Consider the following 72089-nt stretch of genomic DNA (forward strand, 5'->3'; position numbering starts at 1 on the left):
GTGCTAACTTGTGCTAGTATGTCGACCATGTAATAACGTTTTTTTCATACACGCGTACAGTGGCATGGGTCATTATTACCGATATCAGTATTAAAAAACGAACTATCACGTAAATCTGATATAAATATACAAAATGACTCAACTAACATTAGCATTATCAGTTAATTAAAAGGTACCATGAAGTCAAGTGGATAAGGGGTTCATAAAATGTGTAACGCTAAATCTAAAAAAACTTGCGGCCGAAAATACTGATGCCACTGATGCCGGGTTAATAATGTTTTACAGAAAACACGCTTATAGTATAATTATAATCAGTAAAATGATCATGGTCGCTAAGTAAATATTTTAATACATGTGATAATAAATAAAAATGTAATAGGTTGTTGATTACTTTAATGACAAAACGAATGGCAAACAGGGTGACTTTTATAGTAAAAAATGTATTATTATTTATTATATATTACTTAAAATTAAATGTGCGTCTACTCTCATCAAACACCGTTCCCTTTCCTAAATTGAAATAAATACTGTTAATTTACAAATAAATATAGAAAACGTAAATTACTGCTAAACAAAATATCTAAATTGTTATGTTTAATGATATTTTCCATTTTAGACATTTGTATTTAAAAAATATCTTAAAAAAAATGTTATATGTGATAATAAGTGCTAACATAAGCTAGTATGTCGACCATGTAATAACGTTTTTTTTCTACACGCGTACAGTGGCATCGGTCATTATGACCGATATCAGTTTTAAAAAACGAATTATCGGGTAAATCTGATATAAATATACAAAATGACTCAACGAACATTAGCGTTATCAGTTAATTGAAAGGTACCATGAAGTCAAGTGGATAAGTGGTTCTTAAAATGTGTAACGCTAAATCCAAAAAAACTGGCGGCCGAAAATCTGATGCCACTGATGCCGGGTTAATAATGTTATACAGAAAATACACTTATAGTATAATTATAATCAGTAAAATGATCATGGTCGCTAAGTAATGACTATGATACATGTGATATAATAATAAAAATGTAGTAGGTTGTTGATTACTTTAATGACAAAATGAATGGCAAACAGGGTCACTTTTATAGTAAAAAATGTATTATTATTTATTATATATTACTTAAAATTTAATGTGCGTCTACTCTCATCAAACAAAGTTCCCTTTCCTAAATTGAAAGAAATACTGTTAATTTACAAATAAATATAGAAAACGTAAATTACTGCTAAACAAAATATCTAAATTGTTATGTTCAATGATTTTTTCCATTTCAGACATTTGTATTTTAATGATATCTTAAAAAAATTGTTATATGTGATAATAAGTGCTAACTTGTGCTAGTATGTCGACCATGTAATAACGTTTTTTTCATACACGCGTACAGTGGCATGGGTCATTATTACCGATATCAGTTTTAAAAAACGAATTATCGCGTTAATCTGATATAAATATACAAAATGACTCAACGAACATTAGCGTTATCAGTTAATTGAAAGGTACCATGAAGTCAAGTGGATAAGTGGTTCTTAAAATGTGTAACGCTAAATCCAAAAAAACTGGCGGCCGAAAATCTGATGCCACTGATGCCGGGTTAATAATGTTATACAGAAAATACACTTATAGTATAATTATAATCAGTAAAATGATCATGGTCGCTAAGTAATGACTATGATACATGTGATATAATAATAAAAATGTAGTAGGTTGTTGATTACTTTAATGACAAAATGAATGGCAAACAGGGTGACTTTTATAGTAAAAAATGTATTATTATTTATTATATATTACTCAAAATGAAATGTGCGTCTACTCTCATCAAACAAAGTTCCCTTTCCTAAATTGAAATAAATACTGTTAATTTACAAATAAATTACTGCTAAACAAAATATCTAAATTGTAATGTCAATGATAATTTCCATTTTAGACATTTGTATTTCAATGTAATCTTAAAAAAATTGTTATATGTAATAATAAGTGCTAACATGTGCTAGTATGTCGACCATGTCATAACGTTTTTTCAAACACGCGTACAGTAGCATGGGTCATTATTACCGATATCAGTTTTAAAAAACGAATTATCACGTAAATCTGATAAAAATATACAAAATGACTCAACTAACATTAGCATTATCAGTTAATTGAAAGGTACCATGAAGTCAATTGGATAAGGGGTTCATAAAATGTGTAACGCTAAATCCAAAAAAACTTGCGGCCGAAAATACTGATTACGGTTTAATAATGTTTTACAGAAAACACGCTTATAGTATAATTATAATCAGTAAAATGATCATGGTCGCTAAGTAAATATTTTAATACATGTGATAATAAATAAAAATGTAATAGGTTGTTGATTACTTTAGTGACAAAATGAATGGCAAACAGGGTCACTTTTATGGTAAAAAATGTATTATTATTTATTATATATTACTTAAAATTTAATGTGCGTTTACTCTCATCAAACAAAGTTCCCTTTCCTAAATTGAAATAAATACTGTTAATTTAAAAATAAATATAGAAAAAGTAAATTACTGCTAAACAAAATATCTAAATTGTTATGTTCAATGATATTTTCCATTTCAGACATTTGTATTTCAATGATATCTTAAAAAAATTGTTATATGTGATAATAAGTGCTAACTTGTGCTAGTATGTCGACCATGTAATAACGTTTTTTTCATACACGCGTTCAGTGGCATGGGTCATTATTACCGATATCAGTTTTAAAAAACGAACTATCACGTAAATCTGATATAAATATACAAAATGACTCAACTAACATTAGCATTATCAGTTAATTGAAAGGTACCATGAAGTCAAGTGGATAAGGGGCTCATAAAATGTGTAACGCTAAATCTAAAAAAACTTGCGGCCGAAAATACTGATGCCACTGATGCCGGGTTAATAATGTTTTACAGAAAACACGCTTATGGTATAATTATAATCAGTAAAATGATCATGATCGCTAAGTAATGACTATGATACATGTGATATAATAATAAAAATGTAGTAGGTTGTTGATTACTTTAATGACAAAATGAATGGCAAACAGGGTCACTTTTATTGTAAAAAATGTATAATTATTTATTATATATTACTCAAAATGAAATGTGCGTCTACTCTCATCAAACAAAGTTCCCTTTCCTAAATTGAAATAAATACTGTTAATTTAAAAATAAATATAGAAAAAGTAAATTACTGCTAAACAAAATATCTAAATTGTTATGTTTAATGATATTTTCCATTTCAGACATTTGTATTTCAATGATATCTTAAAAAAATTGTAATATGTGATAATAAGTGCTAACTTGTGCTAGTATGTCGACCATGTAATAACGTTTTTTTCATACACGCGTACAGTGGCATGGGTCATTATTACCGATATCAGTTTTAAAAAACGAACTATCACGTAAATCTGATATAAATATACAAAATGACTCACCGAACATTAGCGTAATCAGTTAATTGTAAGGTACTATGAAGTCAAGTGGATAAGGGGTTCATAAAATGTGTAACGCTAAATCTAAAAAAACTTGCGGCCGAAAATACTGATGCCACTGATGCCGGGTTAATAATGTGATACAGAAAATACGCTTATAGTATAATTATAATCAGTAAAATGATCATGGTCGCTAAGTTATTACTTTAATACATGTGATATAATGATAAAAATGTAATTGGTTGTTGATTACTTTAGTGACAAAATGAATGGCAAACAGGGTCACTTTTATGGTAAAAAATGTATTATTATTTATTATATATTACTTAAAATTAAATGTGCGTCTACTCTCATCAAACACCGTTCCCTTTCCTAAATTGAAATAAATACTGTTAATTTACAAATAAATATAGAAAACGTAAATTACTGCTAAACAAAATATCTAAATTGTTATGTTTAATGATATTTTCCATTTTAGACATTTGTATTTAAAAAATATCTTAAAAAATTGTTATATGTGATAATAACGTGTGCTAGTATGTCGACCATGTAATAACGTTTTTTTCATACACGCGTACAGTGGCATGGGTCATTATGACCGATATCAGTTTTAAAAAACGAATTATCGCGTTAATCTGATATAAATATACAAAATGACTCAACGAACATAAGCGTTATCAGTTAATTGTAAGGTACCATGAAGTCAAGTGGATAAGGGGTTCTTAAAATGTGTAACGCTAAATCTAAAAAAACTAGCGGCCGAAAATACTAATGCCACTGATGCCGGGTTAATAATGTTATACAGAAAATACGCTTATAGTATAATTATAATCAGTAAAATGATCATGGTCGCTAAGTAAATATTTTAATACATGTGATAATAAATAAAAATGTAATAGGTTGTTGATTACTTTAGTGACAAAATGAATGGCAAACAGGGTCACTTTTATGGTAAAAAATGTATTATTATTTATTATATATTACTTAAAATTTAATGTGCGTCTACTCTCATCAAACAAAGTTCCCTTTCCTAAATTGAAATAAATACTGTTAATTTAAAAATAAATATAGAAAAAGTAAATTACTGCTAAACAAAATATCTAAATTGTTATGTTCAATGATATTTTCCATTTCAGACATTTGTATTTCAATGATATCTTAAAAAATTGTTATATGTGATAATAACGTGTGCTAGTATGTCGACCTTGTAATAACATTTTTTTCATACACGCGTACAGTGGCATGGGTCATTATGACCGATATCAGTTTTAAAAAACGAATTATCGCGTTAATCTGATATAAATATACAAAATGACTCAACGAACATAAGCGTTATCAGTTAATTGTAAGGTACCATGAAGTCAAGTGGATAAGGGTTCTTAAAATGTGTAACGCTAAATCCAAAAAAACTAGCGGCCGAAAATACTAATGCCACTGATGCCGGGTTAATAATGTTATACAGAAAATACGCTTATAGTATAATTATAATCAGTAAAATGATCATGGTCGCTAAGTAATTACTTTAATACATGTGATATAATGATAAAAATGTAATAGGTTGTTGATTACGTTAGTGACAAAATGAATGGCAAACAGGGTCACTTTTATAGTAAAAAATGTATTATTATTTATTATATATTACTTAAAATTAAATGTGCGTCTACTCTCATCAAACACCGTTCCCTTTCCTAAATTGAAATAAATACTGTTATTAAAATAAATATAGAAAAGTAAATTACTGCTAAACAAAATATCTAAATTGTTATGTTCAATGATATTTTCCATTTCAGACATTTGTATTTCAATGATATCTTAAAAAAATTGTTATATGTGATAATAAGTGCTAACTTGTGCTAGTATGTCGACCATGTAATAACGTTTTTTTCATACACGCGTACAGTGGCATGGGTCATTATTACCGATATCAGTTTTAAAAAACGAACTATCACGTAAATCTGATATAAATATACAAAATGACTCAACTAACATTAGCATTATCAGTTAATTGAAAGGTACCATGAAGTCAAGTGGATAAGGGGTTCATAAAATGTGTAACGCTAAATCTAAAAAAACTTGCGGCCGAAAATACTGATGCCACTGATGCCGGGTTAATAATGTTTTACAGAAAACACGCTTATAGTATAATTATAATCAGTAAAATGATCATGGTCGCTAAGTAAATATTTTAATACATGTGATAATAAATAAAAATGTAATAGGTTGTTGATTACTTTAGTGACAAAATGAATGGCAAACAGGGTCACTTTTATAGTAAAAAATGTATTATTATTTATTATATATTACTTAAAATTAAATGTGCGTCTACTCTCATCAAACACCGTTCCCTTTCCTAAATTGAAATAAATACTGTTAATTTACAAATAAATATAGAAAACGTAAATTACTGCTAAACAAAATATCTAAATTGTTATGTTCAATGATATTTTCCATTTTAGACATTTGTATTTAAAAAATATCTTAAAAAATTGTTATATGTGTAATAAGTGCTAACGTGTGCTAGTATGTCGACCATGTAATAACGTTTTTTTCATACACGCGTACAGTGGCATGGGTCATTATGACCGATATCAGTTTTAAAAAACGAATTATCGCGTAAATCTGATATAAATATACAAAATGACTCAACGAACATAAGCGTTATCAGTTAATTGTAAGGTACCATGAAGTCAAGTGGATAAGGGTTCTTAAAATGTGTAACGCTAAATCTAAAAAAACTAGCGGCCGAAAATACTATGCCACTGATGCCGGGTTAATAATGTTATACAGAAAATACGCTTATAGTATAATTATAATCAGTAAAATGATCATGGTCGCTAAGTAAATATTTTAATACATGTGATAATAAATAAAAATGTAATAGGTTGTTGATTACTTTAGTGACAAAATGAATGGCAAACAGGGTCACTTTTATAGTAAAAAATGTATTATTATTTATTATATATTACTTAAAATTAAATGTGCGTCTACTCTCATCAAACACCGTTCCCTTTCCTAAATTGAAATAAATACTGTTAATTTACAAATAAATTACTGCTAAACAAAATATCTAAATTGTTATGTTCAATGATATTTTCCATTTCAGACATTTGTATTTCAATGATATCTTAAAAAAATTGTTATATGTGATAATAAGTGCTAACTTGTGCTAGTATGTCGACCATGTAATAACGTTTTTTTCATACACGCGTACAGTGGCATGGGTCATTATTACCGATATCAGTTTTAAAAAACGAACTATCACGTAAATCTGATATAAATATACAAAATGACTCAACGAACATTAGCGTTATCAGTTAATTGAAAGGTACCATGAAGTCAAGTGGATAAGGGGTTCATAAAATGTGTAACGCTAAATCTAAAAAAACTTGCGGCCGAAAATACTGATGCCACTGATGCCGGGTTAATAATGTTTTACAGAAAACACGCTTATGGTATAATTATAATCAGTAAAATGATCATGGTCGCTAAGTAATGACTATGATACATGTGATATAATAATAAAAATGTAGTAGGTTGTTGATTACTTTAATGACAAAATGAATGGCAAACAGGGTCACTTTTATTGTAAAAAATGTATAATTATTTATTATATATTACTTAAAATGAAATGTGCGTCTACTCTCATCAAACAAAGTTCCCTTTCCTAAATTGAAATAAATACTGTTAATTTAAAAATAAATATAGAAAAAGTAAATTACTGCTAAACAAAATATCTAAATTGTTATGTTTAATGATATTTTCCATTTCAGACATTTGTATTTCAATGATATCTTAAAAAATTGTTATATGTGATAATAAGTGCTAACTTGTGCTAGTATGTCGACCATGTAATAACGTTTTTATCATACAAGCGTACAGTGGCATGGGTCATTATTACCGATATCAGTTTTAAAAAACGAACTATCACGTAAATCTGATATAAATATACAAAATGACTCAACGAACATTAGCGTAATCAGTTAATTGTAAGGTACCATGAAGTCAAGTGGATAAGGGGTTCATAAAATGTGTAACGCTAAATCTAAAAAAACTTGCGGCCGAAAATACTGATGCCACTGATGCCGGGTTAATAATGTTATACAGAAAATACGCTTATAGTATAATTATAATCAGTAAATTGATCATGATCGCTAAGTTATTACTTTAATACATGTGATATAATGATAAAAATGTAATAGGTTGTTGATTACTTTAGTGACAAAATGAATGGCAAACAGGGTCACTTTTATAGTAAAAAATGTATTATTATTTATTATATATTACTTAAAATTAAATGTGCGTCTACTCTCATCAAACACCGTTCCCTTTCCTAAATTGAAATAAATACTGTTAATTTACAAATAAATATAGAAAACGTAAATTACTGCTAAACAAAATATCTAAATTGTTATGTTTAATGATATTTTCCATTTTAGACATTTGTATTTCAAAAATATCTTAAAAAATTGTTATATGTGATAATAACGTGTGCTAGTATGTCGACCTTGTAATAACATTTTTTTCATACACGCGTACAGTGGCATGGGTCATTATGACCGATATCAGTTTTAAAAAACGAATTATCGGGTTAATCTGATATAAATATACAAAATGACTCAACGAACATAAGCGTTATCAGTTAATTGTAAGGTACCATGAAGTCAAGTGGATAAGGGTTTCTTAAAATGTGTAACGCTAAATCTAAAAAAACTAGCGGCCGAAAATACTAATGCCACTGATGCCGGGTTAATAATGTTATACAGAAAATACGCTTATAGTATAATTATAATCAGTAAAATGATCATGGTCGCTAAGTAAATATTTTAATACATGTGATAATAAATAAAAATGTAATAGGTTGTTGATTACTTTAGTGACAAAATGAATGGCAAACAGGGTCACTTTTATAGTAAAAAATGTATTATTATTTATTATATATTACTTAAAATTAAATGTGCGTCTACTCTCATCAAACACCGTTCCCTTTCCTAAATTGAAATAAATACTGTTAATTTAAAAATAAATATAAAAAAAGTAAATTACTGCTAAACAAAATATCTAAATTGTTATGTTTAATGATATTTTCCATTTCAGACATTTGTATTTTAATGATATCTTAAAAAAATTGTTATATGTGATAATAAGTGCTAACTTGTGCTAGTATGTCGACCATGTAATAACGTTTTTTTCATACACGCGTACAGTGGCATGGGTCATTATTACCGATATCAGTTTTAAAAAACGAACTATCACGTAAATCTGATATAAATATACAAAATGACTCAACGAACATTAGCGTTATCAGTTAATTGAAAGGTACCATGAAGTCAAGTGGATAAGGGGTTCATAAAATGTGTAACGCTAAATCTAAAAAAACTTGCGGCCGAAAATACTGATGCCACTGATGCCGGGTTAATAATGTTTTACAGAAAACACGCTTATAGTATAATTATAATCAGTAAAATGATCATGGTCGCTAAGTAATGACTATGATACATGTGATATAATAATAAAAATGTAGTAGGTTGTTGATTACTTTAATGACAAAATGAATGGCAAACAGGGTCACTTTTATTGTAAAAAATGTATTATTATTTATTATATATTACTCAAAATGAAATGTGCGTCTACTCTCATCAAACAAAGTAATCTTTCCTAAATTGAAATAAATACTGTTAATTTAAAAATAAATATAGAAAAAGTAAATTACTGCTAAACAAAATATCTAAATTGTTATGTTTAATGATATTTTCCATTTCAGACATTTGTATTTCAATGATATCTTAAAAAAATTGTTATATGTGATAATAAGTGCTAACTTGTGCTAGTATGTCGACCATGTAATAACGTTTTTTTCATACACGCGTACAGTGGCATGGGTCATTATTACCGATATCAGTTTTAAAAAACGAACTATCACGTAAATCTGATATAAATATACAAAATGACTCAACGAACATTAGCATTATCAGTTAATTAAAAGGTACCATGAAGTCAAGTGGATAAGGGGTTCATAAAATGTGTAACGCTAAATCTAAAAAAACTTGCGGCCGAAAATACTGATGCCACTGATGCCGGGTTAAAAATGATTTACAGAAAACACGCTTATAGTATAATTATAATCAGTAAAATGATCATGGTCGCTAAGTAAATATTTTAATACATGTGATAATAAATAAAAATGTAATAGGTTGTTGATTACTTTAGTGAGAAAATGAATGGCAAACAGGGTCACTTTTATGGTAAAAAATGTATTATTATTTATTATATATTACTTAAAATTTAAAGTGCGTCTACTCTCATCAAACAAAGTTCCCTTTCCTAAATTGAATTAAATACTGTTAATTTAAAAATAAATATAGAAAAAGTAAATTACTGCTAAACAAAATATCTAAATTGTTATGTTCAATGATATTTTCCATTTCAGACATTTGTATTTCAATGATATCTTAAAAAATTGTTATATGTGATAATAACGTGTGCTAGTATGTCGACCTTGTAATAACATTTTTTTCATACACGCGTACAGTGGCATGGGTCATTATGACCGATATCAGTTTTAAAAAACGAATTATCGGGTAAATCTGATATAAATATACAAAATGACTCAACTAACATTAGCATTATCAGTTAATTAAAAGGTACCATGAAGTCAAGTGGATAAGGGGTTCATAAAATGTGTAACGCTAAATCTAAAAAAACTTGCGGCCTAAAATACTGATGCCACTGATGCCGGGTTAATAATGTTTTACAGAAAACACGCTTATAGTATAATTATAATCAGTAAAATGATCATGGTCGCTAAGTAATGACTATGATACATGTGATATAATAATAAAAATGTAGTAGGTTGTTGATTACATTAATGACAAAATGAATGGCAAACAGGGTCACTTTTATTGTAAAAAATGTATAATTATTTATTATATATCACTCAAAATGAAATGTGCGTCTACTCTCATCAAACAAAGTAATCTTTCCTAAATTGAAATAAATACTGTTAATTTAAAAATAAATATAGAAAAAGTAAATTACTGCTAAACAAAATATCTAAATTGTTATGTTTAATGATATTTTCCATTTCAGACATTTGTATTTCAATGATATCTTAAAAAAATTGTTATACGTGATAATAAGTGCTAACTTGTGCTAGTATGTCGACCATGTAATAACGTTTTTTTCATACACGCGTACAGTGGCATGGGTCATTATTACCGATATCAGTTTTAAAAAACGAACTATCACGTAAATCTGATATAAATATACAAAATGACTCAACTAACATTAGCATTATCAGTTAATTGAAAGGTACCATGAAGTCAAGTGGATAAGGGGTTCATAAAATGTGTAACGCTAAATCTAAAAAAAATTGCGGCCGAAAATACTGATGCCACTGATGCCGGGTTAAAAATGATTTACAGAAAACACGCTTATAGTATAATTATAATCAGTAAAATGATCATGGTCGCTAAGTAAATATTTTAATACATGTGATAATAAATAAAAATGTAATAGGTTGTTGATTACTTTAGTGACAAAATGAATGGCAAACAGGGTCACTTTTATGGTAAAAAATGTATTATTATTTATTATATATTACTTAAAATTTAATGTGCGTCTACTCTCATCAAACAAAGTTCCCTTTCCTAAATTGAATTAAATACTGTTAATTTAAAAATAAATATAGAAAAAGTAAATTACTGCTAAACAAAATATCTAAATTGTTATGTTCAATGATATTTTCCATTTCAGACATTTGTATTTCAATGATATCTTAAAAAATTGTTATATGTGATAATAACGTGTGCTAGTATGTCGACCTTGTAATAACATTTTTTTCATACACGCGTACAGTGGCATGGGTCATTATGACCGATATCAGTTTTAAAAAACGAATTATCGGGTTAATCTGATATAAATATACAAAATGACTCAACGAACATAAGCGTTATCAGTTAATTGTAAGGTACCATGAAGTCAAGTGGATAAGGGTTTCTTAAAATGTGTAACGCTAAATCCAAAAAAACTAGCGGCCGAAAATACTAATGCCACTGATGCCGGGTTAATAATGTTATACAGAAAATACGCTAATAGTATAATTATAATCAGTAAATTGATCATGATCGCTAAGTAATTACTTTAATACATGTGATTTAATGATAAAAATGTAATTGGTTGTTGATTACTTTAGTGACAAAAAGAATGGCAAACAGGGTCACTTTTATAGTAAAAAATGTATTATTATTTATTATATATTACTTAAAATTAAATGTGCGTCTACTCTCATCAAACACCGTTCCCTTTCCTAAATTGAAATAAATACTGTTAATTTACAAAATAAATTACTGCTAAACAAAATATCTAAATTGTTATGTTCAATGATATTTTCCATTTCAGACATTTGTATTTCAATGATATCTTAAAAAAATTGTTCTATGTGATAATAAGTGCTAACATGTGCTAGTATGTCGACCTTGTAATAACGTTTTTTTCATACACGCGTACAGTGGCATGGGTCATTATTACCGATATCAGTTTTAAAAAACGAACTATCACGTAAATCTGATATAAATATACAAAATGACTCAACTAACATTAGCATTATCAGTTAATTGAAAGGTACCATGAAGTCAATTGGATAAGGGGTTCATAAAATGTGTAACGCTAAATCCAAAAAAACTTGCGGCCGAAAATACTGATTACGGTTTAATAATGTTTTACAGAAAACACGCTTATAGTATAATTATAATCAGTAAAATGATCATGGTCGCCAAGTAAATATTTTAATACATGTGATAATAAATAAAAATGTAATAGGTTGTTGATTACTTTAGTGAGAAAATGAATGGCAAACAGGGTCACTTTTATGGTAAAAAATGTATTTTTATTTATTATATATTACTCAAAATGAAATGTGCGTCTACTCTCATCAAACAAAGTAATCTTTCCTAAATTGAAATAAATACTGTTAATTTAAAAATAAATATAGAAAAAGTAAATTACTGCTAAACAAAATATCTAAATTGTTATGTTTAATGATATTTTCCATTTCAGACATTTGTATTTCAATGACATCTTAAAAAAATTGTTATATGTGATAATAAGTGCTAACTTGTGCTAGTATGTCGACCATGTAATAACGTTTTTTTCATACACGCGTACAGTGGCATGGGTCATTATTACCGATATCAGTTTTAAAAAACGAACTATCACGTAAATCTGATATAAATATACAAAATGACTCAACTAACATTAGCATTATCAGTTAATTGAAAGGTACCATGAAGTCAAGTGGATAAGGGGTTCATAAAATGTGTAACGCTAAATCTAAAAAAAATTGCGGCCGAAAATACTGATGCCACTGATGCCGGGTTAATAATGATTTACAGAAAACACGCTTATAGTATAATTATAATCAGTAAAATGATCATGGTCGCTAAGTAATGACTATGATACATGTGATATAATAATAAAAATGTAGTAGGTTGTTGATTACTTTAATGACAAAATGAATGGCAAACAGGGTGACTTTTATAGTAAAAAATGTATTATTATTTATTATATATTAATTAAAATTAAATGTGCGTCTACTCTCATCAAACACCGTTCCCTTTCCTAAATTGAAATAAATACTGTTAATTTACAAATAAATATAGAAAACGTAAATTACTGCTAAACAAAATTTCTAAATTGTTATGTTTAATGATATTTTCCATTTTAAACATTTGTATTTAAAAAATATCTTAAAAAAAATGTTATATGTGATAATAAGTGCTAACATAAGCTAGTATGTCGACCATGTAATAACGTTTTTTTCATACACGCGTACAGTGGCATGGGTCATTATTACCGATATCCTTTTTAAAAAACGAATTATCGGGTTATACTGATATAAATATACAAAATGACTCAACGAACATTAGCGTTATCAGTTAATTGAAAGGTACCATGAAGTCAAGTGGATAAGTGGTTCTTAAAATGTGTAACGCTAAATCCAAAAAAACTGGCGGCCGAAAATCTGATGCCACTGATGCCGGGTTAATAATGTTATACAGAAAATACACTTATAGTATAATTATAATCAGTAAAATGATCATGGTCGCTAAGTAATGACTATGATACATGTGATATAATAATAAAAATGTAGTAGGTTGTTGATTACTTTAATGACAAAATGAATGGCAAACAGGGTGACTTTTATAGTAAAAAATGTATTATTATTTATTATATATTACTCAAAATGAAATGTGCGTCTACTCTCATCAAACAAAGTTCCCTTTCCGAAATTGAAATAAATACTGTTAATTTACAAATAAATTACTGCTAAACAAAATATCTAAATTGTAATGTCAATGATAATTTCCATTTTAGACATTTGTATTTCAATGTAATCTTAAAAAAATTGTTATATGTGATAATAAGTGCTAACATGTGCTAGTATGTCGACCATGTCATAACGTTTTTTCAAACACGCGTACAGTAGCATGGGTCATTATTACCGATATCAGTTTTAAAAAACGAATTATCACGTAAATCTGATAAAAATATACAAAATGACTCAACTAACATTAGCATTATCAGTTAATTGAAAGGTACCATGAAGTCAATTGGATAAGGGGTTCATAAAATGTGTAACGCTAAATCCAAAAAAACTTGCGGCCGAAAATACTGATTACGGTTTAATAATGTTTTACAGAAAACACGCTTATAGTATAATTATAATCAGTAAAATGATCATGGTCGCTAAGTAAATATTTTAATACATGTGATAATAAATAAAAATGTAATAGGTTGTTGATTACTTTAGTGACAAAATGAATGGCAAACAGGGTCACTTTTATGGTAAAAAATGTATTATTATTTATTATATATTACTTAAAATTTAATGTGCGTTTACTCTCATCAAACAAAGTTCCCTTTCCTAAATTGAAATAAATACTGTTAATTTAAAATAAATATAGAAAAAGTAAATTACTGCTAAACAAAATATCTAAATTGTTATGTTCAATGATATTTTCCATTTCAGACATTTGTATTTCAATGATATCTTAAAAAAATTGTTCTATGTGATAATAAGTGCTAACATGTGCTAGTATGTCGACCATGTAATAACGTTTTTTCATACACGCGTACAGTGGCATGGGTCATTATTACCGATATCAGTTTTAAAAAACGAACTATCACGTAAATCTGATATAAATATACAAAATGACTCAACGAACATTAGCGTTATCAGTTAATTGAAAGGTACCATGAAGTCAAGTGGATAAGGGGCTCATAAAATGTGTAACGCTAAATCTAAAAAAACTTGCGGCCGAAAATACTGATGCCACTGATGCCGGGTTAATAATGTTTTACAGAAAACACGCTAATGGTATAATTATAATCAGTAAAATGATCATGGTCGCTAAGTAATGACTATGATACATGTGATATAATAATAAAAATGTAGTAGGTTGTTGATTACTTTACTGACAAAATGAATGGCAAACAGGGTCACTTTTATTGTAAAAAATGTATAATTATTTATTATATATTACTCAAAATGAAATGTGCGTCTACTCTCATCAAACAAAGTTCCCTTTCCTAAATTGAAATAAATACTGTTAATTTAAAAATAAATATAGAAAAGTAAATTACTGCTAAACAAAATATCTAAATTGTTATGTTTAATGATATTTTCCATTTCAGACATTTGTATTTCAATGATATCTTAAAAAAATTGTTATATGTGATAATAAGTGCTAACTTGTGCTAGTATGTCGACCATGTAATAACGTTTTTATCATACAAGCGTACAGTGGCATGGGTCATTATTACCGATATCAGTTTTAAAAAACGAACTATCACGTAAATCTGATATAAATATACAAAATGACTCACCGAACATTAGCGTAATCAGTTAATTGTAAGGTACTATGAAGTCAAGTGGATAAGGAGTTCATAAAATGTGTAACGCTAAATCTAAAAAAACTTGCGGCCGAAAATACTGATGCCACTGATGCCGGGTTAATAATGTGATACAGAAAATACGCTTATAGTATAATTATAATCAGTAAAATGATCATGATCGCTAAGTTATTACTTTAATACATTTGATATAATGATAAAAATGTAATTGGTTGTTGATTACTTTAGTGACAAAATGAATGGCAAACAGGGTCACATTTATAGTAAAAAATGTATTATTATTTATTATATATTACTTAAAATTAAATGTGCGTCTACTCTCATCAAACACCGTTCCCTTTCCTAAATTGAAATAAATACTGTTAATTTACAAATAAATATAGAAAACGTAAATTACTGCTAAACAAAATTTCTAAATTGTTATGTTTAATGATATTTTCCATTTTAGACATTTGTATTTAAAAAATATCTTAAAAAATTGTTATATGTGATAATAACGTGTGCTAGTATGTCGACCTTGTAATAACATTTTTTTCATACACGCGTACAGTGGCATGGGTCATTATGACCGATATCAGTTTTAAAAAACGAATTATCGGGTTAATCTGATATAAATATACAAAATGACTCAACGAACATTAGCGTTATCAGTTAATTGAAAGGTACCATGAAGTCAAGTGGATAAGGGTCTCATAAAATGTGTAACGCTAAATCTAAAAAAACTTGCGGCCGAAAATACTGATGCCACTGATGCCGGGTTAATAATGTTATACAGAAAATACACTTATAGTATAATTATAATCAGTAAAATGATCATGGTCGCTAAGTAATGACTATGATACATGTAATATAATAATAAAAATGTAGTAGGTTGTTGATTACTTTAATGACAAAATGAATGGCAAACAGGGTCACTTTTATAGTAAAAAATGTATTATTATTTATTATATATTACTTAAAATTTAATGTGCGTCTACTCTCATCAAACAAAGTTCCCTTTCCTAAATTGAAATAAATACTGTTAATTTACAAATAAATATAGAAAACGTAAATTACTGCTAAACAAAATTTCTAAATTGTTATGTTCAATGATATTTTCCATTTTAGACATTTGTATTTAAAAAATATCTTAAAAAAAATGTTATATGTGATAATAAGTGCTAACATGTGCTAGTATGTCGACCATGTAATAATGTTTTTTTCATACACGCGTACAGTGGCATCGGTCATTATGACCGATATCAGTTTTAAAAAACGAATTATCACGTAAATCTGATATAAATATACAAAATGACTCAACGAACATTAGCGTTATCAGTTAATTGAAAGGTACCATGAAGTCAAGTGGATAAGTGGTTCTTAAAATGTGTAACGCTAAATCCAAAAAAACTTGCGGCCAAAAATCTGATGCCACTGATGCCGGGTTAATAATGTTATACAGAAAATACACTTATAGTATAATTATAATCAGTAAAATGATCATGGTCGCTAAGTAATGACTATGATACATGTGATATAATAATAAAAATGTAGTAGGTTGTTGATTACTTTAATGACAAAATGAATGGCAAACAGGGTGCATTTTATAGTAAAAAATGTATTATTATTTATTATATATTACTTAAAATTAAATGTGCGTCTACTCTCATCAAACACCGTTCCCTTTCCTAAATTGAAATAAATACTGTTAATTTACAAATAAATATAGAAAACGTAAATTACTGCTAAACAAAATATCTAAATTGTTATGTTCAATGATATTTTCCATTTTAGACATTTGTATTTAAAAAATATCTTAAAAAAAATGTTATATGTGATAATAAGTGCTGACTTGTGCTAGTATGTCGACCATGTAATAACGTTTTTTTCCTACACGCGTACAGTGGCATGGGTCTGTATTACCGATATCAGTTTTAAAAAACGAATTATCGGGTTAATCTGATATAAATATACAAAATGACTCAACGAACATAAGCAATATCAGTTAATTGTAAGATACCATGAAGTCAATTGGATAAGGGGTTCATAAAATGTGTAACGCTAAACCTAAAAAAACTTGCGGGCGAGAATACTGATGCCGGGTTAATAATGTTTTACAGAAAACACGCTTATAGTATAATTATAATCAGTAAAATGATCATGGTCGCTAAGTAATGACTATAATACATGTGATATAATAATAAAAATGTAGTAGGTTGTTGATTACTTTAATGACAAAATGAATGGCAAACAGGGTCACTTTTATTGTAAAAAATGTATAATTATTTATTATATATTACTCAAAATGAAATGTGCGTCTACTCTCATCAAACAAAGTTCCCTTTCCTAAATTGAAAGAAATACTGTTAATTTAAAAATAAATATAGAAAACGTAAATTACTGCTAAACAAAATATCTAAATTGTTATGTTCAATGATATTTTCCATTTCAGACATTTGTATTTCAATGATATCTTAAAAAAATTGTTATATGTGATAATAAGTGCTAACTTGTGCTACTATGTCGACCATGTAATAACGTTTTTTTCCTACACGCTTACAATGGCATCGGTCATTATGACCGATATCAGTTTTAAAAAACGAATTATCACGTAAATCTCATAAAAATATACAAAATGACTCAACGAACATTGGCGTTATCAGTTAATTGAAAGGTACTATGAAGTCAAGTGGTTAAGGGGTTCTTAAAATGTATAACGCTAAATCCAAAAAAACATGCGCCCGAAAATACTGATGCCACTGATGCCGGGTTAATAATGTTTTACAGAAAACACGCTTATAGTATAATTATAATCAGTAAAATGATCATGGTCGCTAAGTAAATATTTTAATACATGTGATAATAAATAAAAATGTAATAGGTTGTTGATTACTTTAGTGACAACATGAATGGCAAACAGGGTCACTTTTATGGTAAAAAATGTATTATTATTTATTATATATTACTTAAAATTTAATGTGCGTCTACTCTCATCAAACAAAGTTCCCTTTCCTAAATTGAAAGAAATACTGTAAATTTAAAAATAAATATAGAAAAAGTAAATTACTGCTAAACAAAATATCTAAATTGTTATTTCAATGATATTTTCCATTTCAGACATTTGTATTTCAATGATATCCTAAAAAATTGTTATATGTGATAATAACGTGTGCTAGTATGTCGACCTTGTAATAACATTTTTTTCATACACGCGTACAGTGGCATGGGTCATTATGACCGATATCAGTTTTAAAAAACGAATTATCGGGTTAATCTGATATAAATATACAAAATGACTCAATGAACATAAGCGTTATCAGTTAATTGTAAGATACCATGAAGTCAATTGGATAAGGGGTTCATAAAATGTGTAATGCTAAACCTAAAAAAACTTGCGGCCGAGAATACTGATGCCGGGTTAATAATGTTTTACAGAAAACACGCTTATAGTATAATTATAATCAGTAAAATGATCATGGTCGCTAAGTAAATATTTTAATACATGTGATATAATGATAAAAATGTAATTGGTTGTTGATTACTTTAGTAACAAAATGAATGGCAAACAGGGTCACTTTTATAGTAAAAAATGTATTATTATTTATTATATATTACTTTAAATTTAATGTGCGTCTACTCTCATCAAACAAAGTTCCCTTTCCTAAATTGAAAGAAATACTGTTAATTTAAAAATAAATATAGAAAACGTAAATTACTGCTAAACAAAATATCTAAATTGTTATGTTCAATGATATTTTCCATTTTAGACATTTGTATTTAAAAAATATCTTAAAAAAATTGTTATATGTGATAAAAAGTGCTAACTTGTGCTAGTATGTCGACCATGTAATAACGTTTTTTTCCTACACGCGTACAGTGGCATGGGTCATTATTACCGATATCAGTTTTAAAAAACGAATTATCACGTAAATCTGATAAAAATATACAAAATGACTCACCGAACATTAGCGTAATCAGTTAATTGTAAGGTACTATGAAGTCAAGTGGATAAGGGGTTCATAAAATGTGTAACGCTAAATCTAAAAAAACTTTCGGCCGAAAATACTGATGCCACTGATGCCGGGTTAATAATGTTATACAGAAAATACGCTTATAGTATAACTTTAATCAGTAAAATGATCATGGTCGCTAAGTAATTACTATGATACATGTAAAATAATAATAAAAATGTAGAAGGTTGTTGATTTCTTTAATGACAAAATGAATTGCAAACAGGGTGACTTTTATAGTAAAAAATGTATTATTATTTAATATATATTACTTAAAATTAAATGTGCGTCTACTCTCATCAAACACCGTTCCCTTTCCTAAATTGAAATAAATACTGTTAATTTACAAATAAATATAGAAAACGTAAATTACTGCTAAACAAAATATCTAAATTGTTATGTTCAATGATATTTTCCATTTTAGACAATTGTATTTAAAAAATATCTTAAAAAAAATGTTATATGTGATAATAAGTGCTAACATGTGCTAGTATGTCGACCATGTAATAATGTTTTTTTCATACACGCGTACAGTGGCATCGGTCATTATGACCGATATCAGTTTTAAAAAACGAATTATCACGTAAATCTGATATAAATATACAAAATGACTCAACGAACATTAGCGTTATCAGTTAATTGAAAGGTACCATGAAGTCAAGTGGATAAGTGGTTCTTAAAATGTGTAACGCTAAATCCAAAAAAACTTGCGGCCGAAAATCTGATGCCACTGATGCCGGGTTAATAATGTTATACAGAAAATACACTTATAGTATAATTATAATCAGTAAAATGATCATGGTCGCTAAGTAATGACTATGATACATGTGATATTATAATAAAAATGTAGTAGGTTGTTGATTACTTTAATGACAAAATGAATGGCAAACAGGGTGCATTTTATAGTAAAAAATGTATTATTATTTATTATATATTACTTAAAATTAAATGTGCGTCTACTCTCATCAAACACCGTTCCCTTTCCTAAATTGAAATAAATACTGTTAATTTACAAATAAATATAGAAAACGTAAATTACTGCTAAACAAAATATCTAAATTGTTATGTTCAATGATATTTTCCATTTCAGACATTTGTATTTTAATGATATCCTAAAAAATTGTTATATGTGATAATAACATGTGCTAGTATGTCGACCATGTCATAACGTTTTTTTAAACACGCGTACAGTGGCATGGGTCATTATTACCGATATCAGTTTTAAAAAACGAATTATCACGTAAATATGATATCAAGATACAAAATGACTCACCGAACATTAGCGTAATCAGTTAATTGTAAGGTACTATGAAGTCAAGTGGATAAGGGGTTCTTAAAACGTGTAACGCTAAATCAAAAAAAAATTGCGGCCGAAAATACTGATGCCACTGATGCCGGGTTAATAATGTTATACAGAAAACACGCTTATAGTATAACTATAATCAGTAAAATGATCATGGTCGCTAAGTAATGACTATGATACATGTGATATAATAATAATAATGTAGTAGGTTGTTGATTACTTTAATGACAAAATGAATGGCAAACAGGGTCACTTTTATAGTAAAAAATGTATTATTATTTATTATATATTACTTAAAATTTAATGTGCGTCTACTCTCATCAAACACCGTTCCCTTTCCTAAATTGAAATAAATACTGTTAATTTACAAATAAATATAGAAAACGTAAATTACTGCTAAACAAAATATCTAAATTGTTATGTTCAATGATATTTTCCATTTTAGACATTTGTATTTAAAAAATATCTTAAAAAAAATGTTATATGTGATAATAAGTGCTGACTTGTGCTAGTATGTCGACCATGTAATAACGTTTTTTTCCTACACGCGTACAGTGGCATGGGTCATTATTACCGATATCAGTTTTAAAAAACGAATTATCGGGTTAATCTGATATAAATATACAAAATGACTCAACGAACATAAGCAATATCAGTTAATTGTAAGATACCATGAAGTCAATTGGATAAGGGGTTCATAAAATGTGTAACGCTAAACCTAAAAAAACTTGCGGGCGAGAATACTGATGCCGGGTTAATAATGTTTTACAGAAAACACGCTTATAGTATAATTATAATCAGTAAAATGATCATGGTCGCTAAGTAATGACTATAATACATGTGATATAATAATAAAAATGTAGTAGGTTGTTGATTACTTTAATGACAAAATGAATGGCAAACAGGGTCACTTTTATTGTAAAAAATGTATAATTATTTATTATATATTACTCAAAATGAAATGTGCGTCTACTCTCATCAAACAAAGTTCCCTTTCCTAAATTGAAAGAAATACTGTTAATTTACAAATAAATATAGAAAACGTAAATTACTGCTAAACAAAATATCTAAATTGTTATGTTCAATGATATTTTCCATTTCAGACATTTGTATTTCAATGATATCTTAAAAAAATTGTTATATGTGATAATAAGTGCTAACTTGTGCTACTATGTCGACCATGTAATAACGTTTTTTTCCTACACGCTTACAATGGCATCGGTCATTATGACCGATATCAGTTTTAAAAAACGAATTATCACGTAAATCTCATAAAAATATACAAAATGACTCAACGAACATTGGCGTTATCAGTTAATTGAAAGGTACTATGAAGTCAAGTGGTTAAGGGGTTCTTAAAATGTATAACGCTAAATCCAAAAAAACATGCGCCCGAAAATACTGATGCCACTGATGCCGGGTTAATAATGTTTTACAGAAAACACGCTTATAGTATAATTATAATCAGTAAAATGATCATGGTCGCTAAGTAAATATTTTAATACATGTGATAATAAATAAAAATGTAATAGGTTGTTGATTACTTTAGTGACAACATGAATGGCTAACAGGGTCACTTTTATGGTAAAAAATGTATTATTATTTATTATATATTACTTAAAATTTAATGTGCGTCTACTCTCATCAAACAAAGTTCCCTTTCCTAAATTGAAAGAAATACTGTTAATTTAAAAATAAATATAGAAAAAGTAAATTACTGCTAAACAAAATATCTAAATTGTTATTTCAATGATATTTTCCATTTCAGACATTTGTATTTCAATGATATCCTAAAAAATTGTTATATGTGATAATAACATGTGCTAGTATGTCGACCTTGTAATAACATTTTTTTCATACACGCGTACAGTGGCATGGGTCATTATGACCGATATCAGTTTTAAAAAACGAATTATCGGGTTAATCTGATATAAATATACAAAATGACTCAATGAACATAAGCGTTATCAGTTAATTGTAAGATACCATGAAGTCAATTGGATAAGGGGTTCATAAAATGTGTAATGCTAAACCTAAAAAAACTTGCGGCCGAGAATACTGATGCCGGGTTAATAATGTTTTACAGAAAACACGCTTATAGTATAATTATAATCAGTAAAATGATCATGGTCGCTAAGTAAATATTTTAATACATGTGATATAATGATAAAAATGTAATTGGTTGTTGATTACTTTAGTAACAAAATGAATGGCAAACAGGGTCACTTTTATAGTAAAAAATGTATTATTATTTATTATATATTACTTTAAATTTAATGTGCGTCTACTCTCATCAAACAAAGTTCCCTTTCCTAAATTGAAAGAAATACTGTTAATTTAAAAATAAATATAGAAAACGTAAATTACTGCTAAACAAAATATCTAAATTGTTATGTTCAATGATATTTTCCATTTTAGACATTTGTATTTAAAAAATATCTTAAAAAAATTGTTATATGTGATAAAAAGTGCTAACTTGTGCTAGTATGTCGACCATGTAATAACGTTTTTTTCCTACACGCGTACAGTGGCATGGGTCATTATTACCGATATCAGTTTTAAAAAACGAATTATCACGTAAATCTGATAAAAATATACAAAATGACTCAACGAACACTAGCGTTATCAGTAAAAAGTGAGTCATGGTGCGCTAAGCTAAATATTTTAATACATGTGATATAATGATAAAAATGTAATTGGTTGTTGATTACTTTAGTGAGAAAATGAATGGCAAACAGGGTCACTTTTATGGTAAAAAATGTATTATTATTTTTTATATATTACTTAAAATTAAATGTGCGTCTACTCTCATCAAACACCGTTCCCTTTCCTAAATTGAAATAAATACTGTTAATTTACAAATAAATATAGTAAAGGTAAACTACTGCTAAACAAAATATCTAAATGGTTATGTTCAATGATATGTTCCATTTCAGACATTTGTATTTTAATGTAATCTTAAAAAGTTATCGCTCTCAAAAGTTTCATTGGTCCAAATCTTAAAATAAAGTCTAATAAGAATTTTACCGTAGACCTAGCATTTGCGCATTGTACGGGTTTTGCCACACAGTATTTCGATACACGGTCGGTGGCTACTAGGATGTATTTACAGTTTTTTGAGCTTTGGAGGGGGCCGATATAATCTAAGAAAATTTCTTGCATTACCTCACCCTTGTTTAAAGGGTATTGACCTATTTTGGGTGGTTTCGGCTGCTTATGTGGTTTTCGTTTCTGGCAATGGGTGCAAGACAAAACATATTTTTTAATATTCCTACGCATTTTTGGCCAATAATATTTTCCCTTTATTTTAGCATATGTTCTACTGAAGCCTAAATGAGCGCTCAGCGGGTTATCGTGGTTCTCCTTAACGACACTATCTTTGTATTTACTTGGTAATGCTAATAGTGCATTACTCAAATTATCATGCGCTGCCTTATAATATAGTACATCGTTATTCTTAATTAAGTAGTTTTTTGCCTTACGTGACCATTTCCTATCAGTACTATCGGGGTTCCTTATAGCTGTAATTATCTTGTGTAAATAGTCATCGTTAACCTGATCTATTCCTATACTTATAGGTTGTACTAAATTAATATTTATGTTTTCACTAATTATATTTTCTTTCTTAACATTAGGCTTCTCTTCAAGGGGATAGCGGGATAAATGGTCTGCTGCTTTGTTAAATACCCCCTCTTTATATAGTATAGTAATATCATAACCCATTAGCTTAGTCCTAAGTCGCTTTACTACGTTGGATTCTGTTTTTATTTTTAGTAAACTGGTCAAGTTTTTGTGGTCGGTCCAGACTTCCACTTTCCTACCATGTAAATATTGACGAAAGTTGGTAAAGGCGAAATCTATAGCAAGGACTTCAAGTTCCATTGCTGAATAATTATTTTGGGCTGGGGTTAATTTTTTTTATGCATAAGCGACAGGGTGGATCTCATTATTCTTATTTCTTTGTTGTAACACGACCCCTAATCCTAATTTTGAACCATCAGTTACTACTATGGTCTGACAACTTTCGTCAAAGTCTATACCCTTCTATTGTCCATTCGATTGGACGCCTCAGTCAGCAGTGGCTTTAAATTTTTGTTTTGTTTATAAGAAGATAAGTTATACAAAATGTACCTAACACCCAGTGACAACTGAATATAAAAAACTCATCACTACAAACAAATATTTTCGAGGGCTTAATTTCTAAACTCTACATATTATTATTTCAAAAATAATTTGTTGATTTATCTATTAAATAAAATAAAAATGCTGCGCTACCTAATAACAATATTAAACTTTTATTCAAACAAACACCAATCATTTTTGGGTACTTCTTTGCACGTTCTGTATACTATGTACAACATACATACCTACTTATATATACATATATATATATATATATGTGTGTGTGTGTATATATATATATAAAAAAAAAAAAAAGTACCAACCAACCAAGTTCATACTTACATTGGGTTCATTCGGGTTTTATCGAGAGCTCAGACAACACATCTGTCCTATTTTTCTTTTTGTACTTTTCATTGGTTAAAAATGGAATACGAAGTTGTCTACGGATTTCGTAAAAACAGTAAGCTACATCATAGTAATGATGGCTTTTTTTACCGCGTTAAGAAAGTGAGGCTATCGTCTACCTCACTAAGTTGTATAAAACCCAACTGCACTGCGAGAGGTATGATTAATTGCTATATATTATTTTAGAAAATTAATCTTTTTTCTCAATATGAATTATTTGTAACCCGATTGTAAATGGAAAACTGAAGCAATTAGTAGTTAGATGTAATCGTACTTATTTTACGAATACACAATAAAGCAGTGTACCATTTAAGTATTACTCAACAGAAGATTTTTTTTAATTAGGTAGTACTCCACTTAATTAGAAAAAATATCTTTTAAAAGGCTTGAAATAAAAACCGTTTTATTTCATTTTTTTTTAGAAAATAACACTATTTTTCAAAGAAAGAAGGCCAGCACCATGAGTTGCCCTAGTACAATTTATATATTTTAATATGATAATTTACAAAAATTGATCAATGGGTTAACTATCATGAATATTTTGTGGCAATTAGTATTTATATTCATAATATTTTTTTATAATCCGATTTGGTATAAAGCATAACAATGATTAAAGGGATTGAAAGCGGACGGTTTTTAAGGGGTTTTATAAAAGGCAATATTTAAGAAGAAAAAAAACTTTTCGAACATTTTATTTAGTTACAGGTTACTTTGTAAAAGCTAGAGGCATCATTTTTAACTTTTACAATTAATTCTCCGAGTAAATGCCATTTTGTACATACAAGAAATTAATTAAGGGAATTGCATACGGTCGGTTTTTAAGGAATTTTGTACAGGCAATATTTAGGAAAAATGGTTTTAATAAATTTTTACCATGTCAATTAATTTACCGGTCAATTTGTATAAGCTTCATGGTGTTATTTTTAATTTAAATAATTTTGTCTATGAGTAAAGCCATTTTAGTTAATACAGTATACATTTTTTGTTCCATCGCACAGGCTGAACCAGTGATCCGATAATTTATCTGAAAATATATTTGAATTTGCCATGAAGTTTACTTCATCGGTCAGGGCACTTTTTTGATATCTTATTCCTACTATGTACAAAACCCGTTTGAATATTATATAAAATTTCAAATTTTAAAAGGGTAAAGGTAAAGGGTTTAAATTAAAAACCGAAAGTGTGCCCTGAACGATCCTAAGTAAACTTCATGACGAATTCAAATCTGTTTTTAGATTGTTTATCGGATCACCGTGTTGGCTTATGCAATTGAATAAAAATGATATTTTGACTGAAAAATTTGACCGCATGTAATCTCCCCTTTAGACCTAAAATCTTGACAAAATTATGCCTACTTAATATGATTGAATTTTAATTCTGTATAAATATTTGGGCTCATGAGCTTTTTCCCTAGGTTACCGTGGAAGTCGGATTAATAAAACAATATAAAGGATACTAAAAACTTAAGAAATTAAAATAGGATTAAACACAATTTTAATTGAAATATAAAATTATTTACACAATAACCTTGAAAAGAGGCCGATTAACTTGACATTTTTAATATAAAATTCAAATTGGACATTCTACGTAGGCGTAATTTTGTCAGGATCTTAGGTCTAAAACTTCGAAAATACCAGTCCGCTTTCAATCCTCTTAAGGCTGAAAACAGTTTATAACATTAAACTCTTCTTAACACAATATTGTAATTTTTTTTATTATATAAAGGACTTATCAGGAATGATAGACTTGAGGTGATCGGACTTCATAATCATGATCCTGATATGGAATATTTGTCCGCTGTGCGTGTAAAAAGCCAAATTCTTCATCGTTGTTCAACAGAATTGACCTGTCTTAAAGTCATTTATGATGAAGAAATAACACAGTAATACCTACCTTTAATAATAATTTAAAAATTAATATCAATGACGGCATTATTCATTACATTATTTAAACTGAGCTGATTAATTGTATTTAAAACTTGATGTCTCACAAACACAGGCGGAGGCAACTGTGGCAGCTGAGCTGCCTTACTTCAAACTATTTTATTGCATAGTGATCTGTGATCGTTTGGTTTATGCATAAGTTATTTACATAATATATATTTGTAATTAACAAATCTAGCAAGCGTAAAAAATTGTTTAACCTAAATATGCGTAAATAATTGCGTAGTTAATTATAATTTAAGTATATGTTGAATCAATAAATTGATAAAATAGGTGTACGTCTTAGTACACTTTTGAAAACTAAGTCATGCTGTAAACTACGTTCATTTAAAAATGTCCGTATATTCCTCTTAATTTAATAGAAGTAGCTTAATTTAAGCATGCTGTAAGAGTTTTAGACTACCATTATTAATTATTTACAAACTACTAAAAAGACAAGGTTTTTTTAACACGCTTATGTTAGCTTCACTTGTATGTATGTATGAATGTTTGTATGTAACTATGTAACAAAAAGAGATAGGCAACCGAACGTACATGCGTGTATTCATTGTTGCACTGGGCCGATGTCACTACATTTAAAAATAACATTATATATTGCCTCCCCTGTAATTGAAGCCCGCAAACGCTTGTGGTCATTAAAATGCATATTAAAAAATTATTTTATACATCTAATTAGTATATTTTCATAGAACACTAAATAACTGTATACCTATAAACGTATTTCGTAAGCCTTTCTGTTCAATAATAATAAAACAAAATTTGTTTTATTATTATTGAACAGAAAGTATTTAATACTTAATGAAAGTCCTACCGTTTTTAAATATAAGAACACTTAATATTAAAATTAAGTTCTCAAATCAATCAGCTCAGCACAAGCATAATTATTTAGTAGTTCAAGACTTACATATTCTATACTTAGATTACACCATGTTAACACTCAATTGGCCTACACCAGCTTCTTGCGAACTATGGAACGGGCCAGGGCCGAGGCTCAGCCATCAATACCCCAGACTCTGTTGGGATATGTGGGCAATTTGTCCGACCTGAGGTACCGCCATCTATTTTTAACGTCTAGCAACGAGGAGTTGTATAGGGGCTACATAGATGGAGGTGTAGAAGCTGGCGAAGCAGTGGTTTTCATTTCGCCTGCAATGATGAAGTAATAATTTAATTAACAATGAAAAAATTTGTGTTACAAAGAAAACATTACCTTTTGTCCCAAAAACATATTTCTTAAGTATTTAAAAAAAATATATAACTTATTTTAAAGAAAAACGATTAAAATTTGTATAAATTAATTTCTTTCAATTAACTGTTATGAATTATCTCCAACAAAAACCTAACAGAGAAAAATTGGCCAAGTTCCAAGACTAAATATCAAAGTAGTGATATTTACATTTCAAAAGCTTATCTTAAGAGGAATCAGAGATATGTGAGTTAGAAAAACTGGGTGAATTGGTTCGTTTAAAGATAAACTGGCATTACTGAAACTTGGCCTAGCACACTACTGTGCGCTCAGATAGCTGCTTGTAATATTTTGTGGACAAGTACAGCAGCATATTTAATATCAGTCCAATAGCAAATAGTTTTAATACCAATCTTCACAAATTAGAATATATAATTAATTGCTTACCTAGATGATTTTTTTTATAGACAATATTATAGCTTAAATGTAATTTTAGTTTATTAGGCAGTTCACATGAATTACATGTAGATGGCACGTTCAAATCGAGGCCTATTCAGCCTCAAACTGAACAAGTTTTAATTATTATGGCCATTTACATGGATCAGGTAATAAAAAATATATAATAAATTAAAAAAACGATTTTTATGAGTTTACGATTAACATTTTTATTTATACGTTTACTTAGGCTTTTCCGGTTGCATTTGTTTTGATGACAAGGAAGACAGAGATCGCATACCGGTGCGTGCTTGAATACGTAAGGGATCTTATTCCAGGCGGTATTCAAGCCACAAACATCATTACTGACTATGAAACCGCATTAACCAATGCACTGAGGAATACTCTGCCAGCTGCCAACCTGCAGCGGTGTTGGTTCCACATGGTGCAAGTATGAAAAATGTTTTTAATAATTCTCTCATCATTTCCGGTGCTATAAAATATAGCATCGTGTGTTGCCATTTAAAAATGTTTATGGTAATTTATAGGCACTTGAAAAAAATGGTAAAGAGTTTGGGATGCGGCGACGTGAATATAGTAATGACTTGGCATTGCATAACATGTTCCGCATGTCGAAGGCTCTGGCCCTTTTACCGGTCGAGCACATAGCCGAGGGTTTTAACCTGATCCAAGAAGAGAGTAGTCATGCGGAAAACGAACAAATAGCTCGTCGATATATTAATTACTTCGAGAACCAGTGGATGAACCGTAAGTGTTTAGTACTGCAAACCTTAGAAAACAGTACAATTTGATTTTGTTTGATTTTCTCTCAATACTAACATAAAAGTGAAATGCGTACATCTATATGAAATAAAGATGCTTGATAATAATAAATAGTTAATTATTACAAACAATACCTAATATATACTCAAAAATGAGAAAATAGTTATTTAAAAAATAATTAATTTACCTTTGTACATAGTGGAGAGGAAATGGCTGAGTGGGTAAGGCATTAGTGTGTTTGGCACTCACTGTTGCCGGGCAAAAAATCGTCTGGTTAAAAGAAGTCGCCATCTCTCCGGCAATCACAGCTATAAACTTTTAAAACGCTCTCGATTCCAAAATACTGATTTTATTTTTATGTATATGAAATGCTCTGGGGTTAAAAAAAACTAAGCAAAAAAATATTATTTTTTACAAACAATTTTCTTTTATTATCTCATTGTATAATACTTACTATAGGAACCGGTGCGCAGAATTTTAGTGTTTACGGACAGGCCAGGAGGACAAACAATGATCAGGAGGTCTTTCACAGAATTTTAAACCAACAAATGAATACAACAAGACCGGGAATTTGGAATTATACAAGTAAATCGAAATACTTGCTACAAAATAGTTAATTAGTTATAGAAATAATTTTTTTAAATTTTTTTTACAGAGGTACTCCTGAAAATTGAGGGTATTTATAGCCAAAAATATCAACAGTTGGAGCGCCCCACCTTACGGCCACGTCGTCCACTGTATGTGCAGCAGGACAGAAACATAAGAGCAGCGACTGAAAGGCTGGAGCAAGGCCGCCTTACTGTTAAGGAATTTTTTCCTACACAGGCCACTTGGCCTATAACATAGGTATACCGACAATAGTACTAAATAAAAATATTAAAACTGCCAGGCGAGCAACCGTCCGGTAAAATACCATCCTCCTCTCAGGCGACGGACTGACGATCCGTCCCGGATAGCGAAATTATCAAGAAATCATCTCATGATTGCAGCATTGGACCTTCATGGCCCGTTATGCTACAATTAAAAATAAAACCTTAATGAACTAAATTTTTTTAAAAAGAAATAAAACAGGTTATAAATAAAGTTGTTTTATTTTAACTTACAATTTAGAATTGGGAGATGGTGAGGAGCAAAATGCTCCCGTTGTTGAAGCTGCCGATCCTGTAGTTGAGGCTGCTCCTGTAGTTGAGGCTGCTCCGGCTGTTCAAGATAATAACGCCATTCTTCCCAGTAAGGCTCTGAACAGAAATATTAAAAACAATTTGTTAACAATTATAATAGTATACAACATATTTCTTAATGGCAATACATTATATTATATATAAGAAAAAGGAAATATTAAACATGCAATATTTAAATTAAAAAAAAAAATTAATAAAATGACTCGTACACCTAAATAATAAAAAAAGGATTCCCTGTAAAAATATATTTTGTCCATATCATATTAATAATAATTTTTATGACCATTAATATTATTGATGATAATCCGTTTATATTTTTATTTATTTGTGTTAATAGTCAATGATGACTATCACATACCTGAGGATGACGACGAAGTTCTCGCATTTATCGGGCAAATGGAAGGACAACGTTTGAGAAGGGAGCAAGATAATATTCCATTCGTTTCGGCTAATTTGAATGAGGATATTACACCGCGACAAATAAACAGTTGTGGAATTTGCTTGGCAGCCACGAACACACATGCCTGCGTTCCGTGTGGGCACAAATGTTTATGCCACGATTGCGGTGAGGAGGTGAGGGGCAGAGGGCGTTGTCCCATTTGCAATTCTGACATCTATATGATTGTCAGAATTTTTGACTAGCATCATATTGTGTAAATATTATTTTGTATATAAAATTAATTCTGTAAATAATAAGTGTAAATAGTGTAAATATTGTAAATTGTAAAAATATTGTATATTGTATATTTTAAATTGTAAAAATAGGGGGTTGTGATAGATTGCCTCTTCGTGGTACCCCCTGGGCAACGTTCATCTTCAAGATGAACGGCTAAAGATCTATTAACTCAGTGGCCAAACTATCATTTATAATGTTCTCCTGGCCTGATTACATGCAACCAAACCGAACACAATCGAATCGAAAGATTCTCAGGCCACCTAAGAAAGCTAGGGTCTACCCTACGCACTTGCCAAATCAATATTGAAGGTATTAGCAGATCAAAAAGTGACTACATCTCCCGAATCCTCAGGGAACAAGACATCAATATAGAGGACCCAGAATCGACTGTCTCACAACCCCTCCCACATTTATTAAATGGTTGGAGGAGCCAGAACTTTCTAATACCAAATAAATTGTTTTGTTACCTTATTAATATTACTCACTATCGCTTAAATTACAAAGTACCCTATTTTGTTTAATTTTAATTTTTAATTTATCTATTATACCAATTTACTGTATGACGTTATCATATTATAATTAGTCTAATGCATGTAACCAGAAACCATACGCTAAATAAATAAATAAATTGTAAGAATAGTGTAAATATAAAATAGTATAAAAGATGTAGTGTAAATATAAAATAGTATAAAAGATGTAGTGTAAATACAACACCCTACTCCAGTTTCAATCATTTTTTGGCTTGTTATATTTAATACCAAGTTGAATATTTTTCATGCAATGGTTGAGGTTGCATCATATTTAATTATTAAGCGACAATTCTATTTTTTTTTTTTTTTAAGTAAAGCTTTGACAACTAGGTCATTCTAAATTTATGTACACGTGATAAAATACATAATAATTTCGTCCAGGAAAATTCTAAGAATAAAATTTTTTTGTTCAAATGTAATATTAATTAGCAAAGTGTAATAATTCTAATTGTATCGAAAATATTACAATTAGTATAATAAAAAATATTTAAGATACATGAAAAACTAATTAAGCTAAAATCATTATATATATTACATAGTTACATTTTAAAAATCATAGGGTTTAAAATGTCATTTTAATTATTACACAATGTATTTTTAAAATACATGAAAATAAGTGCCAAAACTTACATATTAATTGTTTCTTTATTGTTCTGAGTGTAGTAGATATATAACAGTGAATAAGTTAGTATTAAGCAACTGACTTGAAAATTACAATAGTACTTACTGAACAATCGAACAATGAACAATGACCGATGACGTTGTGGAAATTTGAACATTATGTAACCGTTACAGTGTTACCAGAATTACCGCACTTATAATAAAATTATTGTGCGCACCTTTGTACACAAATCTCATCTTTACTACTGCAGTGATATAAAAACACGGTATTTTTATTATTTGTACTACGCACTACATTATGATGGATGTTTATTATACTTTGATTGAACTTCGTAAAATAGTTAATATCATTTTATTGAAATCAAATCATAGGCGTTATTACGGGGTAGCAATCGCTACCCCATCAATTTTATTGGGGTTGCAAAGCTACCCTACGAGTAATTTGTAAAAAAATACAATTTTATTAATTTTTTTCAGATTTTGATCACAAAAAAATAATATAATTAGTGTAATAATTATAGTATCATCGGCTATCTACTATATTGAATTTGGACGTAGGTATAAACTATAAAGATAACTCATAAATAATGAACTTTTAGCGAAACTACATATTTATTTTTTCCAGGAAACGGTTTATCGTTTACGATCGGGGACGGTACGAAGTATAGCTATAAGCACAGACCACAGTATAATATTATTTTGTTATCATTATACCGTTGTTGTAATGAACTACAAATTACATAAATCTTTATCTTTATCTGATACTCGGTGGAATTGCCGAATAGAAGCTATTAAAGCAGTACTTGAAAATTTATCAGCGTTATTGCATTCACAACAATATATAAAATCAGAAATTGTATATTTGTGTGATAAATCAATGTAAATATATGTTTAAACTAAAAAAATAAATTATGAGATTTATGATATATTTTTACCTAATTGTTATGAACAATTAACCAGGATTCACCGATATACCGACTGCTCACTCCCTTCTTTAGACTACAACTAAATTAAAAATAATATTCAAGATGCTTGCTACCCCATGAATTTACTCCAAGTGACGCCCCTGAATCAAATCCTATAATTTTAGTTATTATCAAAATTAACGTTATTATTCTTCGCATGACACGTAGGTAACAAAGCACAAACATTTTTCTATATAAGCTCCATATTATACGGCATAATATTCAACTGTTCATTATAATAATGAAATTTATGAACAGTTGAATTAGCAAATATTATTAATGTAGGCATATTACCATAAGTTTAAGTTATACCATTTTGTACAAATTTACAACACTAGTATTTTCTATGAAAATATACATGTATTATACACATATTCCATCAAGCATGTGCAATGACTTTCAATTTATTATTGTAAACTATAATATAATATATTAAAATTTAATTATTGAATATAATTAATATTTTTTATTTGGGTCATGGAATATAAGTATGTTATAAGTAATAAATATAATATAACCTTATATGGTATTATATGTGAACACTATAGAAATCATTGAGTAATATTTAAAAGTTGTTTTATTCAAGGACCAATTACATTTGTAACCTAGATTATATCATATATAAGACATAGTATTAAGGTGTTGGATTTACCATTCTATTACGGCTGCTGTTATAACTGTAACGTACGTTAAATATATTTTTCTCTATATTTATACAGTGTGTTTTTATGTTTAATAGTATTGTGTTCAAACATATTATTTTTGTTTTATTTTCTACTTAAATACTAACTTCCACCAAGATATACAGGCGTATATCGCAATATTAATGTTAGCAAATTATAACTGTACAAAAATAAAACAAAATTACGACCAATGTTGTACATTTTGTAAGACAATTTAGTGCCAGATTTACTCTACATTTACACATTATGATTAAGAAATGGAAAATAAATGTTTCATATCTCATATCAACGGACTTTCCCGTATTTCTTTGTAAATACTTAAATGTATTGTAAATAATTGACCATTCACATTTGTGATAATATAGAAGCAAGCTACAGTTTTTTTTTTTTAGTCGCCGCACAGTGGTCGGAAATCCAACTTTAGACGGACAAAATTATTTTATTTACAATATGTGTTCCTAATGTTATTAAATTTAAATTTAAATTATTACAAATTTTATTTTTATTTTTACAGTAAACAGACATTATTATTTATTAAGAATTCAGAGGCCCCTTTGTTCTTAAAAATACAAACAAATCATTGTATACGATTTTGTTATCTTCATCAATAACCGAAATGTGTTATAATAACCGTTAAAAAAACAATATTTATAGGGAAATAACAGATATGCTAATCACCGGGGCTCGGAACTTATCAGTAGGTAGATTTTGTATGTATGGGGACACCTGGAAACCCGTCCTCCCGTTCTCCTCGCGACGATTAGAAATTGTCAAAGGCGGTGAAAACAACATTTGCCGGAGGCGATGGTCTAACAATTGCAGGTGTAAAAATAATTATAGGCATTATATTAATTTTTAACACAGCAAACACATAGTCCAACAAACAAGTTAAGAAAATAATACATAGGGAAAAGGGCGTAACAGGTGGGGTTCTATGGGTCTAGAGAGTATAAATACGGAGTAGAATTCAGCTTAATTTTAAATTTTCTGACAAGAAAATTTTATCAGGTCTGATAAAAACAAAAAATTAACTGTGGTAGTAATCCAACAAAAAACAAAACGTGTGACATCAATTCAATGTTAACTGAGTATAATAATATAATGATAACTATTAAAAAAACATAATATTGAAAATAAAGATTTTAGATTCTCGACAACTTAAAACTAAAAAAAAAAATAACTTTGAATACAACACCTTTTTAAAGGTTTCATGTTTATAAATCGTCAATTTTTATGTAATATGAAATTTTTTTCCTACAGACATAATCATAACCACAAAATTATATTTTTTTGGGCAACTTATACGTAATTTTTATGAATATTTTTTAAATTTAGATACAGTTAATATAAGTTGGGTAAAAATGAAATAGTCTACAGCTGTGCTGAGAATATGGCAGATTACTTGGTGCGCTTCCCCTTATTTTAACATTCTGCTGTTTTTTCAAATTATCCTAATGACATTGATACTATTATTTCCTTGTACAGGAATGATTGGATTGCTAGGAAACTGCTGATACGTAACAATTATAATGGATTGGGGAAATTTTCTAACTGACGTGGATCCTAAAATGATTGGGCGGCCCCTCGGATCTCTCATTCTGGATTACCCCAATACCTGTTTTATAGCCCCATAAATTAAAACTGACTCACCTTTGGAGATTGTGAATTCTGTGTCCTTAGCTAAGTAGGTAAATTGTTCTACTGCTTTTAGATTGGTATGAATAACACAAACGTACGAAAAATACAAATTTTAATGAACGGAATAAATCAATAAATGTGCGTTGTGCATTTTAGCGTAGATGAGACTTGACTAAGTTAGTTTTTATCTATTGGTTAACCTTTTTATACGAGTTTGAATTCATGATAGACCTACGAGAGTATCGTATAATTAGCTATTTACTTTTGGTTGGTGATAGATTATGTATTAAATAAAATGAGTGTGATTGCGGGGTACCTATTGTAACAGGCAAATAAAAAATAATTTTAAATTTTAATTATGTGATGCTTCAGAGCTAATTTAGCGAAGGTGAGTAAGATTTTAACTTACTTCACTAAACCATGATCGATAATATTGTATAAACATTTTTCACGCTCGTTCATATCTTGAAGAATCTTTGAGGCAGAGTCCAAAATAGGTGCATTTTGCAAACTAGCTTCAACAATTATAACTATATTTTTGAGAGTATCTAACTACATGCGCAGGGGTATATTATCACATTTAAGTCTTTCATCTGGCTCAGGGAGACTGTTATACAGAGAAGCAAATTGTGCATCTTGAGATTCAATAAGTTTTTTATTAGACGCTAGAATACTGGATTGGGACTCCTTAAGACCTGAGGGCGCCTACACTATGTCTTAATTGGACAGAGTGGCCATTTCAATAGGGCTTTTGTTATAAGAAGTCAATTTGACGCACAGCAAACACACCTAATAAAAAAAAATACGAGAATTATGTGATGCTTCAGAGCTAATTTAGCGAAGGTGAGAAAGATTTTACTCCACTAAACCATGATCGATAATATTGTATGAACATTTTTCTCGATCGTTCATTTCTTGAAAAATCTTTGAGGCAGAGTCCAAAGTAGGTGCATTTTGCAAACTAGCTTCCACGACTATAACTATAATTTTTAGAGTATCTTATACTTGCGCAGGGTTAAATTATTACATTTAAGATTTTTCATCTGGCTCAGGGAGACTGTTATACAGAGAAGCAAATTGTGCTTCTTGAGATTCAATAAGTTTTTTTTAAAGACGCTAGAATACTGGATTGGGACTCCTTAAGACCTGAGTGCGCCTACACTATGTCTTAATTGGACAGAGTGGCCATTTCTATAGGGCTTTTGTTATAAGAAGTCAATTTGACGCACAGCAAACACAACTAATAAAAATAATACGAGAATTATGTGATGCTTCAGAGCTAATTTAGCGAAGGTGAGAAAGATTTTACTCCACTAAACCATGATCGATAATATTGTATGAACATTTTTCACGCTCGTTCATTTCTTGAAAAATCTTTGAGGCAGAGTCCAAAGTAGGTGCATTTTGCAAACTAGCTTCCACAACTATAACTATATTTTTGAGAGTATCTAACTACTTGCGCAGGGTTAAATTATCACATTTAAGATTTTTCATCTGGCTCAGGGAGACTGTTATACAGAGAAGCAAATTGTGCATCTTGAGATTCAATAAGTTTTTTATTAGACGCTAGAATACTGGATTAGGACTCCTTAAGACCTGAGTGCGCCTACATTATGTCTTAATTGGACAGAGTGGCCATTTCAATAGGGCTTTTGTTATAAGAAGTCAATTTGGCGCACAGCAAACACAACCAATAAAAAAAATACGAGAATTATGTGATGCTTCAGAGCTAATTTAGCGAAGGTGAGAAAGATTTTACTCCACTAAACCATGATCGATAATATTGAATGAACATTTTTCTCGCTCGTTCATTTCTTGAAAAATCTTTGAGGCAGAGTCCAAAGTAGGTGCATTTTGCAAACTAGCTTCCACAACTATAACTATAATTTTTAGAGTATCTTACTACTTGCGCAGGGTTAAATTATCACATTTAAGATTTTTCATCTGGCTCAGGGAGACTGTTATACAGAGAAGCAAATTGTGCTTCTTGAGATTCAATAAGTTTTTTATTAGACGCTAGAATACTGGATTGGGACTCCTTAAGACCTGAGTGCGCCTACACTATGTCTTAATTGGACAGAGTGGCCATTTCAATAGGGCTTTTGTTATAAGAAGTCAATTTGGCGCACAGCAAACACAACCAATAAAAAAAAATACGAGAATTATGTGATGCTTCAGAGCTAATTTAGCGAAGGTGAGAAAGATTTTACTCCACTAAACCATGATCGATAATATTGAATGAACATTTTTCTCGCTCGTTCATTTCTTGAAAAATCTTTGAGGCAGAGTCCAAAGTAGGTGCATTTTGCAAACTAGCTTCCACAACTATAACTATAATTTTTAGAGTATCTAACTACTTGCGCAGGGTTAAATTATCACATTTAAGATGTTTCATCTGGCTCAGGGAGACTGTTATACAGAGAAGCAAATTGTGCTTCTTGAGATTCAATAAGTTTTTTATTAGACGCTAGAATACTGGATTAGGACTCCTTAAGACCTGAGTGCGCCTACACTATGTCTTAATTGGACAGAGTGGCCATTTCAATAGGGCTTTTGTTATAAGAAGTCAATTTGGCGCACAGCAAACACAACCAATAAAAAAAAATACGAGAATTATGTGATGCTTCAGAGCTAATTTAGCGAAGGTGAGAAAGATTTTACTCCACTAAACCATGATCGATAATATTGTATGAACATTTTTCTCGCTCGTTCATTTCTTGAAAAATCTTTGAGGCAGAGTCCAAAGTAGGTGCATTTTGCAAACTAGCTTCCACAACTAAAACTATAATTTTTAGAGTATCTAACTACTTGCGCAGGGTTAAATTATCACATTTAAGATTTTTCATCTGGCTCAGGGAGACTGTTATACAGAGAAGCAAATTGTGCATCTTGAGATTCAATAAGTTTTTTATTAGACGCTAGAATACTGGATTGGGACTCCTTAAGACCTGAGTGCGCCTACACTATGTCTTAATTGGACAGAGTGGCCATTTCAATAGGGCTTTTGTTATAAGAAGTCAATTTGGCGCACAGCAAACACAACCAATAAAAAAAAATACGAGAATTATGTGATGCTTCAGAGCTAATTTAGCGAAGGTGAGAAAGATTTTACTCCACTAAACCATGATCGATAATATTGTATGAACATTTTTCACGCTCGTTCATTTCTTGAAAATCTTTGAGGCAGAGTCCAAAGTAGGTGCATTTTGCAAACTAGCTTCCACAACTATAACTATAATTTTTAGAGTATCTAACTACTTGCGCAGGGTTAAATTATCACATTTAAGATTTTTCATCTGGCTCAGGGAGACTGTTATACAGAGAAGCAAATTGTGCTTCTTGAGATTCAATAAGTTTTTTATTAGACGCTAGAATACTGGATTGGGACTCCTTAAGACCTGAGTGCGCCTACACTATGTCTTAATTGGACAGAGTGGCCATTTCAATAGGGCTTTTGTTATAAGAAGTCAATTTGGCGCACAGCAAACACAACCAATAAAAAAAAATACGAGAATTATGTGATGCTTCAGAGCTAATTTAGCGAAGGTGAGAAAGATTTTACTCCACTAAACCATGATCGATAATATTGAATGAACATTTTTCACGCTCGTTCATTTCTTGAAAAATCTTTGAGGCAGAGTCCAAAGTAGGTGCATTTTGCAAACTACCTTCCACAACTATAACTATATTTTTAGAGTATCTAACTACTTGCGCAGGGTTAAATTATCACATTTAAGATGTTTCATCTGGCTCAGGGAGACTGTTATACAGAGAAGCAAATTGTGCATCTTGAGATTCAATAACTTTTTTATTAGACGCTAGAATACTGGATTGGGACTCCTTAAGACCTGAGTGCGCCTACATTATGTCTTAATTGGACAGAGTGGCCATTTCAATAGGGCTTTTGTTATAAGAAGTCAATTTGGCGCACAGCAAACACAACCAATAAAAAAAATACGAGAATTATGTGATGCTTCAGAGCTAATTTAGCGAAGGTGAGAAAGATTTTACTCCACTAAACCATGATCGATAATATTGAATGAACATTTTTCACGCTCGTTCATTTCTTGAAAATCTTTGAGGCAGAGTCCAAAGTAGGTGCATTTTGCAAACTAGCTTCCACAACTATAACTATAATTTTTAGAGTATCTAACTACTTGCGCAGGGTTAAATTATCACATTTAAGATTTTTCATCTGGCTCAGGGAGACTGTTATACAGAGAAGCAAATTGTGCATCTTGAGATTCAATAAGTTTTTTATTAGACGCTAGAATACTGGATTGGGACTCCTTAAGACCTGAGTGCGCCTACATTATGTCTTAATTGGACAGAGTGGCCATTTCAATAGGGCTTTTGTTATAAGAAGTCAATTTGGCGCACAGCAAACACAACCAATAAAAAAAAATACGAGAATTATGTGATGCTTCAGAGCTAATTTAGCGAAGGTGAGAAAGATTTTACTCCACTAAACCATGATCGATAATATTGAATGAACATTTTTCACGCTCGTTCATTTCTTGAAAAATCTTTGAGGCAGAGTCCAAAGTAGGTGCATTTTGCAAACTAGCTTCCACAACTATAACTATAATTTTTAGAGTATCTAACTACTTGCGCAGGGTTAAATTATCACATTTAAGATTTTTCATCTGGCTCAGGGAGACTGTTATACAGAGAAGCAAATTGTGCATCTTGAGATTCAATAAGTTTTTTATTAGACGCTAGAATACTGGATTGGGACTCCTTAAGACCTGAGTGCGCCTACACTATGTCTTAATTGGACAGAGTGGCCATTTCAATAGGGCTTTTGTTATAAGAAGTCAATTTGGCGCACAGCAAACACAACCAATAAAAAAAAATACGAGAATTATGTGATGCTTCAGAGCTAATTTAGCGAAGGTGAGAAAGATTTTACTCCACTAAACCATGATCGATAATATTGAATGAACATTTTTCACGCTCGTTCATTTCTTGAAAAATCTTTGAGGCAGAGTCCAAAGTAGGTGCATTTTGCAAACTAGCTTCCACAACTATAACTATAATTTTTAGAGTATCTAACTACTTGCGCAGGGTTAAATTATCACATTTAAGATTTTTCATCTGGCTCAGGGAGACTGTTATACAGAGAAGCAAATTGTGCTTCTTGAGATTCAATAAGTTTTTTATTAGACGCTAGAATACTGGATTAGGACTCCTTAAGACCTGAGTGCGCCTACATTATGTCTTAATTGGACAGAGTGGCCATTTCAATAGGGCTTTTGTTATAAGAAGTCAATTTGGCGCACAGCAAACACAACCAATAAAAAAAAATACGAGAATTATGTGATGCTTCAGAGCTAATTTAGCGAAGGTGAGAAAGATTTTACTCCACTAAACCATGATCGATAATATTGAATGAACATTTTTCACGCTCGTTCATTTCTTGAAAAATCTTTGAGGCAGAGTCCAAAGTAGGTGCATTTTGCAAACTAGCTTCCACAACTATAACTATAATTTTTAGAGTATCTAACTACTTGCGCAGGGTTAAATTATCACATTTAAGATTTTTCATCTGGCTCAGGGAGACTGTTATACAGAGAAGCAAATTGTGCATCTTGAGATTCAATAAGTTTTTTATTAGACGCTAGAATACTGGATTGGGACTCCTTAAGACCTGAGTGCGCCTACACTATGTCTTAATTGGACAGAGTGGCCATTTCAATAGGGCTTTTGTTATAAGAAGTCAATTTGGCGCACAGCAAACACAACCAATAAAAAAAAATACGAGAATTATGTGATGCTTCAGAGCTAATTTAGCGAAGGTGAGAAAGATTTTACTCCACTAAACCATGATCGATAATATTGTATGAACATTTTTCACGCTCGTTCATTTCTTGAAAAATCTTTGAGGCAGAGTCCAAAGTAGGTGCATTTTGCAAACTAGCTTCCACAACTATAACTATAATTTTTAGAGTATCTAACTACTTGCGCAGGGTTAAATTATCACATTTAAGATTTTTCATCTGGCTCAGGGAGACTGTTATACAGAGAAGCAAATTGTGCTTCTTGAGATTCAATAAGTTTTTTATTAGACGCTAGAATACTGGATTGGGACTCCTTAAGACCTGAGTGCGCCTACACTATGTCTTAATTGGACAGAGTGGCCATTTCAATAGGGCTTTTGTTATAAGAAGTCAATTTGGCGCACAGCAAACACAACCAATAAAAAAAAATACGAGAATTATGTGATGCTTCAGAGCTAATTTAGCGAAGGTGAGAAAGATTTTACTCCACTAAACCATGATCGATAATATTGAATGAACATTTTTCACGCTCGTTCATTTCTTGAAAAATCTTTGAGGCAGAGTCCAAAGAAGGTGCATTTTGCAAACTAGCTTCCACAACTATAACTATATTTTTAGAGTATCTAACTACTTGCGCAGGGTTAAATTATCACATTTAAGATTTTTCATCTGGCTCAGGGAGACTGTTATACAGAGAAGCAAATTGTGCATCTTGAGATTCAATAAGTTTTTTATTAGACGCTAGAATACTGGATTAGGACTCCTTAAGACCTGAGTGCGCCTACATTATGTCTTAATTGGACAGAGTGGCCATTTCAATAGGGCTTTTGTTATAAGAAGTCAATTTGGCGCACAGCAAACACAACCAATAAAAAAAATACGAGAATTATGTGATGCTTCAGAGCTAATTTAGCGAAGGTGAGAAAGATTTTACTCCACTAAACCATGATCGATAATATTGAATGAACATTTTTCACGCTCGTTCATTTCTTGAAAAATCTTTGAGGCAGAGTCCAAAGTAGGTGCATTTTGCAAACTAGCTTCCACAACTATAACTATAATTTTTAGAGTATCTAACTACTTGCGCAGGGTTAAATTATCACATTTAAGATGTTTCATCTGGCTCAGGGAGACTGTTATACAGAGAAGCAAATTGTGCATCTTGAGATTCAATAAGTTTTTTATTAGACGCTAGAATACTGGATTAGGACTCCTTAAGACCTGAGTGCGCCTACATTATGTCTTAATTGGACAGAGTGGCCATTTCAATAGGGCTTTTGTTATAAGAAGTCAATTTGGCGCACAGCAAACACAACCAATAAAAAAAAATACGAGAATTATGTGATGCTTCAGAGCTAATTTAGCGAAGGTGAGAAAGATTTTACTCCACTAAACCATGATCGATAATATTGAATGAACATTTTTCACGCTCGTTCATTTCTTGAAAAATCTTTGAGGCAGAGTCCAAAGTAGGTGCATTTTGCAAACTAGCTTCCACAACTATAACTATAATTTTTAGAGTATCTAACTACTTGCGCAGGGTTAAATTATCACATTTAAGATTTTTCATCTGGCTCAGGGAGACTGTTATACAGAGAAGCAAATTGTGCATCTTGAGATTCAATAAGTTTTTTATTAGACGCTAGAATACTGGATTAGGACTCCTTAAGACCTGAGTGCGCCTACACTATGTCTTAATTGGACAGAGTGGCCATTTCAATAGGGCTTTTGTTATAAGAAGTCAATTTGGCGCACAGCAAACACAACCAATAAAAAAAAATACGAGAATTATGTGATGCTTCAGAGCTAATTTAGCGAAGGTGAGAAAGATTTTACTCCACTAAACCATGATCGATAATATTGAATGAACATTTTTCACGCTCGTTCATTTCTTGAAAAATCTTTGAGGCAGAGTCCAAAGTAGGTGCATTTTGCAAACTAGCTTCCACAACTATAACTATAATTTTTAGAGTATCTAACTACTTGCGCAGGGTTAAATTATCACATTTAAGATTTTTCATCTGGCTCAGGGAGACTGTTATACAGAGAAGCAAATTGTGCTTCTTGAGATTCAATAAGTTTTTTATTAGACGCTAGAATACTGGATTGGGACTCCTTAAGACCTGAGTGCGCCTACACTATGTCTTAATTGGACAGAGTGGCCATTTCAATAGGGCTTTTGTTATAAGAAGTCAATTTGGCGCACAGCAAACACAACCAATAAAAAAAATACGAGAATTATGTGATGCTTCAGAGCTAATTTAGCGAAGGTGAGAAAGATTTTACTCCACTAAACCATGATCGATAATATTGAATGAACATTTTTCACGCTCGTTCATTTCTTGAAAATCTTTGAGGCAGAGTCCAAAGTAGGTGCATTTTGCAAACTAGCTTCCACAACTATAACTATATTTTTGAGAGTATCTAACTACTTGCGCAGGGTTAAATTATCACATTTAAGATTTTTCATCTGGCTCAGGGAGACTGTTATACAGAGAAGCAAATTGTGCTTCTTGAGATTCAATAAGTTTTTTATTAGACGCTAGAATACTGGATTGGGACTCCTTAAGACCTGAGTGCGCCTACACTATGTCTTAATTGGACAGAGTGGCCATTTCAATAGGGCTTTTGTTATAAGAAGTCAATTTGGCGCACAGCAAACACAACCAATAAAAAAAAATACGAGAATTATGTGATGCTTCAGAGCTAATTTAGCGAAGGTGAGAAAGATTTTACTCCACTAAACCATGATCGATAATATTGTATGAACATTTTTCACGCTCGTTCATTTCTTGAAAAATCTTTGAGGCAGAGTCCAAAGTAGGTGCATTTTGCAAACTAGCTTCCACAACTATAACTATAATTTTTAGAGTATCTAACTACTTGCGCAGGGTTAAATTATCACATTTAAGATTTTTCATCTGGCTCAGGGAGACTGTTATACAGAGAAGCAAATTGTGCTTCTTGAGATTCAATAAGTTTTTTATTAGACGCTAGAATACTGGATTGGGACTCCTTAAGACCTGAGTGCGCCTACATTATGTCTTAATTGGACAGAGTGGCCATTTCAATAGGGCTTTTGTTATAAGAAGTCAATTTGGCGCACAGCAAACACAACCAATAAAAAAAAATACGAGAATTATGTGATGCTTCAGAGCTAATTTAGCGAAGGTGAGAAAGATTTTACTCCACTAAACCATGATCGATAATATTGAATGAACATTTTTCACGCTCGTTCATTTCTTGAAAAATCTTTGAGGCAGAGTCCAAAGTAGGTGCATTTTGCAAACTAGCTTCCACAATTATAACTATAATTTTGAGAGTATCTAACTACTTGCGCAGGGTTAAATTATCACATTTAAGATTTTTCATCTGGCTCAGGGAGACTGTTATACAGAGAAGCAAATTGTGCTTCTTGAGATTCAATAAGTTTTTTATTAGACGCTAGAATACTGGATTGGGACTCCTTAAGACCTGAGTGCGCCTACACTATGTCTTAATTGGACAGAGTGGCCATTTCAATAGGGCTTTTGTTATAAGAAGTCAATTTGGCGCACAGCAAACACAACCAATAAAAAAAAATACGAGAATTATGTGATGCTTCAGAGCTAATTTAGCGAAGGTGAGAAAGATTTTACTCCACTAAACCATGATCGATAATATTGAATGAACATTTTTCACGCTCGTTCATTTCTTGAAAAATCTTTGAGGCAGAGTCCAAAGTAGGTGCATTTTGCAAACTAGCTTCCACAACTATAACTATAATTTTTAGAGTATCTAACTACTTGCGCAGGGTTAAATTATCACATTTAAGATTTTTCATCTGGCTCAGGGAGACTGTTATACAGAGAAGCAAATTGTGCTTCTTGAGATTCAATAAGTTTTTTATTAGACGCTAGAATACTGGATTGGGACTCCTTAAGACCTGAGTGCGCCTACACTATGTCTTAATTGGACAGAGTGGCCATTTCAATAGGGCTTTTGTTATAAGAAGTCAATTTGGCGCACAGCAAACACAACCAATAAAAAAAAATACGAGAATTATGTGATGCTTCAGAGCTAATTTAGCGAAGGTGAGAAAGATTTTACTCCACTAAACCATGATCGATAATATTGAATGAACATTTTTCACGCTCGTTCATTTCTTGAAAAATCTTTGAGGCAGAGTCCAAAGTAGGTGCATTTTGCAAACTAGCTTCCACAACTATAACTATAATTTTTAGAGTATCTAACTACTTGCGCAGGGTTAAATTATCACATTTAAGATTTTCATCTGGCTCAGGGAGACTGTTATACAGAGAAGCAAATTGTGCATCTTGAGATTCAATAAGTTTTTTATTAGACGCTAGAATACTGGATTAGGACTCCTTAAGACCTGAGTGCGCCTACATTATGTCTTAATTGGACAGAGTGGCCATTTCAATAGGGCTTTTGTTATAAGAAGTCAATTTGGCGCACAGCAAACACAACCAATAAAAAAAAATACGAGAATTATGTGATGCTTCAGAGCTAATTTAGCGAAGGTGAGAAAGATTTTACTCCACTAAACCATGATCGATAATATTGAATGAACATTTTTCACGCTCGTTCATTTCTTGAAAAATCTTTGAGGCAGAGTCCAAAGTAGGTGCATTTTGCAAACTAGCTTCCACAACTATAACTATAATTTTTAGAGTATCTAACTACTTGCGCAGGGTTAAATTATCACATTTAAGATTTTTCATCTGGCTCAGGGAGACTGTTATACAGAGAAGCAAATTGTGCATCTTGAGATTCAATAAGTTTTTTATTAGACGCTAGAATACTGGATTGGGACTCCTTAAGACCTGAGTGCGCCTACATTATGTCTTAATTGGACAGAGTGGCCATTTCAATAGGGCTTTTGTTATAAGAAGTCAATTTGGCGCACAGCAAACACAACCAATAAAAAAAATACGAGAATTATGTGATGCTTCAGAGCTAATTTAGCGAAGGTGAGAAAGATTTTACTCCACTAAACCATGATCGATAATATTGAATGAACATTTTTCACGCTCGTTCATTTCTTGAAAAATCTTTGAGGCAGAGTCCAAAGTAGGTGCATTTTGCAAACTAGCTTCCACAACTATAACTATAATTTTTAGAGTATCTAACTACTTGCGCAGGGTTAAATTATCACATTTAAGATTTTTCATCTGGCTCAGGGAGACTGTTATACAGAGAAGCAAATTGTGCATCTTGAGATTCAATAAGTTTTTTATTAGACGCTAGAATACTGGATTAGGACTCCTTAAGACCTGAGTGCGCCTACATTATGTCTTAATTGGACAGAGTGGCCATTTCAATAGGGCTTTTGTTATAAGAAGTCAATTTGGCGCACAGCAAACACAACCAATAAAAAAAAATACGAGAATTATGTGATGCTTCAGAGCTAATTTAGCGAAGGTGAGAAAGATTTTACTCCACTAAACCATGATCGATAATATTGAATGAACATTTTTCACGCTCGTTCATTTCTTGAAAAATCTTTGAGGCAGAGTCCAAAGTAGGTGCATTTTGCAAACTAGCTTCCACAACTATAACTATAATTTTTAGAGTATCTAACTACTTGCGCAGGGTTAAATTATCACATTTAAGATTTTTCATCTGGCTCAGGGAGACTGTTATACAGAGAAGCAAATTGTGCTTCTTGAGATTCAATAAGTTTTTTATTAGACGCTAGAATACTGGATTGGGACTCCTTAAGACCTGAGTGCGCCTACACTATGTCTTAATTGGACAGAGTGGCCATTTCAATAGGGCTTTTGTTATAAGAAGTCAATTTGGCGCACAGCAAACACAACCAATAAAAAAAAATACGAGAATTATGTGATGCTTCAGAGCTAATTTAGCGAAGGTGAGAAAGATTTTACTCCACTAAACCATGATCGATAATATTGAATGAACATTTTTCACGCTCGTTCATTTCTTGAAAAATCTTTGAGGCAGAGTCCAAAGTAGGTGCATTTTGCAAACTAGCTTCCACAACTATAACTATAATTTTTAGAGTATCTAACTACTTGCGCAGGGTTAAATTATCACATTTAAGATTTTTCATCTGGCTCAGGGAGACTGTTATACAGAGAAGCAAATTGTGCTTCTTGAGATTCAATAAGTTTTTTATTAGACGCTAGAATACTGGATTGGGACTCCTTAAGACCTGAGTGCGCCTACATTATGTCTTAATTGGACAGAGTGGCCATTTCAATAGGGCTTTTGTTATAAGAAGTCAATTTGGCGCACAGCAAACACAACCAATAAAAAAAAATACGAGAATTATGTGATGCTTCAGAGCTAATTTAGCGAAGGTGAGAAAGATTTTACTCCACTAAACCATGATCGATAATATTGAATGAACATTTTTCACGCTCGTTCATTTCTTGAAAAATCTTTGAGGCAGAGTCCAAAATAGGTGCATTTTGCAAACTAGCTTCAACAATTATAACTATAATTTTGAGAGTATCTAACTACTTGCGCAGGGTTAAATTATCACATTTAAGATTTTTCATCTGGCTCAGGGAGACTGTTATACAGAGAAGCAAATTGTGCTTCTTGAGATTCAATAAGTTTTTTATTAGACGCTAGAATACTGGATTGGGACTCCTTAAGACCTGAGTGCGCCTACACTATGTCTTAATTGGACAGAGTGGCCATTTCAATAGGGCTTTTGTTATAAGAAGTCAATTTGGCGCACAGCAAACACAACCAATAAAAAAAATACGAGAATTATGTGATGCTTCAGAGCTAATTTAGCGAAGGTGAGAAAGATTTTACTCCACTAAACCATGATCGATAATATTGAATGAACATTTTTCACGCTCGTTCATTTCTTGAAAAATCTTTGAGGCAGAGTCCAAAGTAGGTGCATTTTGCAAACTAGCTTCCACAACTATAACTATAATTTTTAGAGTATCTAACTACTTGCGCAGGGTTAAATTATCACATTTAAGATTTTTCATCTGGCTCAGGGAGACTGTTATACAGAGAAGCAAATTGTGCTTCTTGAGATTCAATAAGTTTTTTATTAGACGCTAGAATACTGGATTGGGACTCCTTAAGACCTGAGTGCGCCTACACTATGTCTTAATTGGACAGAGTGGCCATTTCAATAGGGCTTTTGTTATAAGAAGTCAATTTGGCGCACAGCAAACACAACCAATAAAAAAAAATACGAGAATTTGTGATGCTTCAGAGCTAATTTAGCGAAGGTGAGAAAGATTTTACTCCACTAAACCATGATCGATAATATTGTATGAACATTTTTCACGCTCGTTCATTTCTTGAAAAATCTTTGAGGCAGAGTCCAAAGTAGGTGCATTTTGCAAACTAGCTTCCACAACTATAACTATAATTTTTAGAGTATCTAACTACTTGCGCAGGGTTAAATTATCACATTTAAGATTTTTCATCTGGCTCAGGGAGACTGTTATACAGAGAAGCAAATTGTGCTTCTTGAGATTCAATAAGTTTTTTATTAGACGCTAGAATACTGGATTGGGACTCCTTAAGACCTGAGTGCGCCTACACTATGTCTTAATTGGACAGAGTGGCCATTTCAATAGGGCTTTTGTTATAAGAAGTCAATTTGGCGCACAGCAAACACAACCAATAAAAAAAAATACGAGAATTATGTGATGCTTCAGAGCTAATTTAGCGAAGGTGAGAAAGATTTTACTCCACTAAACCATGATCGATAATATTGAATGAACATTTTTCACGCTCGTTCATTTCTTGAAAAATCTTTGAGGCAGAGTCCAAAATAGGTGCATTTTGCAAACTAGCTTCCACAACTATAACTATAATTTTTAGAGTATCTAACTACTTGCGCAGGGTTAAATTATCACATTTAAGATTTTTCATCTGGCTCAGGGAGACTGTTATACAGAGAAGCAAATTGTGCATCTTGAGATTCAATAAGTTTTTTATTAGACGCTAGAATACTGGATTAGGACTCCTTAAGACCTGAGTGCGCCTACATTATGTCTTAATTGGACAGAGTGGCCATTTCAATAGGGCTTTTGTTATAAGAAGTCAATTTGGCGCACAGCAAACACAACCAATAAAAAAAATACGAGAATTATGTGATGCTTCAGAGCTAATTTAGCGAAGGTGAGAAAGATTTTACTCCACTAAACCATGATCGATAATATTGAATGAACATTTTTCACGCTCGTTCATTTCTTGAAAAATCTTTGAGGCAGAGTCCAAAGTAGGTGCATTTTGCAAACTAGCTTCCACAATTATAACTATAATTTTGAGAGTATCTAACTACTTGCGCAGGGTTAAATTATCACATTTAAGATTTTTCATCTGGCTCAGGGAGACTGTTATACAGAGAAGCAAATTGTGCTTCTTGAGATTCAATAAGTTTTTTATTAGACGCTAGAATACTGGATTGGGACTCCTTAAGACCTGAGTGCGCCTACACTATGTCTTAATTGGACAGAGTGGCCATTTCAATAGGGCTTTTGTTATAAGAAGTCAATTTGGCGCACAGCAAACACAACCAATAAAAAAAATACGAGAATTATGTGATGCTTCAGAGCTAATTTAGCGAAGGTGAGAAAGATTTTACTCCACTAAACCATGATCGATAATATTGAATGAACATTTTTCACGCTCGTTCATTTCTTGAAAAATCTTTGAGGCAGAGTCCAAAGTAGGTGCATTTTGCAAACTAGCTTCCACAACTATAACTATAATTTTTAGAGTATCTAACTACTTGCGCAGGGTTAAATTATCACATTTAAGATTTTTCATCTGGCTCAGGGAGACTGTTATACAGAGAAGCAAATTGTGCTTCTTGAGATTCAATAAGTTTTTTATTAGACGCTAGAATACTGGATTGGGACTCCTTAAGACCTGAGTGCGCCTACACTATGTCTTAATTGGACAGAGTGGCCATTTCAATAGGGCTTTTGTTATAAGAAGTCAATTTGGCGCACAGCAAACACAACCAATAAAAAAAAATACGAGAATTTTGTGATGCTTCAGAGCTAATTTAGCGAAGGTGAGAAAGATTTTTACTCCACTAAACCATGATCGATAATATTGTATGAACATTTTTCACGCTCGTTCATTTCTTGAAAAATCTTTGAGGCAGAGTCCAAAGTAGGTGCATTTTGCAAACTAGCTTCCACAACTATAACTATAATTTTTAGAGTATCTAACTACTTGCGCAGGGTTAAATTATCACATTTAAGATTTTTCATCTGGCTCAGGGAGACTGTTATACAGAGAAGCAAATTGTGCATCTTGAGATTCAATAACTTTTTTATTAGACGCTAGAATACTGGATTGGGACTCCTTAAGACCTGAGTGCGCCTACACTATGTCTTAATTGGACAGAGTGGCCATTTCAATAGGGCTTTTGTTATAAGAAGTCAATTTGGCGCACAGCAAACACAACCAATAAAAAAAAATACGAGAATTATGTGATGCTTCAGAGCTAATTTAGCGAAGGTGAGAAAGATTTTACTCCACTAAACCATGATCGATAATATTGAATGAACATTTTTCACGCTCGTTCATTTCTTGAAAAATCTTTGAGGCAGAGTCCAAAATAGGTGCATTTTGCAAACTAGCTTCCACAACTATAACTATAATTTTTAGAGTATCTAACTACTTGCGCAGGGTTAAATTATCACATTTAAGATTTTTCATCTGGCTCAGGGAGACTGTTATACAGAGAAGCAAATTGTGCATCTTGAGATTCAATAACTTTTTTATTAGACGCTAGAATACTGGATTAGGACTCCTTAAGACCTGAGTGCGCCTACATTATGTCTTAATTGGACAGAGTGGCCATTTCAATAGGGCTTTTGTTATAAGAAGTCAATTTGGCGCACAGCAAACACAACCAATAAAAAAAAATACGAGAATTATGTGATGCTTCAGAGCTAATTTAGCGAAGGTGAGAAAGATTTTACTCCACTAAACCATGATCGATAATATTGAATGAACATTTTTCACGCTCGTTCATTTCTTGAAAAATCTTTGAGGCAGAGTCCAAAATAGGTGCATTTTGCAAACTAGCTTCCACAACTATAACTATAATTTTTAGAGTATCTAACTACTTGCGCAGGGTTAAATTATCACATTTAAGATTTTTCATCTGGCTCAGGGAGACTGTTATACAGAGAAGCAAATTGTGCTTCTTGAGATTCAATAAGTTTTTTATTAGACGCTAGAATACTGGATTGGGACTCCTTAAGACCTGAGTGCGCCTACACTATGTCTTAATTGGACAGAGTGGCCATTTCAATAGGGCTTTTGTTATAAGAAGTCAATTGGCGCACAGCAAACACAACCAATAAAAAAAAATACGAGAATTTTGTGATGCTTCAGAGCTAATTTAGCGAAGGTGAGAAAGATTTTACTCCACTAAACCATGATCGATAATATTGTATGAACATTTTTCACGCTCGTTCATTTCTTGAAAAATCTTTGAGGCAGAGTCCAAAGTAGGTGCATTTTGCAAACTAGCTTCCACAACTATAACTATAATTTTTAGAGTATCTAACTACTTGCGCAGGGTTAAATTATCACATTTAAGATTTTTCATCTGGCTCAGGGAGACTGTTATACAGAGAAGCAAATTGTGCTTCTTGAGATTCAATAAGTTTTTTATTAGACGCTAGAATACTGGATTGGGACTCCTTAAGACCTGAGTGCGCCTACATTATGTCTTAATTGGACAGAGTGGCCATTTCAATAGGGCTTTTGTTATAAGAAGTCAATTTGGCGCACAGCAAACACAACCAATAAAAAAAAATACGAGAATTATGTGATGCTTCAGAGCTAATTTAGCGAAGGTGAGAAAGATTTTACTCCACTAAACCATGATCGATAATATTGAATGAACATTTTTCACGCTCGTTCATTTCTTGAAAAATCTTTGAGGCAGAGTCCAAAGTAGGTGCATTTTGCAAACTAGCTTCCACAACTATAACTATAATTTTTAGAGTATCTAACTACTTGCGCAGGGTTAAATTATCACATTTAAGATTTTTCATCTGGCTCAGGGAGACTGTTATACAGAGAAGCAAATTGTGCATCTTGAGATTCAATAAGTTTTTTATTAGACGCTAGAATACTGGATTAGGACTCCTTAAGACCTGAGTGCGCCTACACTATGTCTTAATTGGACAGAGTGGCCATTTCAATAGGGCTTTTGTTATAAGAAGTCAATTTGGCGCACAGCAAACACAACCAATAAAAAAAATACGAGAATTATGTGATGCTTCAGAGCTAATTTAGCGAAGGTGAGAAAGATTTTACTCCACTAAACCATGATCGATAATATTGAATGAACATTTTTCACGCTCGTTCATTTCTTGAAAAATCTTTGAGGCAGAGTCCAAAATAGGTGCATTTTGCAAACTAGCTTCCACAACTATAACTATAATTTTTAGAGTATCTAACTACTTGCGCAGGGTTAAATTATCACATTTAAGATTTTTCATCTGGCTCAGGGAGACTGTTATACAGAGAAGCAAATTGTGCTTCTTGAGATTCAATAAGTTTTTTATTAGACGCTAGAATACTGGATTGGGACTCCTTAAGACCTGAGTGCGCCTACACTATGTCTTAATTGGACAGAGTGGCCATTTCAATAGGGCTTTTGTTATAAGAAGTCAATTTGGCGCACAGCAAACACAACCAATAAAAAAAAATACGAGAATTATGTGATGCTTCAGAGCTAATTTAGCGAAGGTGAGAAAGATTTTACTCCACTAAACCATGATCGATAATATTGAATGAACATTTTTCACGCTCGTTCATTTCTTGAAAAATCTTTGAGGCAGAGTCCAAAGTAGGTGCATTTTGCAAACTAGCTTCCACAACTATAACTATATTTTTGAGAGTATCTAACTACTTGCGCAGGGTTAAATTATCACATTTAAGATTTTTCATCTGGCTCAGGGAGACTGTTATACAGAGAAGCAAATTGTGCATCTTGAGATTCAATAAGTTTTTTATTAGACGCTAGAATACTGGATTGGGACTCCTTAAGACCTGAGTGCGCCTACACTATGTCTTAATTGGACAGAGTGGCCATTTCAATAGGGCTTTTGTTATAAGAAGTCAATTTGGCGCACAGCAAACACAACCAATAAAAAAAAATACGAGAATTATGTGATGCTTCAGAGCTAATTTAGCGAAGGTGAGAAAGATTTTACTCCACTAAACCATGATCGATAATATTGAATGAACATTTTTCACGCTCGTTCATTTCTTGAAAAATCTTTGAGGCAGAGTCCAAAGTAGGTGCATTTTGCAAACTAGCTTCCACAACTATAACTATAATTTTGAGAGTATCTAACTACTTGCGCAGGGTTAAATTATCACATTTAAGATTTTTCATCTGGCTCAGGGAGACTGTTATACAGAGAAGCAAATTGTGCTTCTTGAGATTCAATAAGTTTTTTATTAGACGCTAGAATACTGGATTGGGACTCCTTAAGACCTGAGTGCGCCTACACTATGTCTTAATTGGACAGAGTGGCCATTTCAATAGGGCTTTTGTTATAAGAAGTCAATTTGGCGCACAGCAAACACAACCAATAAAAAAAAATACGAGAATTATGTGATGCTTCAGAGCTAATTTAGCGAAGGTGAGAAAGATTTTACTCCACTAAACCATGATCGATAATATTGAATGAACATTTTTCACGCTCGTTCATTTCTTGAAAAATCTTTGAGGCAGAGTCCAAAGTAGGTGCATTTTGCAAACTAGCTTCCACAACTATAACTATATTTTTGAGAGTATCTAATTACTTGCGCAGGGTTAAATTATCACATTTAAGATTTTTCATCTGGCTCAGGGAGACTGTTATACAGAGAAGCAAATTGTGCTTCTTGAGATTCAATAAGTTTTTTATTAGACGCTAGAATACTGGATTGGGACTCCTTAAGACCTGAGTGCGCCTACACTATGTCTTAATTGGACAGAGTGGCCATTTCAATAGGGCTTTTGTTATAAGAAGTCAATTTGGCGCACAGCAAACACAACCAATAAAAAAAAATACGAGAATTATGTGATGCTTCAGAGCTAATTTAGCGAAGGTGAGAAAGATTTTACTCCACTAAACCATGATCGATAATATTGAATGAACATTTTTCACGCTCGTTCATTTCTTGAAAAATCTTTGAGGCAGAGTCCAAAGTAGGTGCATTTTGCAAACTAGCTTCCACAACTATAACTATAATTTTGAGAGTATCTAACTACTTGCGCAGGGTTAAATTATCACATTTAAGATTTTTCATCTGGCTCAGGGAGACTGTTATACAGAGAAGCAAATTGTGCTTCTTGAGATTCAATAAGTTTTTTATTAGACGCTAGAATACTGGATTGGGACTCCTTAAGACCTGAGTGCGCCTACACTATGTCTTAATTGGACAGAGTGGCCATTTCAATAGGGCTTTTGTTATAAGAAGTCAATTTGGCGCACAGCAAACACAACCAATAAAAAAAAATACGAGAATTATGTGATGCTTCAGAGCTAATTTAGCGAAGGTGAGAAAGATTTTACTCCACTAAACCATGATCGATAATATTGAATGAACATTTTTCACGCTCGTTCATTTCTTGAAAAATCTTTGAGGCAGAGTCCAAAGTAGGTGCATTTTGCAAACTAGCTTCCACAACTATAACTATATTTTTGAGAGTATCTAATTACTTGCGCAGGGTTAAATTATCACATTTAAGATTTTTCATCTGGCTCAGGGAGACTGTTATACAGAGAAGCAAATTGTGCTTCTTGAGATTCAATAAGTTTTTTATTAGACGCTAGAATACTGGATTGGGACTCCTTAAGACCTGAGTGCGCCTACACTATGTCTTAATTGGACAGAGTGGCCATTTCAATAGGGCTTTTGTTATAAGAAGTCAATTTGGCGCACAGCAAACACAACCAATAAAAAAAAATACGAGAATTTTGTGATGCTTCAGAGCTAATTTAGCGAAGGTGAGAAAGATTTTACTCCACTAAACCATGATCGATAATATTGAATGAACATTTTTCACGCTCGTTCATTTCTTGAAAAATCTTTGAGGCAGAGTCCAAAGTAGGTGCATTTTGCAAACTAGCTTCCACAACTATAACTATAATTTTTAGAGTATCTAACTACTTGCGCAGGGTTAAATTATCACATTTAAGATTTTTCATCTGGCTCAGGGAGACTGTTATACAGAGAAGCAAATTGTGCATCTTGAGATTCAATAACTTTTTTATTAGACGCTAGAATACTGGATTAGGACTCCTTAAGACCTGAGTGCGCCTACATTATGTCTTAATTGGACAGAGTGGCCATTTCAATAGGGCTTTTGTTATAAGAAGTCAATTTGGCGCACAGCAAACACAACCAATAAAAAAAATACGAGAATTATGTGATGCTTCAGAGCTAATTTAGCGAAGGTGAGAAAGATTTTACTCCACTAAACCATGATCGATAATATTGAATGAACATTTTTCACGCTCGTTCATTTCTTGAAAAATCTTTGAGGCAGAGTCCAAAATAGGTGCATTTTGCAAACTAGCTTCCACAACTATAACTATAATTTTTAGAGTATCTAACTACTTGCGCAGGGTTAAATTATCACATTTAAGATTTTTCATCTGGCTCAGGGAGACTGTTATACAGAGAAGCAAATTGTGCTTCTTGAGATTCAATAAGTTTTTTATTAGACGCTAGAATACTGGATTGGGACTCCTTAAGACCTGAGTGCGCCTACACTATGTCTTAATTGGACAGAGTGGCCATTTCAATAGGGCTTTTGTTATAAGAAGTCAATTTGGCGCACAGCAAACACAACCAATAAAAAAAATACGAGAATTATGTGATGCTTCAGAGCTAATTTAGCGAAGGTGAGAAAGATTTTTACTCCACTAAACCATGATCGATAATATTGAATGAACATTTTTCACGCTCGTTCATTTCTTGAAAAATCTTTGAGGCAGAGTCCAAAGTAGGTGCATTTTGCAAACTAGCTTCCACAACTATAACTATAATTTTTAGAGTATCTAACTACTTGCGCAGGGTTAAATTATCACATTTAAGATTTTTCATCTGGCTCAGGGAGACTGTTATACAGAGAAGCAAATTGTGCATCTTGAGATTCAATAACTTTTTTATTAGACGCTAGAATACTGGATTAGGACTCCTTAAGACCTGAGTGCGCCTACATTATGTCTTAATTGGACAGAGTGGCCATTTCAATAGGGCTTTTGTTATAAGAAGTCAATTTGGCGCACAGCAAACACAACCAATAAAAAAAATACGAGAATTATGTGATGCTTCAGAGCTAATTTAGCGAAGGTGAGAAAGATTTTACTCCACTAAACCATGATCGATAATATTGAATGAACATTTTTCACGCTCGTTCATTTCTTGAAAAATCTTTGAGGCAGAGTCCAAAATAGGTGCATTTTGCAAACTAGCTTCCACAACTATAACTATAATTTTTAGAGTATCTAACTACTTGCGCAGGGTTAAATTATCACATTTAAGATTTTTCATCTGGCTCAGGGAGACTGTTATACAGAGAAGCAAATTGTGCTTCTTGAGATTCAATAAGTTTTTTATTAGACGCTAGAATACTGGATTGGGACTCCTTAAGACCTGAGTGCGCCTACACTATGTCTTAATTGGACAGAGTGGCCATTTCAATAGGGCTTTTGTTATAAGAAGTCAATTTGGCGCACAGCAAACACAACTAATAAAAAAAAATACGAGAATTTTGTGATGCTTCAGAGCTAATTTAGCGAAGGTGAGAAAGATTTTACTCCACTAAACCATGATCGATAATATTGTATGAACATTTTTCACGCTCGTTCATTTCTTGAAAAATCTTTGAGGCAGAGTCCAAAGTAGGTGCATTTTGCAAACTAGCTTCCACAACTATAACTATAATTTTGAGAGTATCTAACTACTTGCGCAGGGTTAAATTATCACATTTAAGTTTTTCATCTGGCTCAGGGAGACTGTTATACAGAGAAGCAAATTGTGCATCTTGAGATTCAATAAGTTTTTTATTAGACGCTAGAATACTGGATTAGGACTCCTTAAGACCTGAGTGCGCCTACATTATGTCTTAATTGGACAGAGTGGCCATTTCAATAGGGCTTTTGTTATAAGAAGTCAATTTGGCGCACAGCAAACACAACCAATAAAAAAAAATACGAGAATTTTGTGATGCTTCAGAGCTAATTTAGCGAAGGTGAGAAAGATTTTTACTCCACTAAACCATGATCGATAATATTGTATGAACATTTTTCACGCTCGTTCATTTCTTGAAAAATCTTTGAGGCAGAGTCCAAAGTAGGTGCATTTTGCAAACTAGCTTCCACAACTATAACTATAATTTTTAGAGTATCTAACTACTTGCGCAGGGTTAAATTATCACATTTAAGATTTTTCATCTGGCTCAGGGAGACTGTTATACAGAGAAGCAAATTGTGCATCTTGAGATTCAATAAGTTTTTTATTAGACGCTAGAATACTGGATTAGGACTCCTTAAGACCTGAGTGCGCCTACATTATGTCTTAATTGGACAGAGTGGCCATTTCAATAGGGCTTTTGTTATAAGAAGTCAATTTGGCGCACAGCAAACACAACCAATAAAAAAAATACGAGAATTATGTGATGCTTCAGAGCTAATTTAGCGAAGGTGAGAAAGATTTTACTCCACTAAACCATGATCGATAATATTGAATGAACATTTTTCACGCTCGTTCATTTCTTGAAAAATCTTTGAGGCAGAGTCCAAAATAGGTGCATTTTGCAAACTAGCTTCCACAACTATAACTATAATTTTTAGAGTATCTAACTACTTGCGCAGGGTTAAATTATCACATTTAAGATTTTTCATCTGGCTCAGGGAGACTGTTATACAGAGAAGCAAATTGTGCTTCTTGAGATTCAATAAGTTTTTTATTAGACGCTAGAATACTGGATTGGGACTCCTTAAGACCTGAGTGCGCCTACACTATGTCTTAATTGGACAGAGTGGCCATTTCAATAGGGCTTTTGTTATAAGAAGTCAATTTGGCGCACAGCAAACACAACTAATAAAAAAAAATACGAGAATTTTGTGATGCTTCAGAGCTAATTTAGCGAAGGTGAGAAAGATTTTACTCCACTAAACCATGATCGATAATATTGTATGAACATTTTTCACGCTCGTTCATTTCTTGAAAAATCTTTGAGGCAGAGTCCAAAGTAGGTGCATTTTGCAAACTAGCTTCCACAACTATAACTATAATTTTGAGAGTATCTAACTACTTGCGCAGGGTTAAATTATCACATTTAAGATTTTTCATCTGGCTCAGGGAGACTGTTATACAGAGAAGCAAATTGTGCATCTTGAGATTCAATAACTTTTTTATTAGACGCTAGAATACTGGATTAGGACTCCTTAAGACCTGAGTGCGCCTACATTATGTCTTAATTGGACAGAGTGGCCATTTCAATAGGGCTTTTGTTATAAGAAGTCAATTTGGCGCACAGCAAACACAACCAATAAAAAAAATACGAGAATTATGTGATGCTTCAGAGCTAATTTAGCGAAGGTGAGAAAGATTTTACTCCACTAAACCATGATCGATAATATTGAATGAACATTTTTCACGCTCGTTCATTTCTTGAAAAATCTTTGAGGCAGAGTCCAAAATAGGTGCATTTTGCAAACTAGCTTCCACAACTATAACTATAATTTTTAGAGTATCTAACTACTTGCGCAGGGTTAAATTATCACATTTAAGATTTTTCATCTGGCTCAGGGAGACTGTTATACAGAGAAGCAAATTGTGCTTCTTGAGATTCAATAAGTTTTTTATTAGACGCTAGAATACTGGATTGGGACTCCTTAAGACCTGAGTGCGCCTACACTATGTCTTAATTGGACAGAGTGGCCATTTCAATAGGGCTTTTGTTATAAGAAGTCAATTTGGCGCACAGCAAACACAACCAATAAAAAAAAATACGAGAATTTTGTGATGCTTCAGAGCTAATTTAGCGAAGGTGAGAAAGATTTTACTCCACTAAACCATGATCGATAATATTGTATGAACATTTTTCACGCTCGTTCATTTCTTGAAAAATCTTTGAGGCAGAGTCCAAAGTAGGTGCATTTTGCAAACTAGCTTCCACAACTATAACTATAATTTTTAGAGTATCTAACTACTTGCGCAGGGTTAAATTATCACATTTAAGATTTTTCATCTGGCTCAGGGAGACTGTTATACAGAGAAGCAAATTGTGCATCTTGAGATTCAATAACTTTTTTATTAGACGCTAGAATACTGGATTAGGACTCCTTAAGACCTGAGTGCGCCTACATTATGTCTTAATTGGACAGAGTGGCCATTTCAATAGGGCTTTTGTTATAAGAAGTCAATTTGGCGCACAGCAAACACAACCAATAAAAAAAATACGAGAATTATGTGATGCTTCAGAGCTAATTTAGCGAAGGTGAGAAAGATTTTACTCCACTAAACCATGATCGATAATATTGAATGAACATTTTTCACGCTCGTTCATTTCTTGAAAAATCTTTGAGGCAGAGTCCAAATAGGTGCATTTTGCAAACTAGCTTCCACAACTATAACTATAATTTTTAGAGTATCTAACTACTTGCGCAGGGTTAAATTATCACATTTAAGATTTTTCATCTGGCTCAGGGAGACTGTTATACAGAGAAGCAAATTGTGCTTCTTGAGATTCAATAAGTTTTTTATTAGACGCTAGAATACTGGATTGGGACTCCTTAAGACCTGAGTGCGCCTACACTATGTCTTAATTGGACAGAGTGGCCATTTCAATAGGGCTTTTGTTATAAGAAGTCAATTTGGCGCACAGCAAACACAACCAATAAAAAAAAATACGAGAATTTTGTGATGCTTCAGAGCTAATTTAGCGAAGGTGAGAAAGATTTTACTCCACTAAACCATGATCGATAATATTGTATGAACATTTTTCACGCTCGTTCATTTCTTGAAAAATCTTTGAGGCAGAGTCCAAAGTAGGTGCATTTTGCAAACTAGCTTCCACAACTATAACTATAATTTTTAGAGTATCTAACTACTTGCGCAGGGTTAAATTATCACATTTAAGATTTTTCATCTGGCTCAGGGAGACTGTTATACAGAGAAGCAAATTGTGCATCTTGAGATTCAATAACTTTTTTATTAGACGCTAGAATACTGGATTAGGACTCCTTAAGACCTGAGTGCGCCTACATTATGTCTTAATTGGACAGAGTGGCCATTTCAATAGGGCTTTTGTTATAAGAAGTCAATTTGGCGCACAGCAAACACAACCAATAAAAAAAATACGAGAATTATGTGATGCTTCAGAGCTAATTTAGCGAAGGTGAGAAAGATTTTACTCCACTAAACCATGATCGATAATATTGAATGAACATTTTTCACGCTCGTTCATTTCTTGAAAAATCTTTGAGGCAGAGTCCAAAATAGGTGCATTTTGCAAACTAGCTTCAACAATTATAACTATAATTTTGAGAGTATCTAACTACTTGCGCAGGGTTAAATTATCACATTTAAGATTTTTCATCTGGCTCAGGGAGACTGTTATACAGAGAAGCAAATTGTGCTTCTTGAGATTCAATAAGTTTTTTATTAGACGCTAGAATACTGGATTGGGACTCCTTAAGACCTGAGTGCGCCTACACTATGTCTTAATTGGACAGAGTGGCCATTTCAATAGGGCTTTTGTTATAAGAAGTCAATTTGGCGCACAGCAAACACAACCAATAAAAAAAAATACGAGAATTTTGTGATGCTTCAGAGCTAATTTAGCGAAGGTGAGAAAGATTTTACTCCACTAAACCATGATCGATAATATTGTATGAACATTTTTCACGCTCGTTCATTTCTTGAAAAATCTTTGAGGCAGAGTCCAAAGTAGGTGCATTTTGCAAACTAGCTTCCACAACTATAACTATAATTTTGAGAGTATCTAACTACTTGCGCAGGGTTAAATTATCACATTTAAGATTTTTCATCTGGCTCAGGGAGACTGTTATACAGAGAAGCAAATTGTGCTTCTTGAGATTCAATAAGTTTTTTATTAGACGCTAGAATACTGGATTGGGACTCCTTAAGACCTGAGTGCGCCTACACTATGTCTTAATTGGACAGAGTGGCCATTTCAATAGGGCTTTTGTTATAAGAAGTCAATTTGGCGCACAGCAAACACAACTAAAAAAAAAAATACGAGAATTTTGTGATGCTTCAGAGCTAATTTAGCGAAGGTGAGAAAGATTTTACTCCACTAAACCATGATCGATAATATTGAATGAACATTTTTCACGCTCGTTCATTTCTTGAAAAATCTTTGAGGCAGAGTCCAAAATAGGTGCATTTTGCAAACTAGCTTCCACAACTATAACTATAATTTTTAGAGTATCTAACTACTTGCGCAGGGTTAAATTATCACATTTAAGATTTTTCATCTGGCTCAGGGAGACTGTTATACAGAGAAGCAAATTGTGCTTCTTGAGATTCAATAAGTTTTTTATTAGACGCTAGAATACTGGATTGGGACTCCTTAAGACCTGAGTGCGCCTACACTATGTCTTAATTGGACAGAGTGGCCATTTCAATAGGGCTTTTGTTATAAGAAGTCAATTTGGCGCACAGCAAACACAACCAATAAAAAAAAATACGAGAATTTTGTGATGCTTCAGAGCTAATTTAGCGAAGGTGAGAAAGATTTTTACTCCACTAAACCATGATCGATAATATTGTATGAACATTTTTCACGCTCGTTCATTTCTTGAAAAATCTTTGAGGCAGAGTCCAAAGTAGGTGCATTTTGCAAACTAGCTTCCACAACTATAACTATAATTTTTAGAGTATCTAACTACTTGCGCAAGGTTAAATTATCACATTTAAGATTTTTCATCTGGCTCAGGGAGACTGTTATACAGAGAAGCAAATTGTGCATCTTGAGATTCAATAACTTTTTTATTAGACGCTAGAATACTGGATTAGGACTCCTTAAGACCTGAGTGCGCCTACATTATGTCTTAATTGGACAGAGTGGCCATTTCAATAGGGCTTTTGTTATAAGAAGTCAATTTGGCGCACAGCAAACACAACCAATAAAAAAAATACGAGAATTATGTGATGCTTCAGAGCTAATTTAGCGAAGGTGAGAAAGATTTTACTCCACTAAACCATGATCGATAATATTGAATGAACATTTTTCACGCTCGTTCATTTCTTGAAAAATCTTTGAGGCAGAGTCCAAAATAGGTGCATTTTGCAAACTAGCTTCCACAACTATAACTATAATTTTTAGAGTATCTAACTACTTGCGCAGGGTTAAATTATCACATTTAAGTCTTTTCATCTGGCTCAGGGAGACTGTTATACAGAGAAGCAAATTGTGCTTCTTGAGATTCAATAAGTTTTTTATTAGACGCTAGAATACTGGATTGGGACTCCTTAAGACCTGAGTGCGCCTACACTATGTCTTAATTGGACAGAGTGGCCATTTCAATAGGGCTTTTGTTATAAGAAGTCAATTTGGCGCACAGCAAACACAACCAATAAAAAAAAATACGAGAATTTTGTGATGCTTCAGAGCTAATTTAGCGAAGGTGAGAAAGATTTTACTCCACTAAACCATGATCGATAATATTGTATGAACATTTTTCACGCTCGTTCGTTTCTTGAAAAATCTTTGAGGCAGAGTCCAAAGTAGGTGCATTTTGCAAACTAGCTTCCACAACTATAACTATAATTTTTAGAGTATCTAACTACTTGCGCAAGGTTAAATTATCACATTTAAGATTTTTCATCTGGCTCAGGGAGACTGTTATACAGAGAAGCAAATTGTGCATCTTGAGATTCAATAACTTTTTTATTAGACGCTAGAATACTGGATTAGGACTCCTTAAGACCTGAGTGCGCCTACATTATGTCTTAATTGGACAGAGTGGCCATTTCAATAGGGCTTTTGTTATAAGAAGTCAATTTGGCGCACAGCAAACACAACCAATAAAAAAAATACGAGAATTATGTGATGCTTCAGAGCTAATTTAGCGAAGGTGAGAAAGATTTTACTCCACTAAACCATGATCGATAATATTGAATGAACATTTTTCACGCTCGTTCATTTCTTGAAAAATCTTTGAGGCAGAGTCCAAAATAGGTGCATTTTGCAAACTAGCTTCAACAACTATAACTATAATTTTGAGAGTATCTAACTACTTGCGCAGGGTTAAATTATCACATTTAAGATTTTTCATCTGGCTCAGGGAGACTGTTATACAGAGAAGCAAATTGTGCTTCTTGAGATTCAATAAGTTTTTTATTAGACGCTAGAATACTGGATTGGGACTCCTTAAGACCTGAGTGCGCCTACACTATGTCTTAATTGGACAGAGTGGCCATTTCAATAGGGCTTTTGTTATAAGAAGTCAATTTGGCGCACAGCAAACACAACTAATAAAAAAAATACGAGAATTTTGTGATGCTTCAGAGCTAATTTAGCGAAGGTGAGAAAGATTTTACTCCACTAAACCATGATCGATAATATTGTATGAACATTTTTCACGCTCGTTCATTTCTTGAAAAATCTTTGAGGCAGAGTCCAAAATAGGTGCATTTTGCAAACTAGCTTCCACAATTATAACTATAATTTTGAGAGTATCTAACTACTTGCGCAGGGTTAAATTATCACATTTAAGATTTTTCATCTGGCTCAGGGAGACTGTTATACAGAGAAGCAAATTGTGCTTCTTGAGATTCAATAAGTTTTTTATTAGACGCTAGAATACTGGATTGGGACTCCTTAAGACCTGAGTGCGCCTACACTATGTCTTAATTGGACAGAGTGGCCATTTCAATAGGGCTTTTGTTATAAGAAGTCAATTTGGCGCACAGCAAACACAACTAATAAAAAAAAATACGAGAATTTTGTGATGCTTCAGAGCTAATTTAGCGAAGGTGAGAAAGATTTTACTCCACTAAACCATGATCGATAATATTGTATGAACATTTTTCACGCTCGTTCATTTCTTGAAAAATCTTTGAGGCAGAGTCCAAAATAGGTGCATTTTGCAAACTAGCTTCCACAATTATAACTATAATTTTGAGAGTATCTAACTACTTGCGCAGGGTTAAATTATCACATTTAAGTCTTTTCATCTGGCTCAGGGAGACTGTTATACAGAGAAGCAAATTGTGCTTCTTGAGATTCAATAAGTTTTTTATTAGACGCTAGAATACTGGATTGGGACTCCTTAAGACCTGAGTGCGCCTACACTATGTCTTAATTGGACAGAGTGGCCATTTCAATAGGGCTTTTGTTATAAGAAGTCAATTTGGCGCACAGCAAACACAACCAATAAAAAAAAATACGAGAATTATGTGATGCTTCAGAGCTAATTTAGCGAAGGTGAGAAAGATTTTACTCCACTAAACCATGATCGATAATATTGAATGAACATTTTTCACGCTCGTTCATTTCTTGAAAAATCTTTGAGGCAGAGTCCAAAATAGGTGCATTTTGCAAACTAGCTTCAACAACTATAACTATAATTTTGAGAGTATCTAACTACTTGCGCAGGGTTAAATTATCACATTTAAGATTTTTCATCTGGCTCAGGGAGACTGTTATACAGAGAAGCAAATTGTGCTTCTTGAGATTCAATAAGTTTTTTATTAGACGCTAGAATACTGGATTGGGACTCCTTAAGACCTGAGTGCGCCTACACTATGTCTTAATTGGACAGAGTGGCCATTTCAATAGGGCTTTTGTTATAAGAAGTCAATTTGGCGCACAGCAAACACAACCAATAAAAAAAAATACGAGAATTATGTGATGCTTCAGAGCTAATTTAGCGAAGGTGAGAAAGATTTTACTCCACTAAACCATGATCGATAATATTGAATGAACATTTTTCACGCTCGTTCATTTCTTGAAAAATCTTTGAGGCAGAGTCCAAAATAGGTGCATTTTGCAAACTAGCTTCCACAACTATAACTATAATTTTGAGAGTATCTAACTACTTGCGCAGGGTTAAATTATCACATTTAAGTTTTTCATCTGGCTCAGGGAGACTGTTATACAGAGAAGCAAATTGTGCTTCTTGAGATTCAATAAGTTTTTTATTAGACGCTAGAATACTGGATTGGGACTCCTTAAGACCTGAGTGCGCCTACACTATGTCTTAATTGGACAGAGTGGCCATTTCAATAGGGCTTTTGTTATAAGAAGTCAATTTGGCGCACAGCAAACACAACCAATAAAAAAAAATACGAGAATTATGTGATGCTTCAGAGCTAATTTAGCGAAGGTGAGAAAGATTTTACTCCACTAAACCATGATCGATAATATTGAATGAACATTTTTCACGCTCGTTCATTTCTTGAAAAATCTTTGAGGCAGAGTCCAAAATAGGTGCATTTTGCAAACTAGCTTCCACAACTATAACTATAATTTTGAGAGTATCTAACTACTTGCGCAGGGTTAAATTATCACATTTAAGATTTTTCATCTGGCTCAGGGAGACTGTTATACAGAGAAGCAAATTGTGCTTCTTGAGATTCAATAAGTTTTTTATTAGACGCTAGAATACTGGATTGGGACTCCTTAAGACCTGAGTGCGCCTACACTATGTCTTAATTGGACAGAGTGGCCATTTCAATAGGGCTTTTGTTATAAGAAGTCAATTTGGCGCACAGCAAACACAACCAATAAAAAAAAATACGAGAATTATGTGATGCTTCAGAGCTAATTTAGCGAAGGTGAGAAAGATTTTACTCCACTAAACCATGATCGATAATATTGAATGAACATTTTTCACGCTCGTTCATTTCTTGAAAAATCTTTGAGGCAGAGTCCAAAGTAGGTGCATTTTGCAAACTAGCTTCCACAACTATAACTATAATTTTGAGAGTATCTAACTACTTGCGCAGGGTTAAATTATCACATTTAAGATTTTTCATCTGGCTCAGGGAGACTGTTATACAGAGAAGCAAATTGTGCTTCTTGAGATTCAATAAGTTTTTTATTAGACGCTAGAATACTGGATTGGGACTCCTTAAGACCTGAGTGCGCCTACACTATGTCTTAATTGGACAGAGTGGCCATTTCAATAGGGCTTTTGTTATAAGAAGTCAATTTGGCGCACAGCAAACACAACCAATAAAAAAAAATACGAGAATTATGTGATGCTTCAGAGCTAATTTAGCGAAGGTGAGAAAGATTTTACTCCACTAAACCATGATCGATAATATTGAATGAACATTTTTCACGCTCGTTCATTTCTTGAAAAATCTTTGAGGCAGAGTCCAAAGTAGGTGCATTTTGCAAACTAGCTTCCACAACTATAACTATATTTTTGAGAGTATCTAATTACTTGCGCAGGGTTAAATTATCACATTTAAGATTTTTCATCTGGCTCAGGGAGACTGTTATACAGAGAAGCAAATTGTGCTTCTTGAGATTCAATAAGTTTTTTATTAGACGCTAGAATACTGGATTGGGACTCCTTAAGACCTGAGTGCGCCTACACTATGTCTTAATTGGACAGAGTGGCCATTTCAATAGGGCTTTTGTTATAAGAAGTCAATTTGGCGCACAGCAAACACAACCAATAAAAAAAAATACGAGAATTATGTGATGCTTCAGAGCTAATTTAGCGAAGGTGAGAAAGATTTTACTCCACTAAACCATGATCGATAATATTGAATGAACATTTTTCACGCTCGTTCATTTCTTGAAAAATCTTTGAGGCAGAGTCCAAAGTAGGTGCATTTTGCAAACTAGCTTCCACAACTATAACTATATTTTTGAGAGTATCTAATTACTTGCGCAGGGTTAAATTATCACATTTAAGATTTTTCATCTGGCTCAGGGAGACTGTTATACAGAGAAGCAAATTGTGCTTCTTGAGATTCAATAAGTTTTTTATTAGACGCTAGAATACTGGATTGGGACTCCTTAAGACCTGAGTGCGCCTACACTATGTCTTAATTGGACAGAGTGGCCATTTCAATAGGGCTTTTGTTATAAGAAGTCAATTTGGCGCACAGCAAACACAACCAATAAAAAAAAATACGAGAATTTTGTGATGCTTCAGAGCTAATTTAGCGAAGGTGAGAAAGATTTTTACTCCACTAAACCATGATCGATAATATTGAATGAACATTTTTCACGCTCGTTCATTTCTTGAAAAATCTTTGAGGCAGAGTCCAAAGTAGGTGCATTTTGCAAACTAGCTTCCACAACTATAACTATAATTTTGAGAGTATCTAACTACTTGCGCAGGGTTAAATTATCACATTTAAGATTTTTTCATCTGGCTCAGGGAGACTGTTATACAGAGAAGCAAATTGTGCTTCTTGAGATTCAATAAGTTTTTTATTAGACGCTAGAATACTGGATTGGGACTCCTTAAGACCTGAGTGCGCCTACACTATGTCTTAATTGGACAGAGTGGCCATTTCAATAGGGTTTTGTTATAAGAAGTCAATTTGGCGCACAGCAAACACAACCAATAAAAAAAAATACGAGAATTATGTGATGCTTCAGAGCTAATTTAGCGAAGGTGAGAAAGATTTTACTCCACTAAACCATGATCGATAATATTGAATGAACATTTTTCACGCTCGTTCATTTCTTGAAAAATCTTTGAGGCAGAGTCCAAAGTAGGTGCATTTTGCAAACTAGCTTCCACAACTATAACTATAATTTTGAGAGTATCTAACTACTTGCGCAGGGTTAAATTATCACATTTAAGATTTTTCATCTGGCTCAGGGAGACTGTTATACAGAGAAGCAAATTGTGCTTCTTGAGATTCAATAAGTTTTTTATTAGACGCTAGAATACTGGATTGGGACTCCTTAAGACCTGAGTGCGCCTACACTATGTCTTAATTGGACAGAGTGGCCATTTCAATAGGGTTTTGTTATAAGAAGTCAATTTGGCGCACAGCAAACACAACCAATAAAAAAAAATACGAGAATTATGTGATGCTTCAGAGCTAATTTAGCGAAGGTGAGAAAGATTTTACTCCACTAAACCATGATCGATAATATTGAATGAACATTTTTCACGCTCGTTCATTTCTTGAAAAATCTTTGAGGCAGAGTCCAAAGTAGGTGCATTTTGCAAACTAGCTTCCACAACTATAACTATAATTTTTAGAGTATCTAACTACTTGCGCAGGGTTAAATTATCACATTTAAGATTTTTCATCTGGCTCAGGGAGACTGTTATACAGAGAAGCAAATTGTGCATCTTGAGATTCAATAAGTTTTTTATTAGACGCTAGAATACTGGATTAGGACTCCTTAAGACCTGAGTGCGCCTACACTATGTCTTAATTGGACAGAGTGGCCATTTCAATAGGGCTTTTGTTATAAGAAGTCAATTTGGCGCACAGCAAACACAACCAATAAAAAAAAATACGAGAATTATGTGATGCTTCAGAGCTAATTTAGCGAAGGTGAGAAAGATTTTCACTCCACTAAACCATGATCGATAATATTGAATGAACATTTTTCACGCTCGTTCGTTTCTTGAAAAATCTTTGAGGCAGAGTCCAAAGTAGGTGCATTTTGCAAACTAGCTTCCACAACTATAACTATAATTTTTAGAATATCTAACTACTTGCGCAAGGTTAAATTATCACATTTAAGATTTTTCATCTGGCTCAGGGAGACTGTTATACAGAGAAGCAAATTGTGCATCTTGAGATTCAATAAGTTTTTTATTAGACGCTAGAATACTGGATTGGGACTCCTTAAGACCTGAGTGCGCCTACACTATGTCTTAATTGGACAGAGTGGCCATTTCAATAGGGTTTTGTTATAAGAAGTCAATTTGGCGCACAGCAAACACAACCAATAAAAAAAAATACGAGAATTAAGTGATGCTTCAGAGCTAATTTAGCGAAGGTGAGAAAGATTTTACTCCACTAAACCATGATCGATAATATTGAATGAACATTTTTCACGCTCGTTCATTTCTTGAAAAATCTTTGAGGCAGAGTCCAAAGTAGGTGCATTTTGCAAACTAGCTTCCACAACTATAACTATAATTTTTAGAGTATCTAACTACTTGCGCAGGGTTAAATTATTACATTTAAGATTTTTCATCTGGCTCAGGGAGACTGTTATACAGAGAAGCAAATTGTGCTTCTTGAGATTCAATAAGTTTTTTATTAGACGCTAGAATACTGGATTGGGACTCCTTAAGACCTGAGTGCGCCTACACTATGTCTTAATTGGACAGAGTGGCCATTTCAATAGGGCTTTTGTTATAAGAAGTCAATTTGGCGCACAGCAAACACAACCAATAAAAAAAAATACGAGAATTTTGTGATGCTTCAGAGCTAATTTAGCGAAGGTGAGAAAGATTTTTACTCCACTAAACCATGATCGATAATATTGAATGAACATTTTTCACGCTCGTTCATTTCTTGAAAAATCTTTGAGGCAGAGTCCAAAGTAGGTGCATTTTGCAAACTAGCTTCCACAACTATAACTATAATTTTGAGAGTATCTAACTACTTGCGCAGGGTTAAATTATCACATTTAAGATTTTTCATCTGGCTCAGGGAGACTGTTATACAGAGAAGCAAATTGTGCTTCTTGAGATTCAATAAGTTTTTTATTAGACGCTAGAATACTGGATTGGGACTCCTTAAGACCTGAGTGCGCCTACACTATGTCTTAATTGGACAGAGTGGCCATTTCAATAGGGTTTTGTTATAAGAAGTCAATTTGGCGCACAGCAAACACAACCAATAAAAAAAAATACGAGAATTATGTGATGCTTCAGAGCTAATTTAGCGAAGGTGAGAAAGATTTTACTCCACTAAACCATGATCGATAATATTGAATGAACATTTTTCACGCTCGTTCATTTCTTGAAAAATCTTTGAGGCAGAGTCCAAAGTAGGTGCATTTTGCAAACTAGCTTCCACAACTATAACTATAATTTTTAGAGTATCTAACTACTTGCGCAAGGTTAAATTATCACATTTAAGATTTTTCATCTGGCTCAGGGAGACTGTTATACAGAGAAGCAAATTGTGCATCTTGAGATTCAATATGTTTTTTATTAGACGCTAGAATACTGGATTAGGACTCCTTAAGACCTGAGTGCGCCTACACTATGTCTTAATTGGACAGAGTGGCCATTTCAATAGGGCTTTTGTTATAAGAAGTCAATTTGGCGCACAGCAAACACAACCAATAAAAAAAAATACGAGAATTATGTGATGCTTCAGAGCTAATTTAGCGAAGGTGAGAAAGATTTTCACTCCACTAAACCATGATCGATAATATTGAATGAACATTTTTCACGCTCGTTCGTTTCTTGAAAAATCTTTGAGGCAGAGTCCAAAGTAGGTGCATTTTGCAAACTAGCTTCCACAACTATAACTATAATTTTTAGAGTATCTAACTACTTGCGCAGGGTTAAATTATTACATTTAAGATTTTTCATCTGGCTCAGGGAGACTGTTATACAGAGAAGCAAATTGTGCTTCTTGAGATTCAATAAGTTTTTTATTAGACGCTAGAATACTGGATTGGGACTCCTTAAGACCTGAGTGCGCCTACACTATGTCTTAATTGGACAGAGTGGCCATTTCAATAGGGTTTTGTTATAAGAAGTCAATTTGGCGCACAGCAAACACAACCAATAAAAAAAAATACGAGAATTAAGTGATGCTTCAGAGCTAATTTAGCGAAGGTGAGAAAGATTTTACTCCACTAAACCATGATCGATAATATTGAATGAACATTTTTCACGCTCGTTCATTTCTTGAAAAATCTTTGAGGCAGAGTCCAAAGTAGGTGCATTTTGCAAACTAGCTTCCACAACTATAACTATATTTTTGAGAGTATCTAATTACTTGCGCAGGGTTAAATTATCACATTTAAGATTTTTCATCTGGCTCAGGGAGACTGTTATACAGAGAAGCAAATTGTGCTTCTTGAGATTCAATAAGTTTTTTATTAGACGCTAGAATACTGGATTGGGACTCCTTAAGACCTGAGTGCGCCTACACTATGTCTTAATTGGACAGAGTGGCCATTTCAATAGGGCTTTTGTTATAAGAAGTCAATTTGGCGCACAGCAAACACAACCAATAAAAAAAAATACGAGAATTTTGTGATGCTTCAGAGCTAATTTAGCGAAGGTGAGAAAGATTTTACTCCACTAAACCATGATCGATAATATTGAATGAACATTTTTCACGCTCGTTCATTTCTTGAAAAATCTTTGAGGCAGAGTCCAAAGTAGGTGCATTTTGCAAACTAGCTTCCACAACTATAACTATAATTTTGAGAGTATCTAACTACTTGCGCAGGGTTAAATTATCACATTTAAGATTTTTCATCTGGCTCAGGGAGACTGTTATACAGAGAAGCAAATTGTGCTTCTTGAGATTCAATAAGTTTTTTATTAGACGCTAGAATAC

At 32.2% G+C, this 72089-nt stretch overlaps 1 protein-coding gene and 1 long non-coding RNA gene across 4 annotated transcripts; both read right to left on the reverse strand.

Moving 5' to 3' along the window:
• Positions 1 to 25660: 25660 nt before the first annotated feature.
• LOC126840072 (uncharacterized) lies at positions 25661 to 29070 on the reverse strand. Its single transcript, XR_007686030.1, has 3 exons — positions 28984 to 29070; positions 28021 to 28262; positions 25661 to 27066 (listed from the first exon to the last, which is right to left on the reverse strand). It is a non-coding gene; the product is annotated as an uncharacterized LOC126840072 (long non-coding RNA).
• LOC126840071 (uncharacterized) lies at positions 29069 to 32723 on the reverse strand. Of its 3 annotated transcripts, none has more exons than XR_007686029.1 (6): positions 32538 to 32723; positions 31060 to 31384; positions 30624 to 30758; positions 29975 to 30534; positions 29708 to 29909; positions 29069 to 29527 (listed from the first exon to the last, which is right to left on the reverse strand). XR_007686029.1 is itself a non-coding variant. In XM_050575559.1 (4 exons), the coding sequence occupies exons 2-4, from the start codon at positions 31313 to 31315 to the stop codon at positions 30530 to 30532; spliced, it is 396 nt and encodes a 131-aa protein (XP_050431516.1). In that variant the 5' UTR covers positions 31316 to 31384; positions 32538 to 32673; the 3' UTR covers positions 29921 to 30529. The 3 variants fall into 3 exon arrangements, 1 of the variants encoding a protein (XP_050431516.1); XR_007686028.1 differs by having other exon boundaries at positions 29069 to 29598; positions 32538 to 32722; XM_050575559.1 differs by lacking the exons at positions 29069 to 29527; positions 29708 to 29909 and having other exon boundaries at positions 29921 to 30534; positions 32538 to 32673.
• Between the last annotated feature and the right edge of the window lie 39366 nt (positions 32724 to 72089).

This window comes from Adelges cooleyi, unplaced genomic scaffold (genome assembly GCF_023614345.1).
Source record: "Adelges cooleyi isolate 19-005CV unplaced genomic scaffold, UGA_ACOO_1.1 ACOO_flye_CR_arks_rails_tigmint_CR_PRNA_34, whole genome shotgun sequence".
Taxonomy (NCBI): domain Eukaryota; kingdom Metazoa; phylum Arthropoda; class Insecta; order Hemiptera; family Adelgidae; genus Adelges; species Adelges cooleyi.

Bases quoted from the DNA above. Each gene is read 5' to 3' on its own strand.
- LOC126840071 (XM_050575559.1), bottom strand. From the start codon at position 31,315: ATGTCAGAATTGCAAATGGGACAACGCCCTCTGCCCCTCACCTCCTCA. The intron at 30,759-31,059 runs GTATGTGATAGT...ATTTCTGTTCAG, and splicing joins AACTTCGTCGTCATCCTCAG to AGCCTTACTGGGAAGAATGG.